General features: G+C 50.6%; 1 protein-coding gene and 1 non-coding gene across 2 annotated transcripts; one reads left to right on the top strand and one right to left on the bottom strand.

The window, feature by feature from the left end:
• Positions 1 to 29528: 29528 nt before the first annotated feature.
• Positions 29529 to 29600, top strand: TRNAE-UUC (transfer RNA glutamic acid (anticodon UUC)). The gene has a single exon. It is a non-coding gene; the product is annotated as a tRNA-Glu (tRNA).
• Positions 29601 to 41802: 12202 nt separating this feature from the next.
• On the bottom strand, positions 41803 to 68875 carry LOC119107467 (protein O-mannosyl-transferase TMTC2). The gene is made up of 13 exons (XM_037230911.1): positions 68748 to 68875; positions 55654 to 55879; positions 55487 to 55569; positions 55297 to 55396; positions 54698 to 54788; positions 54062 to 54649; positions 52886 to 53000; positions 48216 to 48301; positions 47520 to 47767; positions 45069 to 45209; positions 44428 to 44512; positions 43381 to 43559; positions 41803 to 42422 (listed from the first exon to the last, which is right to left on the bottom strand). Exons 1-13 carry the CDS (start codon positions 68873 to 68875, stop codon positions 42234 to 42236), a joined length of 2259 nt encoding a protein of 752 aa, XP_037086806.1. The 3' UTR covers positions 41803 to 42233.
• Between the last annotated feature and the right edge of the window lie 3214 nt (positions 68876 to 72089).

Genomic DNA, 72089 nt, shown 5'->3' with positions numbered 1-72089 from the left:
GGTGTGCGCCGCTGAGACAGTGCCTCCCCCCCCCCCCCCCTCCCGTTCCCGCCGTGTATCCCGGCCTATCCGATGCCAGCCGGCGGCTGCGTTTTTACTCTCGACCGACGTCTGGCGGGTCCCATACAGTGCCGGCCTGTAATTACATCGCGGCCGGCAGCACGCAAACAGGGCGCCTGCGGTCGCTGATACGGCCCGCGCCGCGAATACGCAAACAGCGCAGAACCGCCCGGGGCGCCGAGCCCGCCGGCGGAGACGGGGGCGGGACGTGCCGGGCGGGCGAGGTCGGGTCCCGCTCCGCACGCGTGCGTCCGCCGCATAAGCGTCCCCACCCCTCGCTTTTTACCGAACCCTGTCGTTTTCCGCACTTCGATGAGGTGAGACGGCTTTGTTGCCTTTATTAATTATGCTATGAAGCGGCCCCAAGTCATAATTTGGCACTCCACGGACGCAGGTTGTTATGCTAAACAGCCAATAACAAATGCCGGTTTATTCACCGCACGTTAGTTTCAACGATGACGGCGCAGGCGAACACATAATTAATGAAGCAGAGAGCCAGCTAAGCGGTGAACTGGTGCGAACAAAGAGATCGCAGGCCTCAAACTTGTCTAAAAATGGAACTCAGTGAAGTTTGTTCTTGACAACATCTAGGCCATGACATTGGAAGGGCACTACATCACTCGCAATCGAAACTGTTGTGTCCCTCTTGTGCGTATGCCTTAAGCGTGACAGCCATCAGTATCAACATCGCTGTCATCACCAGTATCGCAGTCTTCATACAGCAGTGAGCATTCCACATGTTCGTGGTTTCTGCTCGGAAAGGATCGCTTGCAATGCGGCCCAGATGGGAGCTTTTTTATTGATTTGGCACAATGCTGTTTGTTTTATCGGTACAAATTAAGCGAATCCGATCCGTGTGGGAGCCATTTCAAACAAACTCTTGGCCCTGGCACGTTCAGAGCAAATGCTGAAAGACAGCCCCTTAATCAAAGTACAAAAGATGGTGACCTATGCTGGATAAAACTCTCAAGGTCACCAGAAACGTCATGCATTATTAGCCAACTTGGTGATCGGTCGGATTGGTCGGCTGGATTGTTTGCAATAAAATTTTGCTGCACATAGCGAAACATCCATAACGGTGCACGATCACCAACTAACTCCGCGGGTGGAAATATTTTGTCATGCAAAACAATACGAACGAGTCTATTTTATCGACCTCACAAAGCGCTGCCATACTTCGCAAATAGATCGATCAATTGCTGCCGTGTGCTCATTGTAATTCAATATCTTTTCAGCGCAGTGTTACATCCACAATGTAACACTGTGTTAACATAAGAACTTCTAATTGGCATCATTTGCGTTTCCAGAGAACATCTGCCCATACCATTGCGCCCATGTCCCCCTTTTCCGTATGCCACTCTTGGTCGACGTCTCTTCCAGGAGCCTGGCATTCCATCTCAGCATCTCCGGCGCATTTTCACCTCGGGTGGTGTGCCCACTTCCGTATTCGCGCCACCGCCTGTATTGACGGCAGGACAGACGGTAATTGCGCCACTGAAGTACGGGCCGCGCGGCGGGCTCCCTCGCAGGAAGGCGCGGAAGCACCTCCTCGTGGGGAGAGGCTGCACGAGAGAAGAGGGGCACAGCAGCTGCGGGAACTGCGGAGAGGGGGAGGGATTACGAAGGCAAAACAGGTAGCAGAGACCGGAAAAAGATGGAGGAAAAGAACAGAAGAAATTTCACTGAAAAATGTGGATGATGAAATAATTAAATTGGGAATTGGGAAGTTGACTACTACACTAAATTTTCGTCTGCTTGGATGCGAGAACATATGAAGCTCAGAAGTCCAGTCTTATGCTTGACACAATTTGACACCTCTATCGAATGGCTTTTAACGTCGCGGATTCCACCAGTCGATAACAGAAATGGATTTTTACCAGCTGCGTGCCTAAACACGTTTGTTCCAGGCTTCGACACACGCTGGCAACCTTTCGACGCGGCCAGTTTGGAAAAGTACATGTCAAGAGCAATGTTATCAGCTATGCAACGGAGATCGCCTGCATCAAGCTCGAATAATGGCATTGCAACAGTTATCGTTTGTTCGACGCACTGCACCACGAGTCCCTCCACGCTCTGTTCGCGTTCACCCTGTCACAACGCCGCACCGCACCGTCGCACGGTGGCGTTTATTCTGGTGTCCTTTTATCTTTTACATGTTTGCTCCGGCGACCGAAAATCATATCTGGTTCGGAGGGGGAGGGGAGAATTTACCTATGGCTGAAGGTCAGGCATAGGGTTTCGTTAAGCTGGCTTATACTGTGCCCCGCAAAGCAAGGGATAAGGAAAACTACCTAACGTTAAACGTCTAATTTTGTCCGCACGCAAAGGCAAACAAATACAGACACGGCGAGTTCATAGATTGGTGTATATCACATATACCAATTTCCGCTGGGGAGATTGAGTTGGTATTCCATGAAAAGCAAGCCATATCATGTGAGGTTACATGGTGTCTTGATTCATGAAGTTCTGCGCTCTTGGGTAAAAGTTCTTGCATAACACGGATGTCTAAAACATGTAATATCAATATACTGCTGGGGTACTTCTGCAGATAAGGTAAGGGGGGGGGGGAAGGGTGCCACATTTTTTTCAGTGGCACTAATGATAGGAAATCCTTCAACCTTGTAAACATTTCTCCTTTTGGTATTAAGATGGGCTTATTAACTGACAGGAAGGAAATTCAGTTTAATTCCGTAACAGGTAGTTGAAAGTAGGTAGAATGTATTGAATATAAAAAGTCAACAATCTGCACATTTTAGATGCGGTTTCCTTTTCCGGCTGCAAATCACGTTAACCCTCGCCCTAATGCGGGGCGAGGGTAATCCAACCCCTACAACTTTTTGAGGTTACCTCTCTGGCAGGTTTGCAATCGGACTTAAATTTTCAGTAGCCAATGCGACACCCATGCGCGTGTTTAACACCAGAAACGTGGTCTTAGCTTTTCTGCTGCGGAATAGTGGCGATTTTTTAGAACACTGCACGGCGATCTACGGCCGATGCGGGCGGCGGGCGGCAGCCGACGATGCCGCGGAACGCGCGCGGCGGGTCGGCGCTGTTACAAGAAAGGAAATGCTCCTTATTTGAAGATACTGAAGTGAACATCAGATCTGATGACTTATAACTATTGGCATGCTTTTAAGTGGACAAGACTGCTCTAGACAACACAATTTCTCTATTAAGTAACTATGCTCCCCAAAACGTAATTGTTTGATTGTGTTACCGTACCTCGCACAGCAATGACTGAGAGCCAACTGACGCTCGTTATATTTGGAAATCGTGCCCACGGACGCCAAATATGAACGTCCCGACAACTGTATTTTTTCTTGAGCTTGATCGCCGCATGGCTAATAGAATGAAAAGGATTTTAATAACGCTATTACGGCATCATGGATACCTGGGTGACCTTGAAATAGTCTCCCTAAAGAAGTTGCATATCTTCGCGGGAGTGTGACTCAGAAGCTAGATGGGCTGAGGTCTTAAGAGGGAAGAGATGTGAAATTGCACCGAGTGATCTTCAAGATGGCTCTTTCAGTTCAAAATTCCAAACAAATGTGGAACACTCCCTTTGAAGAGAGTATCCCACCTTTTTTGTACTCTTCATACTTTGCCTAAGTTTCTCCTGGTTGAGCCCCACCCACGCCTTGTCTCCATTTCACTTCGAAACTTAATCTACCAAAACTGTTGCAAAGTCGACCCTTCAAAGATTTGATAATGGGGCATTGCGATATAATTATAACAGCGGTGCTCATCACAATCGTCCCACAAATTTTTCGAATACGGTAATGGTGGAAGAAAATACTATACGCCGGCGCTGTCATCCAAGGCAATGATAAAGTTTTGATGGAAGTACGGGGCTTTTTTTCCTTTGCTTATTGTTAATCAGCCACGTTAAATTTATTCTTTGATATCAGTTTTCTCGACTGTTTTTTTAATAGCTCAGAATTTCTATTTGACGTAGATGCTTTTGTGAGAAAAATCGCATTTAACTCCCCGCATACCACTAAGAAAGTAATGCATTTGCTTGCCTCGCTCTTGACAACGTGTGCGTTATGTAATGTTTGCAGTACATTAATGTGTTGAAATATTCAAAATGTGTCAGGATGAACACCATGATGCGCCCGTTAACCATTCCATCAAACTGTTTTGACGCGCAACTAGGGAGAGAGATAGGTCGGTAGGTCGAAGGGTCGGATGATGGCTTCCCCAGTTCTAGTATGGGAATAAGGATGCTAGAGAGTCAGGAGCCGGGGAAGTATCCGTTAATCCCAATATTGTATGACGAGAGGAGATTTACTAGGCCAGAGTCAGTGAGATTCTGGAAAAAGAGGCAGGGTATCTGGCCTGGGCCCACCAAGGTATTTTCACGCTTGCATAGGGCCAGCCTCAGCTCGTATGGAGTGTAGGGCGCTTTACATGTTTCAGTGTCGTTTGAGGTTAAGTCGAATGCGTGAAGGGTGGCGTTGAGTGTGTTTGTGAACTGCTGTGAGTATTGATCTGCCGATGACACGCGGGCGTAGTATGCTGCAAATCGCGTAGGTACCTCAAAAGACACCACATGGTGCTGGTTGTGCACTATGAGTTGTGGGATTTTGTTAAGTGGTCAGCGTTTATTTGTTGAGTATGATATTGACAACCAAGTTTTTGGGAGCAGAGCAGATTGATTGAATGCATGTGAAAATTTTTCTCAATGTCGCTTTTTTGGCTTGCTGAGTTCCTACTTTAGCTCAGTACGTTCCCCTATGAAAAGCTTCTTCGTGGGCTTTGCAAATACAACGTTCAAAAGCGCGCGTGGCCGGGCGTCGCAGGGCCACTGCACGCTGGCCTTCAGCGTTCCACCAGGGCACATGCTTGCTCCCGAGGTGACTGTGAGTGCGTCGAACAGACTGATGCGCTGAGGCTAAGAGGTTGTTGAGAAAGTTAGCTATGCTATGCACGGAGTCCGGAGAATGTGCCTTGTCTATATTATTTTGGTATGCAGTTTGGTATCAAGGAGAGGCGAATGCCCCCAGCGCTTGAGCGGGTCTGGGGGGTCGAGCGGGTCGGGCGGCCTGGTGTTGAGGTGCGGTCAGGCTGTTTAAACTAGCGGATGATGCGGTCAGTGCCGGCTGGGGTCAGATATTGGTTAGAATACAAATCGAGGTAGAACAGTGAAAAACTCCGGCCTAAGGGTGCGGTCCGACAGCACAATCTTTCGGTCGGAGTGTCGGTTATTAACACTGCAAAGAAATGCCTCCGGCGAGAGGACAGAAAAATAGTCTGGAATATTATGAACAAAATCTTACAGGTGGCGGGAAGGAAGGGAGGAGTTTTGAAGAGACGAGACACAGCGACATCAAACCACGCAGCAGCGCAGGCTGCGCAGCGACGACGTCGCACCGACGACTACGCTGACGATGGAGGTAGGGCATGGCCGGAACTTCGCTGAACAGCAGCTACACCGCACCCAACTCTACCCCCCTCCTTAAAAAGGGCGGATGTTCCAGGGCCCATGGCGGACCGCGCGCAGCCGGCCGGTGCCCGGCCTCTGTCCAGCGCGCGCGCGCGCCTGGCGCCGCTCCGCCTGTCAATCACCACCGCCGCGGGCCCTCCGGGACTGCGTGGCCGCCGATTCCATTACCGAGGCCCGTCGGCTGAATGTTTGATGCCGGTATGATTAGACAATCGGACGGCCCACCAATAATTCACGGCAGTGGGCTGGCTGACACGGAGGGTGCTTCCGACAGCACCCATCCGATGCTGTGACAGCTGATGGACCTGAGACGGGACCTGACGACGCTGTGTCAGGACCGGAAGTGACCTGACGGCAACGCGCACGGACTCCGCGGGATCCGCCGACGTCATGACACGTGAAAAACAACCGCATGATGGGACCTTACGATACCGCACCGGCATCTCACAGTTCTCTGTAGGGACTAAAGACGCAACTTTTCCAAAATATCAGCCCACAGCCCGGCCGGACCCCGCCATCTGGTGATCCAGCCGCAAAAGCCCGCTGTGCTGCAGTGCTGACCCACCATTAGTCCGGAAGTACTATGCTATTACAACTTGCGTTTTGTAATTTTTCTTAGATTTTAGACCCATACATTAATGCGCACACACAATGTCATGTTGGTGTCATCTAATGCACAACATTGTTTGGCTAAGACCAGGGATGGTGGTTAGAGAACAGGCATCAAAGTACGTGGACAATAGAAATTCTATTGCATCAAAGTAAATCTTGCACACCGTGATGAAAGCATTGAGCTACAAATAAGAAGGATAAGGATGTAATTTAAATTTTCGTATCACCAAAATGTACTATAAATTTTACCCTTCTTTCCTCATCTCAGTAAACCACAGGCTACATCTTCTTAAATTGAATGCAACAACTGATGGCTTTGCTCTGACAAAGTGACAATGCTGGATGTTTCAAGTCATGGGATGTCTCCTCATTTTATTACACTGTGCTGAAGCATCAACACCATTCGAACACGTCACGATCGCCACAATATCATAACCTGCATTCAAGAACCAGACACTTGTACGGTATTTGCTTAAGTGGACAAATCCTTAAATGGATAAACCATGCAACGACGCGGAATAGATACCACATGGTATATTTGAAATGATTCATTTCTTATTACTTTCCATTTTTCGAACCAAAAGCATAGCCGCGCCGTTTGTGTGATAATACGCGCAAGCAAGGATTGCAACATATTTTGTCCAGAAATATTTGGCTCACCAGTGACAGTGCCGACGTGCAGCAATGCCAAAACAACGTGAGATGTTGGTTGTTGCCGCAGCAAAATTTCTGCAACAGAAATTGTGAAGAATATCCTAAAACTCTTTTCACCTTTCGCATATCCTGCTGACAGGAATTTTCGATGCTCATCGAATGTTTATTTGACGTGATATGTTGGGACGAACTTATTCCTCATATTTTAAGCATACACTTGAATACAAAAACAGATATTGGAATTGATTTGAAAACGCAGACAGATCAGAACCTGAATTAAATGTACCTATATATATATAGTATATATATATATATATATATATATATATATATATATATATATATATATATATATATATATGCTGTGTGTGTGTGGTGTGGCTGTGCGTGCGTGCGTGCGTGCGTGCTGTGCGTGCGTGCGTTGTGTATGTGTTGTGTGTGTGTGTGTGTGGTGTGTGTGTGTGTGTGTGTGTGTGTGTGTGTGTGTGTGTGTGGTGTGTGTGTGCGCGTGTGTGTGTGTGTGTGTGTGTGTTGAAACATGACAGCAATCGTAATAAGCAGCATAGAATGTATAATATGTTAGGGCTCTATTATCGATATCGTTAAGTGCATGGGCGTAGGAACAGGGGAGGGAGGGCAGGGGCCATGCCCACCCCCATCCCCACTTTTCAAGGTGGGGGCCAGCAATGTTAACTGCCCCCTACCTTTCAGATTGAGGTTGTGTTCGGCTTACTTCTGCGTCACATTAAAAAATGCATGCCGATTTACCTAGTTCACTAGCCATCTACCTCAAGACGCCTCATCTTTTTCGTTTGCTTATTGGCCATGGCTTAGTGTCACAGCCGCAGGCAGACGCCGCGCGGCCTATGGAGACTGCAACGCCGGGCATTCAGGTCAGAAAAGGTCATTGACCTAAAATGATGTAGGTCAAGATCTTCTTTTTAGAAAAATCTTTCTCGCTTATTCAAATATAAAACTCGAGCAGTCTTATGTGCTTTTGGTCACCGTGACTTTCAGAAGGCCAAACAAGGTTACTGACCTTAACTGAACATGTGATCTTTTGCTTAGAAAGGTAACTAGGTTCTGGGGCCCTTGGAAACCAACCTGGAATTGTACCTTGTTTGACCTTATTTAACTCAAAAGGCATGACCTAGAAGCCTCAAACTCTGACCGAAGTGATTTAACGTACAGGTCAACACACCCTGTGAACTTGGTGTCTCTAGGTTTCTTAGTTCTCGAGATTTGAGGGAGGGGGGGGGAGGGTTCAAATTGAACCCTTACCCGAGCGAAGGGTATCTAGCCGGCCACCCGGACGCGTGTTAAAAATGTAAAGAGAATTGATTACACAGTAGCTTCTGGTTTATATTCCGGTTGTAACGTAAAAATAACAATGAAGCGAAGAAAACTGTGTCCCTTGTTAACAAGTAGACTACATCTGGAGATATTCTTGTGGGGGATCGCCATAAAGGGGGCTTTTGTCAACCCTGTGTTTCTTTTAGCAAGGCTCTGGCTACCCCCTGCCTAACAAAAAATCAGATCGAGTCATCTACATTGAATGATGGGGGATTAAATGTCCGTTGAGTCAATTCATACCTAAAGTGGGCAGCTTCCCGGCGGCATTTTTCTGGGGTGGTGGGGTGCAAGGGAAGATGATTCGGAAAAAGTACTTTTGCAGGTTCCAATACATATTTTACACCCCAATAAGTAGCAATGCTGATCCAGAAATGTGCAACAAAGCAGCCCTACGATCAGTTCGCGGTCATTCATCCGGAGACAGCCGGGCCACGACATTGGCCACCGACGGCGAACGGGAGCAGGGCTCCCGTCCGCAGGGAATATTTGGCAGAAGGGCCTTCATTATGTGTCTCGGCTTTCAAAGAAGAATCTTCAGTGGTATGGCTTTTGTCACATGTTTTTTGGCGGTTTCAAGCTTCCGAATTTGTTTCCGCCTAAAATGCGCGACAAGTTTTATCTCTTGAAAAGTATCTAGCGAAATGAAGACGCATGCAGTCTGTTGTGCTGTCAGCCATCGATTCACTTTCAAAATTTTACCAGCCTATGCTTTGGCCATATTTTGGCATCTGCTCCGTGGAGACAGATGTCTTCTCAATGACCCAAAATGCTTATACGATCGTGGAATTTCAACTCCCCAGGAAAGACAACATTAAATGGACGAGTAATCTTGGGAAGCTAGATAGCCTTATTTCCCGAGTGACATAGATGAGTCGGATAGGCAAGAGTGTGCACCACTGAGAATCAGCTCTAGATGCATGTCAAGAATAGCTGTCATTACATTTGAATAAAGAGCGATAACCTTCATCTCTATCCCAGCCCTGGTCATGGGGCTTGTTTTCCAGAAAAACTTTCTGAAGTACGCCTTGAGCTTACCCCCCCCCCCGCACTTTTTGAAACGTTTCTACGCCTGATAAAATGTTGTTCGCCTGGTAATGATAAAGAGCATATTGTTCGGGCACAACCAGGCAACTCTATGCTACCATTTTTCTTTGGACAACTGCTGCGTATTTGATACATCGGTAACCCGGACTGTCTCGATAAGTAAGTGAGGGTAGGACAATGAAAGGCACGCAGCGTCCCATTCATTTAACTGATCATTGATATTGATTTTGATTTGTAGGGCATGGCTTCTGCATGACAGAAGGAAGTTGAGTACATCACATCATCATAATAACAGCCAAATAAAGCGTGCAGCCGTTTTATACCAATGACCCATCTATCTATTGCTGAGTAAAGTCTGGCGAAGTTTTGAACAATTTTGGTTGTTATTCTTGAGTTTTTGAGTGATCGTGCGCCAAAAAATGTTAATTTTGTGCAGGCTGCCTTACTGTTGTGTCATGTCGGCTACGTACTTTCTGTTACTGGTGCTGCTGCTGTAAAAGTAAATTTTTTTCCTCATTGTATTGTGTTTGGCAGCTCACTCTGGCTTGGCGCAAGTCTAGCCCACAGCTCAGGTTCTTACGGGCCACATATTGGCGAGTCGGCGGGTTAAGAAGTTGCGTCTCAAGTCGGGACCTGACGGCATCCGAAGACTCATGGGGCGTGACATAGCTTTTTTAGAGTGTCGCTCTCCTCTACTTGGTTACTTACACGAGACATACTGACCTATGACAAGCTTTGACATTACGTGATAGTTTCCCTCCGGATGAATTCTTCGTTTTCACTGTGACTTTGTTCAAAAGCTACCAAACGTAAAATTCATTAGTATCTTATTACAAATATCGGAATATTAACATCAAATGTAAGGAAACCAAAGTTGCAGATTTTAAGCAATCAACATATCCAGAAAATGCTACTCTGGAAGAGTTTCGTGTTCTTTGCAGCTAGCTGTGCTCACATGGTTAGCGAAAATCTGTTTACCAGATTGCTGGTTGCGTGTCTCCCATCCGGTGTTTGACCTCACCACCCCCATCAATTTCTGAACGGCAGTCTGTTGGCCGAGTCACGGGGAGGCGGGATGAAAAATGGTCCGGCAGAACATTGCACGCATTGCCAATGTGGCAGGCGATGGGCGTCCATTTCCCGGCCGGAAATGGAACGGGTATTGTGGGACGGCCGCTGAATACTGCAGGTCATCATACGTCAGGTCCGATCATAACCAGGCAGCCGCCCCGCTGCCGGGCTTGGCCAGAGCAAGTGATGGGCCCTGAGCGCTGTGGGGGCCGAGAGGCCTGTCGCCAGTGGAGTCAGCTGATGCGGACAGATCTGTCGGTAGCTGACCGTCTGTCGGGATCACCAGTGGAGTCAGCTGATGTGAGCAGATCTGTCGGTAGCTGTCCGTCTGTCAGGATCACTAGTGGAGTCAGCTGATGGAGACGGATCTGACGGTAGCTGTCGGTCTGTCGGGACCACCAGTGGAGTCAGCTGATACGGTCAGATCTGTCGGCAGCTGTCCGTCTGTCGGGACCACCGGTGGAGTCAGTTGATGCAGACAGATCTGTCGGCAGCTGTCCGTCTGTCGAGGTCACCAGTGGAGAAAGATGATGCAGACAGATCTGATGGTAGCTGCCCGTCTGTCGGGACCACCAGTGGAGTCAGCTGATGTGGACTGATCTGTCGGTAGCTGTGCGTCCGTCGGGATTCCCAGTGGGGTCAGCTGATGCGAACAGGTATGTCGGCGGCTATCCATCTGCCAGGATCACTACTGGAGTCAGCATGTGGACAGATCTGTCGGTAGCTGTGCGTCCGTCAGGATCTCCAATGGAGTCAGCTGACGTGGTCAGATCTGTCGGCAGCTGTCCGTCTGTCGGGACCACCGGTGGAGTCAGCTGATGCAAACAGATCTGTCGGCAGCTGTCCGTCTGTCAGGACCACCAGTGGAGTCAGCTGATGTGGACAGATCTGTCGGCAGCTGACGGTCTGTCGGGACCACCAGTGTAGTCGGCTGATGTGGACAGATCTGTCGGCAGCTGTCCGTCTGTCGGGACCACCAGTGGAATCAGTTGATGTGGACAGATCTGTCGGCAGCTGTCGTTCTGTCGGGACCACCAGTGGAGTCAGCTGATGCGGGCAGATCTGGTGGCGTCTGTCCGTCTGTCAAGGCCACCAGTGGAGTCAGGACAAATCTGTCGGTAGCTGTCCGTCTGCCGGGATCATCAGTGGAGTCAGTTGATGCGGACAGAACTGTCGGCAGCTATCCATCTGTCAGAATCGCCAGTGGGGTCAGCTGACCTCGGTGCTCTGTTGAGATATACTTACGCTGGGTTATGTATTCTAACATTGGTACCGCTGTCATTAGTGTCTCAGCCCTGGTAAGAGCTATACTCCGTGCGGATTCCTCCTCAGGGAGGGAGTGAACAAAAGTCCTTCAGTCAGAATCCCGACGCATTTCGCAACTCAGCCGCTGGCTTGTTTTTGCTTTCCGATAACTTTTTGGGGCGCAGAACAGGGGATGTTGGGTTATGGCGGGATCTCTTGCGCCAACCGATGCTGACGATCTGGCGGGACGCAGGCGTGATGTGAACAGCTAATACTGGAAGTCTATCTCAGTCTATCTGGTCAGCTTATCTTAGATGCTGGCAGGGGCCCAATACCGGGGACCTGTTTCTGAGGGGCATTTGACGACTTACCAGTTCTGGTTGGCACTTGGCCTGTGACATGGCTACCTGAGGTGCTCCTGGCGACACTTCTGAAGACCGCCGCGAGACGAGGTAAGTGTGATGAGCTGTGGCTGGATACATAACAACCCTGGCAAAGGACGACGCGTGTTAACTGCCGTGTGTACCGGGCGTGCCAGCAGTTCTTGATCACATCTAAATAGCGTTATCGATATTGTTATTTCCAACCAAATCACTTGGCAATAACTGTGTGAAATCATCATATCCACTCGCCCATGGCGACACTGCGCTCTTTCTGTCCATCACTGGCTAAATGAGCTGCTTCTTCTTTGATGCCTGCATTTGGCCTTTATCGGACGCCATCAGTCGGATACCATAAGCGTTATCCATTGGTTGTGTGGCGCACTTATCTGTGACGTCACAAGTGACTACCTCAGCGGACCAGCGCTCGCTTGAAGAGCCGGTCTTAGGAAAAGAGATTCACAGAATTAATTGGGGAAGCTGGAGACCAGATTTGCCTAAACATATACGGTATGTAACTTAAACGTTGTCAACTGGCCTTCAGGCGATTTCAGCTCTATATTACGAGGTGGAAAGACGAACACTATGTATAGGCAAGGCATCCCAAAGAGATACAGAACTCCACCAACACCGAACGCTGCATCGCTGGAAGGACACCAGTATCTTAGCTGACGGTGCGCTATCCCGCCCGTCCGACGGCGGACTGCGTTCGTTTCCGGCGGCGCCCCTGACAAGCTGCGACTCAGTCCGGACGTCAGCGACGAGGATGTTTCGCGCGGGCAGTGCGCTGGGTTCTGCCGTGGCATTGCTCGCCCACTGCCAGTGGCCCGGCGGTAATGGCCGAGCTTTCCACCCCGGCGTGCATACCGGGAGCGACCTGACGGGGCGGCCACTCCTGATATGACTCAATTGCACGGCAATCTACTTGTCCATAGCCGGCTCTACGCCCCAGTCAATAAACATCGCGCTTTAAGCGCCGTCCACCACGTGGTAAGGTGCACTGTACTCCACTTGCCGTTCAGTGCATAGCCGCCCATGCCCGTAATTTATTGCGCTTCATAGATTCTGTAAAGATAGGCCTGGCAAGTACTGTGGCCATGAAATAACACCTGGCCCCATTTGGGCGCGTCCGTAGATCATCGGACTGCGGCGGCGCGTCGGACAGGGGCGTAATTCGACGGCGGCGCCTTCGTCGAGCTCGTCCAGGCCGTTACGTGTCGAAGCGTGACGTTTCGCCGGCCTCGCCTCGCCCGGCCGGCTATTTCAGACCGCCATCAGTGCCGGATCGGAAATGGCTTCGGGCAGCGAATGGCGCCACCAGGAAATATGGAGAGAAAGTTGGGCCGGCGGAGCGACGAATGCATGCCACAGCCGAAGCGGTGACGGCGTCAAAGGCGAACTGTGCCAGCTCATATCGGCGGAAGTTGACGCTTGACCATGCTAATGTCAGTCCGGATGCAATAAGGCGGGTCGTTGTTGGCTAAAAGAGCTGCATTTGCGAATATCAGGCAGAGAATACGAACCGTCTGCGGCCAGTTTGTATTCAGAGTTGGAAGTATTGTTTTTTCACTGGATAGGCACTACATGACTTAGATCAATCATTTCTACACGATGCCGATACAACCGGAGTTAAAATTTGAAGGCATACGGACATGCCGTTCAGATGTTTTGAATGCTCCGCAAACATACGTTTTTATGGTTGTTGCCATTCTCCATGACGCAAATATAAGAGTAGAACACGTCAATACTTACTGAACATTGGCTCCTAGAACGGCCTGAGGGGTCTGAGGAGGCAGCGATTTGGACTGCTAAGAAACGGTTCGACCTAATATGCAAAAGCGGCTCTCCCCAAACAAGCAGAATGGAATGTACTGAGCACTTATCGTTGAAGTAGGATGCGGAACCCAGGGAGACACAAAAGTCATGGGCTGGGAGGCCATTGTGGACACTTCAGTGGCGACATTGCAGATACTTTAAGAGGAGTCGCCTTAAAGTCAGGACACGAACAACAGCTCGGCAAAGTTAGTTCCGGCAAGAAAGAGCCAATGTGCACACCAAGCTCACTATCCGTTCTTGGCTGACCAGCAGGCTCGGCGGCTCACGACGCTCACTATCCGTTCTTGGCTGATGAGGAGGCCCACGAGGCTCATTATCCGTTCCTGGCTGACCAGCAAGCTCGGCGGCCCACGACGCTCATTATCCGTTCCTGGCTGACCAGCAGGCTCGGCGGCCCACGACGCCCACTATCCGTTTTTGGCTGACGAGGAGGCCCACGAGGCTCATTATCCGTTCCTGGCTGACCAGCAGGCTCGGCGGCCCACGACGCTCATTATCCATTCCTGACTGACCAGCAGGCTCGGCGGCCCACGACGCCCACTATCCGTTTTTGGCTGACGAGGAGGCCCACGAGGCTCATTATCCGTTCCTGGCTGACCAGCAGGCTCGGCGGCCCACGACGCCCACCACCCGTTCCTGGCTGACCAGCAGTCTCGGCAGCTGCTAGAGCACTTCGCGGATTGGGTCGATCCACCGATTCTAGACCAATCCACGGTCGCATTGGACCGGATCAGGACTTTCCAATACTAAAACATGGATTAGGACCCGACCGGATTTTAAAATTTTTCAGCTCACACAATTTGAACGGACTGAAAACTAATGGAATGGATATCAACATTAAAAAGTCGCTGAAATGCTCAATAAGGACATCAACTTTAAAAAGACCTGCAAACTAATATAACATAATGATTTTGATATAAAGCAATACACAAACAGGGTGCATATTACATAGCTCGGCGACAATTCCACAAACGAATCTTCTGGTGAACAGATCACATTGACAAACTGATGTTAGCGATTGACACTCCTGTATGCTGCTATGAAAACTAAAATTATCATCCCTTCCAAGGTAACTAAGATGCCTGATGATCTTATAATCTATCGCATCAAGGCATAGGTATCATTCCTCTTTATCTTGTCAGCATTCCCATTTAACCCGAGCGGGTGACATTGCATTTCAGAGATAAAAATCTGGCCAGAAACACGTTTTTTTGGTAAAGAGCACACCACAGAGATTTGAAATTCAAGCCCGTGTCTGAAAAATACATTAAAGATGAATCCTTTGTCAACACTATAGCTTCTGTTTACCTAGCTACTTAGCCAAATTTATTGCTTTGAGAACAGCTTAAATTTAAGAATGCTGCTTCAGCTGATTCATTTGCGGGCGCTCATTAGAACAAGGATTGTTGCATCCTCACATATAAGTTTTCACCCCCTCCCCCTGATTAATGTGTCTCAAGGAATGAGCACGTTGGCATCTATAATCAGGGACCAAAATCAACTTTGTCATCCAGCTGTAAGTTACTTGATGTGAGTCATATACTCTGCATCCAGCCAGCAACTTTGGCGTGAGGTAGGTGCGCACCAATTCGTCCCCCGTGTATTCTATTCCCACTTGCATAAGCCACGCACAAAGTGGGTGCCAACAGTGCATTTGTATGTCTATGATTCTCCTTTACTGATTTACAAGTCCAAGACACTACACAAAAAGCCAGGAAATTTACGAGGCTGAACATTATGACACCCAAAGCCGTCCATTCATATCTCAAAAGAATATTTGCTAATATTTGGAGTAGCTTGTGCGATCACCCGAACTTTTGGCAAGTGGCTCGCATGTATACGAGATGCTACATGACCAGGGGTCATGGCAAATGTCGGATGATGGGCGAGGTGCACCTGATCTCGCTACACGTTTTGTGAATATGGAAGGGTGACATATTTTGTGCATGTTGCCGTCACGACACATGAGAGATAGTACCTAATTTTAATAGAACGCTGCACCATGTCATAAAGTGCCTACGGCACCTATCTTGGCGTGCTGAAAAAGGGCACAAAGTGACGTACCATTGCCAGCATACCTGAAAATTGCTTTTAGCTGTTTTAAATGATTTCACGTGATGCGATGCGTGATTGCAAGTAACGACAGTTTTCGTATTCCTTTCCCTAGATTTGTGCATATGTCTCAAATTAAGGAGAAATGACAAAATACAGATTGCAATGACTTAGTACTTGTGGGTTAATGGCGGGCCAGCTTTATAGCACAGCGGGCTTTTGCGGACTAGACCACCATCTGGCCGGGGCAGGCTGGGCTGCAGACTGACATTTTGGAAAAAGGTTCCGTCTGGTGAGGACAGAGATGGGCCAGCGAAATCGTTGGTGATTTAGATCAAGTGGATATTTAGGTAACAATATGAATTAACAGTGTGGCAACCTATAACCTATGTGGGCTAAATCAGCCACCGTTGCGTACAACTGCCTTTTTATCATAGGGTTATGCTTTTGTGTTTCTGCGTAACCGCTTCTGGGAGTGGTGGGGTCCGTACCACAGCAACTTTGGGGAAAATGTAAATATTGTCTTGTTCTGTCCTTGTCAAATAACACCAAAACAAAAACGGTCTCCTCAAATGCTGGCGTGGAACTCGACTGCACTGGAATCGATTTCGGAACAGAGCGGTTGCTCTTTGAATCGGAATCGGAATCGACTCAACGCTGTGTCTCGGGGTCGGGGTCAGAATAAGCATGTCGGGGCTCGAGTAGATTTTGTTGAAATGGACAACAGCGCGATTTCAGTACTGAGATTAAAATACAATTATTTCGATCCATTAAAAAATATAGTGCGACATTACATGTGATGCCCAAGCAGTGTATCGTACTTCAAAGCATGCTTAGTTCGCTTTCGCCCTGCTTGATCTGTGGGTTCAAAAATGGGCGGTGCAGACCGCTCCCACTACGTCACCCGGTTCGCCAGCGCCCCGCCCTCCGGCATCGGCTGCAGCATTGACCCAGCCCTGTCAGCCGGCCGGCGCGCCCGTGTTCCCACCTGACACGACACGCTCGCTGGCAGGTCGCGCCGTTGGCATGGCAACCGGCAAAATGGGTGCCACAAACACGAACACGCCACTAAAGAGAAACTGTTAGGTCGGCAAGCCCGGGTAAACATTGCGCCCGGTCCCGAGCCCATTACTGAGTGAAAGCACCCCGTTAGTATTGATCCACTAATGGGCGACGCAGGCCGACTCAAGTGGTTACAGCATTGCACCCCAGAGCCCGAATCGTCACCATGTGGCCGCGTCGTGCGGTGGCGGCAATTGTGCTGCGGCTTGGGGCGGCGGAGGGGGTTTCTCCGGGGCTTTGTCTGCTGCGCGAAAGGAACGCTGCGGCTCGGTGCCGCCGGACCGGTCTGCGCCCGTCAGTAATCGCAACATGGGTGTAAGCTGTGCCACGAGCGTTAGCCATGGTTAGAGACGCATGCCAAGTGAAAATCCATATTCCATACGGCGGGAAACACGCACATACCACTAAAATGTTGCCATGATAACCGATATTCAGTCAATGTTTACCTCGCAGACCCCGAGTATTCAACGACGCCCTGGGATCTCAGGAGTAAGAATCGAGCGGCGAATTAATCGTAGCTCTGTTGTCCCGGCCCGGTCCGCTGCAGATCTCGCTGTCTGCACAGCCATCCGTTATCGGGGTCTGAGTTTGGACGCGAGGCGATCGCTCCCACGGGCCGACGTATATTTATGGCGACAGAATAATCTGCCGGAATATGTGGGGAGCGGTAAATCTTATCGATAAGGAATATGAAAACGTCAGCCGGCCTTGTGCTTCATTCTTCTCCATAATTTGACAGTAAATGCAGGTCTTAGATTGCAACATTTTAGAAATATCTGCAAGAGGTAGCTATGTTTTGGCTGCTCCATCTTTGCGCAGTTTTTTTGTAGACAGACAATTGATATATCCTGAATCCATTTTGCTGTAGTTCAGTCAATTATCATGCAGTTTTTATCATGCTGGAGTACACCATTATTCCAGGGCAGGCTGCAGCAAGGACTGGCATTGAACGAATAATCGAAAAATCAATTCGAAGTGTTAAGTCACTTAACACTTTTTTAAGTGTTTCAGTAAAACACTTAACTTAAGTGTGGCCCTATAATTGTCCGAATGGCTTTGGGACTTGTCATGACATGGAATCTTGCCTCACCTTGCAGAACAAGCATACATATGTTGAAATTTGGTCTGCGACGAAAAGCCTGAAAACAGAACGTACCTGAAAGTACAGAGTGTCACCAAACCCAAGCACTTCAATGCTTCAATATGAAGGCTTAGGTAAAGTCGATGGTTTGGCTCGGCAGCAAGAGGGAAAGAGACGCTTAACAACTTAGAAAGAGGGAATTCCCAGGTCTGGACAAAAGGAGCCCGAAAACGGAGCAGCCATAGCAACCACACATGAGCGTCCCAAGGCCAATGAGAGGGGCGTCCTAAGACCAGGCAGAGGGACGCTCCTAAGCCCAGATGACTGGCGCCCCAAGCGTCCATAATCTCACGACTCTTAGTCACGAATGGCACAGTTTATGTCTACTAACTGACTGATAAGCCTCCTGAGAATTCAACGATATCTATAGAGGTGCCCCTAAGCACAGGGAAAGGAACGTCACGAAACTAGAGAAGCACAAAAGGAGAGAGGGAGCAGACGGGCAGCGTAGAGCATATCAAGGGAATAGAAGACAGTGGAAGAGAGGAGCAGCAGAGAGGTAATCAATAAGGTGTACACACTCCTTTTATGCGTCGGAGACCTCCCGACAAAGGTAGATGGACGACACAACCCCAAGCGCAGGGGAGCCCTGGCATCTTTAAGCTTTAAACAGGTAAATGCTGCAGAGGTCTGAAATGGAGAGGGGAGGGGGGGGGGGCGAGGGGGAAAAACGAAGTAGAAGAATCCTCAAAGCAAAGGGTTGGGTGTCTAAGTTGAAGAGCATCTAAGATAATGGGTTGAACACATTGCTGTTCAAATCAGACGTAGACTTCCGTATGAACTCTGCAAGGTCATCGACCATTCTGCCTCGATTATCGGAAAATTACGGATTCAAGGTGTGCGATATAGCGACATGTTATGGGATCGCCTCAAACGGCTTAAATGTCAGAGCTGCCCGGGCGCAATGGCTGCAAACTAAAGCCCTGGTGGGGATGCACGAATGCGTTGGTAAGAATCCCACCGCTGACAAACTGGGTCTCCGTGGGACTCAGAACCAAGAAATCTAGAGGTCAGGAAACGTTAGGAAACACTAACAACCTGACAGCCCCAAAACGCAGTGGAACGAACTGAAGACTTCAGTGAATGCCACTTGAAGAATGCGTGAAGCTGGCTCATCCACCATTTTGGGTTGGGTCGTGCTGAGTCTGGTGCATTGACATGCAAGAGGGTTTTCGCAGGATTTTTGAATGACAGAAACACAACTAAAAAACAACACTGTCTAGCCAATTAGGCGCGTGACAGGTTTGCTCAGTGCCTTGAATGTTTTTAAGTAATGTCACAGGTTTTCGGTCTATTCATTTTTAGGTGTCTTAAATAACTTCACATATAATTAAGCATTTCAAAGATCTGAAAATGTTAAGTGGAACACTTCCATCTCGATATGAATAAGCCTCTGTTGACATTTATAACTGTGAAAACTGCTTGCCTTGATCGAACCGGAAGGAGATTGGGTTTGTGGAAGCAAAAGATAAGCATAGTACATTTATAGGTGTAGGTTTTTGGATTTGACCAGGTCCGCAAATTAAAGAAATAAAAAACTCTATAGAAGCATGAATCTACGTTTTGCATTAAAGAAAATGTTCCGCATTTGTATAACATTTTGAACTGAAATAGCCATATTTAGGAAATTTTTATGCAGTTCACGGTTATGTCCTCTTTAAGATCAAACCGCTCTGTCTCTTGAGTTACACGCCCGCAAAAGTCCGAAAAAGCTTATTGGAAGCCTATTTCAAAGTCACCCTGGCATTAATGACGGCAGAAAAACGTAATGCGATCGGGGCCATACTACAGCCTATTTTCTGCTCATGATCAAAACAGCATGGCCGCTGGTACATTCGCAAAAGCGATGGGGCGGCACGTATGATGCAATGTGCGGAAGGTGATTGGCTGTTAGCAAGATTTCGCTGCTGAATGCGTGTCGCGAATGTAAGCGTGAGAACTTTCAGGTTGTGCGGCACTTGTGAACGGGACATTTTTCCTCGGTTCTAAGCCAAAGGTCAATGTTATAAAAGAGAACGCTACTGTCTGCAAAAAGAGTACGCTACCCAAAAAACGCGCACTCTCCCGAAGGCTATAAAAAAGAAAACACGACAGAAAATCTGTCTTTTTCCCCTGCTGGTGTTTTTTTCTTCATGTGCTGACGTATTTCTTATAGACAGCTCGGTCGGCATCTCGCATACTGGAGCACAGAATATTGCACGGGTTTATGGGCTAGCAAGGCATTGTCATATTAGAGAAACATTACAGTGATTTTATATACATATTTCACTAAATAATTAACACGTATTGTACCACAAGTTTAAATCTTGAACAGAGAACTGTGTTCTACAAGCACAACCTCTTGAACCGCATTACCATGAACCCCCGTTGAGACTTTGTTTTGAAGGGAGGTCACGGTGAAATGCTGTATTGTAACCAAAAATATGTGCGGAAATTGCGAGAAAACCTGCAATTTGATAGTCCCGCGAGCTGTGCAAGTGTGAGATCACACTTTTGTGGCAAAAGAGTGTGAATCGGGAGCTTGAAATGTGTGTGTGATCACTCGTGGTGTGTGCTAGTGGCTTGTATTGATCTTGATGTGATTGGGAGTGTGCGTGCGAGGTTTGTACTTCTGAGAGAGAACATTGTATTGGTATTCTTTAAGTCTACTGACTCCCAACAAAATGTGATATGTCGATGCCTGCCTCTACTTGTATGTTTGTGTTTGAGCATGACAAAGGAGTGCCGGCAAACTAAGAGAAACATTAGCACCGATGTTGCAGGGGTGAACAAAGGCAATATGGTGCTTCATTATGATGTTGCCAACATTTCAAATCCATTGAGATGTTACAGCATGCAATTTGTCCATTGCGTGTCATTATATCAGCAATTCATTTTGGCGGTAGGGGTTGGTGCGTGCAGCTCATTAACAGACATGCTCAGTTTAGGTTCACAGGTTGGGGCTTTGCAAATTGTCTTTCCCTAAATAATTCTGAAACTAAAGAGCTGTATTATCACTGATGCACATCCTACTGTATAAGCAAACTTGTAGGCAGGCGAGCACTGCTCGTGAGTCATCAATGTCATAGGCACTGCAACTTGCGTGAGATGTTGGGTGCTGAGAAAGGTGGAAAAGTATGCTGTTGGTGTCTTGGATAGCACTTAATAATGTTTTATCATTAGCATTGTGTGCGCTGGCAGCTTCACCACCTCTTGCATTTTGCCCATCCAACCATAACTACAAGCACTTGTCATGTATTCAGCCTTGTGCAAGGTCAGCATGTTTGCAGTGCCACTTCACCACGTGTAAAATTTCCAGACTATTTTTGAGTAAAGCAGCCTGATGGCTGCGGCATGTTGCATGACTTGAAAGCGGGAGATGTGTTTGCATCTTTCTCACCTACGTTTTGTGGGTTCCCAAAACAGGTTGAGCAAGTGACGCCACTTATAGGATGTCTGTTTTGCTGAAAGTGATTTATATATTGTGTCATGTGTTTTTGGTCAGTCATACGTAAGATGGGCGGTCAATACAAGAGTGCACGCTTGACCCATCTTTTCATTATGGAATTTATTATGAAAGCAGCATGGATTGCGGTGCAAAACCATATCGTTATTCATTATGTCAGGCCACAGTACAGCATTGAGGTAGTGCCACAATGACGCTGTTGACCCATGCCAGTACACAATTTATCACATTGGTTGACTACTCTATGTCAGGCCTATGAGACAGCAGCTGATGACTTACTTTGATATACTTTATGAATGACTGGTAACAATTGATTTAACAATGCCAAAGGACTGTCAAAAGCAAGAATGTCATTGCACCACAATGGTTATATTAGGGATAACTATTAATTGCATAAATATTCCTAAGCAAGAAAAGCATTTTTGGTAGCCCTACCTTACCATCTTCAACATCGCAATAGCAATGTTTTGGCAATCAATTCACAGCAACGCTACAAATTTATTCATTTTGCATGACACCGCATTTCCAGTTACAGATAATAAAGAAAATAACTACTGTGCACATCACATGACATCAATTCATGACCACATCACTGCGGGCAAGGATAGGTCGGCAGTACAGTATTGACAACATCATCAACAACATAGCAGCAACAGCAACAGCACAGCATATTGTGCTATGATATTAATAACCTGCCACAAAAGCTGGCGATCGCTACGTCGCGCACGTCAAACAGCCCACCAAAGTCTTTCTTACGGTCAGCACCAAGACAAAAAATTCACAAACAAAACCCCCACTAATCCGCCGCCCCACACAGCCCCCGCGACGAGAGTGACCGGTTAGCGCAGCTGTCATGTGTTTCGAAGTATTTTTTAGGTCTGACTGCCAGGTGCTGCCAGGTATTGCTGTCGTCACAAGACCTTTCCATGACGCCATCAAACAATGACGTATTGAGGCGTATTTTTACAAACTTTGAAATGTTACTACTTAAGTTCATTTTTGAACCTTGAAAGTTTGCCAATAGTTGCAATTAAGCTTCTCCCATCATATCTGATGCCTACCTCAATATATTCAAATGTGAAACATTCCATTTAATTGACGTACATCTCTCATTTCTAGTAGATTAAGGTTATAGGCTATTATGCCGCCAGTAAAAAAGGACACTGTTTAATTTTGCTCACATTCGTACTTTCGCAGTGGTGGTTCTATGAACAAACCGAATGTTCAGGCCGTTTACTGTAATTTCCCTTTTAGATGCGTACTAATGGATAATTAACATTGCGCTCGATGTAAAGGAGTGGTTGATAACAGTTTTGAAACAGTTGACGTGAACTCGTTAACCGTGACACAAGCCCATTCTCCCTGACCTTCCTCCACCAGTTCACAAATTGATTCTCGCTGCTGTTTTTTTGTTTTGTTAGATAGATTGGTATGGACAAAATATGAATATAGAAGCTTCCAGAAATAAGGGATGTACCCCAATGTAGCGCAGACGGTAGATGAATACCTCTGCAGAGTTTTTCGTCCAGTTATGTTTTAGGATCCAGTCAAATGCAATCCAAACTTTTTAAATCAAACCTGCCCATATTTACCCTCCTCACAAATCCCAGAACCGTCCGATCAGATCCAGAAAGACAAAAGCTGTTTTGTGGTGATAGATAACATTGACGCATTGACTCAGTGAAGGCGGGGGCCACGCGTTCCACTTCACGTTATCATATATATTTTTTGCACCAGAATATGCGTGAAAATGGTAGCAATTATGCACTGACCAGTAAACAACTCTGATACCTAGCACCGGACTTTGCCATGCAAAGTTTTTGTCTTTGTGTGGAGTGGACTATGCGGCTGCACTCCTCCTGTTAACGGAATAAGACAAAAAACTTTGAATGGCTCCCTGAGAACACATGTCCTCTATCGAGAATCTGGCCTGATATCAAAACCCTGTGTGCGCGCCTGTCTGTAACAGCACGAAAATAAAATGATGCGGTCTTACGATAATATATATATATATATATATATATATATATATATAAATATATATATATATATATATATATATATATATATATATATAAGACAAGCATCAGGGATTCAGCTTATGTAACGCTTCTAATGTTAGGGAAGGACAGGACCTTTTGGTGTTCATTTCTGTCCACGCTATACACTTTTGTCACCATGCCGCTTATTGCAATAGGTACACTTTTCAAAATTGGCAGTCCTGTCCATTCACGTCCTCTGTAGCATTCTCATCATGCAAAGATCCACCAGAAGCGAACTGTTAAGCTATTAACCGAGCAGCATAACTGCCAACGATAGGCTGCCCCAGCGTGACATTCATTAACGGTAAGCTGCGAGCGTATGCGGACGAAATGTCAAAAGGCATGTGATTGTTATTAACACCTATCACGCTTATTATTAGCACCGACCACCACTGCCGTCATCAGCGTGGTGAATGATGGTGCAAGCATTGCATCAGTAGAGGAACTAATTCCCTTTGTCTGTTTTGCTCAGCAATATTCGACAATCCATCAATTTTCCGGAATAAAATCTTCTGGACGTAGAACACTCATTCCACTCCCTTTCACCGCTAGGTGTTCTTATTCTGAGGAAACGGCATTGTGAGTTACAAGTTTTAATGGGCCAATTTGTCTCCTTTTCACCGCGAAGGACTGCAGCTTCGGGCCCAATCTGAACTTCAATAGATGGCAAGATTGGCCAACGCTGGAGTCAAGTTTTTTCTCGCGAGAAACTCGCAGGCAAGAAGTTATCAGCCGATACTTCGCGGGTTTTAGCAAGTGAGATGTGCTTCTCAAAGAATTTCGTCCAACATTATTGCACGGATTTTATGCCGTGCCTGCTTGCCAGATATGCTCGGGCTGCTCCGCACATACACTTGTTTACTGAGATGGCGCTCGAAGCGCAGGATTCTTCTGAAATAGATTCCTGATGGTTTGCAAGAATCGATCCGAATATGCCTGCGTGCACAATGCGGGAACATTCTCAGGATCCAAGGCAATGATCTCATCTCTAACCACACTCTACTGGCAAATACTTTGTGATTCTGTCAATGTCTCTGTGCCAGTGAACAACGAACACTTTCATAAATCCTTTGCGAGAGCGACGGTGTGACATTATGAAACCAACCAAACATTTTCGTAATTTACTGTACTGGCTGTTTTTGAGCACACTCGGAGAGCTTTTATGAATCCAACCATATTATCCTGACTCTGTGAAAGCGGTTTGCGATTCACCAACAACAGTACGGCACGATTTCAGTTCAATTAACGCTATTTCCTTCAGCTCTTCGTAGTATGCTGTGGGCCTCGACGACATAACCGTACAGCGAGATAATTCACAGCTGTAGTCTTAAAACCAAAGTACAGCTGGGTTCTAGTGCATACATTGTTACGGCAACCACAGCAACACCTAGCCGGCGTTATCGCTCATCACCAGCCGTATCCACAAACGTAACTCAACTCCGTTGGTCAGCTTTTGACGGTGCCCAGCTCAAGTAAGAAGCCCAAAGCCTCTCATCACCATTAAACCCAACGCAGACCACGCGTCTCTTTCACCTGTAGAACGACCCTGGACTCCAGTCCTGAAGCGCACTGTTTACGAGAACGTTACAAAGTAGCACGGCGGGAGGGTTCTCCCACGGCAGCGCGCGCGGCTCTGCGTCGGAATCGCCGCCGCCGCGTCGGAAATGAGCCGCCGGAAGCCGCTAACGGCGCGTGGAGGCTCACAATGGCGCGCCTGCCACGGTCTTCAGGCGAGCCCGCGGGCCATTATCCCTTTTACGTTCTCACTTTATCTGTTAAAAGCTGCAGCGATAGTGGCATGCTACTAATTCTTCCGGCGTTGTACCCGAAACGGGCGAGCCTCCGCTTTCAAAGGCAAACAACGCAGACAGGGGAGTGGCGTATCACTGCTTTGTCTCCCACGCCTCGTCGGAGGGAGTCTCTCCGTGCGAGGCTGGCAACCGTCAGCATGCCTCAGACATGTCAGTAACGTGCCAGCAACTGCGATACAACCGGCGCAACAGCATGCAGCAGCCGTGGCGTGCCACCAATGCCGTCGCCGTGCGCCGCGGACCGCGGCTGGGCCCGAGAGCCTGCGCTCAGCTCTGCCAGGCGCACAGCTCATCAATCTTCCTTTCCGGGCGACAGCATTTCTCAAAGTCGGAGCGTATTGACTTTTTATCCATCAGGCAAAAAGCCCGGGAGGACCAACACAATATGGTGAAGGTGCCGCTTGGCGGCTCAGGCCTAGCGTCTGAAGTGAGGAAGTTTGGAGCGGTCCCGGCGCTGCAAAAAGTGAGCAGCCAGCGACGAGCCGCGTCCTCCGGGCGGCGCTGGTGTCCACGCCTTTAGGGAATTGTTACACGCAGGCGAAGCTGCACCGGCTACAGGCTCGAAACCTTTAAGTCATGTGCGATGAATGCCGTATAGTACGTGTGAGCAGCAGCCATATCAGCATCCATCCACATTGCCGTCATTCTGACAGTGCCATCAAAGAATGCTTATTCCAGTAGCTGTGCACGCCAACTTTTGCCGCCCGTAATTGTAGCAAGATGAAATGCTTCCCCTTTGAGCCCGGTCTCTTCTCGAACCGCACAAAACTCGACCCAAACGAAGTCACAGCCCTATTTGAGCAACAGGCGCCCGACACCCAGAAGGCGTGGACACCACGCTCAGTAGAGGGACACTCCCTCCCCGCGTGAGGGGGCAGATGATGGCCGTTGGTACCGTCCGCCCATCGACGCCATCGGCACGGGGCGGTGGCCATCGACGCCATCGGCACGGGGCGGTGGCCATCGCTGCCATCGACGTGCGCGATGCCGCCCGATATATGAGGCCACAGTCGAGCCGGATACACAGTCAGCTGCGTAAACAACTCGGAATTGGCTCTGCGGGGCGGCGGAGGTGGTCTCGGGCGGCATCGATGCCGGGGAGCCTGCGGCGCCCCTCGTGGCACTCGTGGGGAGAGGGAGCGGCAGCCAGGGCCCCCTGGGTCCCGGCTGCCGGCTTTGTTCGGTTGCGTGCTGTGGCGTTAACCAGAGGTCATCGGCGCGGGGGTGGGGATGGTCCGCTGCGCTGGCGTTGGAGGATGGGTGCAAGGGTGTGGGTGCCGCACGCCGAGGGCGAGAACAGAGCACACGGCATTGGCTGCTGACGCTTTATTCGCCGCATGAGAAGGCTCAACGATTCGTCACAGTCACCAACAGAAAGTGTTCGTCGGATGCGACAGTCCCAAGGCTGGTATTGCTGGCAATGTGCAGGCCGGCAATAAGCTTTGATAAGGCATGACAGTCCGAATCAGATTTAAGCTGAGGTGTGGACTCTTTGGCGGTTTCATCACACGTGTCTACGGATACATATACTATCATCCAACTCAGCGCACTTATTTTGCAAACACATTACACTTGTGGTGCTCAACCATATCGATTCATTTGATGATTGTTCCAGTCTCGTTGGTTCCTAATATGGTGTAATCGGCACGCCGTTCAAGTAAAGGGAGGCAGACACAAGAATGTCTGACCTGTTTATGAGGCAATGTCAGCAGGAATCCAACGCCCCGCTTTTACAGTGTCCATCCCTGTCCGTCAAAACAGGCAACTGAGAGGTCTTACAATGGCGACGAAATCAACGTCACCCATCATTGAACAATGGGTCGGAAGTACATTTATAGCGCGTAAATGTCATAAGAGCCGAACTCTACTTCCGAAAGCAGGAGTAAAACTTCGAAAACGTCGCGGTGGACTCTTATGTGGTATTTGTGCTTTATACCCTTTTCGGCATGTCTTACGGTTGACCCTTCAGACCCGGTGAAACACGGCCAAAATAACGGAATCACTTTTTTGACGCCTTAACGTAGCTTCACAATGTCCGGATGACAAAGCTGGCGGAGGCCAAAACATGCCCTGTGAAGTCACCCAAGGCCAGTTCAGCTGCGTCTTATTCGTTGGACATCAGGTGACCTTGCAGTTGCGAAAGTCGTGCGCTACAGTTATGCTGGAAGAACATGAGATGTTATACTAACAATGCCTTCTGTGGCTGGGAAGTCTAGATCTGACGTGGCTCTGACTGCGAATATCCCTATCAACGCTCCTGATAAACACGGACATTTTGAATCACAGCTAAGCGCCTTAGGTCTGATATTATGCCAGTTGAAAATTCTGATGTGATGTGACCTAGACTTTGAATGACCTTAACAAATGACTTTGGCAATACAAAGCTCAGAATCATTGTACAATCGGTCCATAGTAAAAAAACAAGGTGTGGTTTCGTATCTTACTTAGTTTGCTTTTTGTAGCCGTATTGTCCTGGGGGTGACTTAACGAGGAGGATATATTATTTCTTTTCAGCTCGTCATTGGCGCCAATGTTGTACAGCAATCCTCCATCGTGCATCACAACATTCACATGATATTCATCACCAAAGTGCTACTTTGTTCCGGCCTACGACGCCCGTCCGGATCTTGGCTATTTTGCACATACCAATTGGGGGTCGTTGGAGCGCGCTGTACTGCCAATGATGCGCAATGAAGCAGCTTTACGGCCCAACTGCGCGATCTCGGGGCCTTTCTGGCGCTGCGCCACTCGTAACTCGCCTTGATGGAGCCCCGTGGGTGAGGCAAACGACACTCCCGTCCTATAAACATCTAAATCGTAGATTCATGCCAAGCCGAGAAAAAATGGCGGCCGTGCGCGCCGCCTCGCGGTCCTTTGGGTTCTGGTTCGAGAAGAAACAAGGTGTTCTCCGCGCCAATGGGATTCGTAGTGTTTCAATTGACGTTCGTAGATCGAACACATCACTTTTTAGAATATAAATATTAGTAATGCAAGCAAGAGCCTTTGAGTGTCATTGAACAACTACTGGTCTCCAAGATGTTGCTAAATGCTGCAGAATATATGTATCTATTTTTTCTCAGAGGCTTATTCCGTATAACTTTTATGGATTGTTTGGATTCGTAGCACATGCCAAGCTGAGACATAAGGCGTAAGGCATGCCATAAGTCACGCACCCTGAACCTACGACCAAAGTTGTGCTGATCCGGTTCATCGGACAGTTTTGTTTCGCGCCCTTTCGCGAGTCCAGATTGCGGCAGGTTGTGTGCGCCTTACGATGCTACATTGCGACCACTTCCGGTTAGGTTAAAGGGAGTCTTCCACATTTGTGTGGGATTTTGCGCTGACAGAGTCATCTTACAGATTATTCGGCGCAGGTTACAGCCCTGCCCTACTCAAGACCTAAACACCTGTAGTTTCTGAGTATATTTTATATTTTATGTTTTCCCGCGAGTATGCGCAGGCTCTTGCGTGCAGACTATTTCAAGGTCACCCAGGCATGCATGATGCCATAATAACGCTATTGAAATCCTGTCATTCCATTGGGCACGTGGCGATCAAGGTTAAGACAAATATATTTGTCGAGTCGTTCATATCCGGCGTTCGTGGGCGCGATTTCCAGAGAAAACGATCGTCAGCTGGTTCCCAATCAGTGTTGTGCAAGGTATGGTAATGCAACCAAACAATGCCGTATTGAAGAGGATATGTACTGAACAGACAAATTTTGTTATCTAGAGAAGTCTTTTCCATTTAAAAGCATACCAGTTGTTATAAGTGAGCTTGTTACATCATATTTGATGCTTGCTTCGATATCTTCCAGTGTGGAGCATTCCCTTCAAACTTATTTGATCAGTCGCCAGCTGGCCTTTCCGTTTCGGTGGGACTAAGCGACACAGCCTGTTCTGAAGCTTGCGTAAGCAATAGAAGTCCTCCCACGTTTTGGGAAGGGGGTGATATGCATTTTTGTATATCTATCTTCAGAGAACGTCCATCAAGCGAACTTTTGATGTTCAGCCAGCACACAACTCTGGATAAAAGCTTTCAAGTGTTGTTCGTACCCAAGTGGGGCTGTGTTCAGTGGCTACGTATTACATTCCAGTTGCATCAGCCATACTAAGCTTTTGAGTTACTTACCGATAAACTTCGGCCAAAAAATATCAACCACATTGTAGGTCCTATAATTTACGGCCACGAGACCAAACAGCACCTCCAGGATGGTATCACATGGGACCACATGGGACCACATGGGACCACATGAGAGATGGGTCATGCGCATGTCCCATGTGGTCTAGTGGCTAGGATATCTGGCTTTCACCCAGAAGGCCCGGGTTCGATTCCCGGCATGGGAGACATTTTGCCGTGCACCTGAAGCGGTTCTAGGTGCGCAGCTGCAGTCCGCATAACCAGCATGTCCAGTTCAGTGAGAGGCTGGACTTCGTGCTGTGCTGCCCCTTCCTCAGTTAAGAGCTACCCCAGCCAAAGCGTCATCCTCTACTTTCCTCTCTTTTCCTCTCCTTTCTCATCATCCTTTCCTTTCCTCTTTCTACTTTCCTCTCATTCGGTGTGGAACACAGTGACCGACTGAACAATGAACACCATGCAGCCCACGCGCGCGTTCGCCACCGCCGCCAGCGACTCGCCGTCAACCCCTCTTCCTCACCGGCCTTGGTGATGTGCACCAGCTGGACCGTCGGCGGCATCGAGTCCACGGTGCGTCGACCGCGCCTGCATGTCGCCCGCTCTGGAGCAGGAAGCAGAGCAGGAACAGGAACAGGAGCTGGAACCAGAGCGGGGGCCAGAGCCGGTGCTGGAGTCAGAGCCAGAGCAAGAACCGGTGCTGAGACCCGCCGAGGGTTCCACGCCAGCTGATGAGCAAGTAATAAAGGTTTGCTCTGAACGCGGGGCGCTAGAGCTTAACGTACATATTATTATACGAGCTTATGTCCTGAAGAACTAGCTGATGACGCGTAATGGATAAACATAATTTTTTGTTACCATAATGTTGCATAGCATAACGTATATTGAAATGAAAGGATGAAGGTACCGCTAACAAATAGACGCCACTCGCTGAATTCGCCCATATGACTGGGCGCAAGATTACTGCCATGTTTCGCATTCGTATCGCTCTTTCATAACAAGCAACAAGTCATTAAGTGCAAATGCATGCACAGACAAGCATTCTTGCAACTCATGAATCTTTCACTTTGTTGTTAGACATGTGAGCGCAAGTTTTTAATCAAACGCAACTACCTTATTCGTATCCCTTCGCAGCCAGAATGTTCGTTTAATGCAATCGGCTACGAAGAAAGATATTTTCACATTTTTAAACCACCCAATTTTGAGCCGCGGCATATTTCCGGCATCAGCGAGCCTCCTCAGAGCCAATTTGGACTTCAAAGTGTCCGGACTTCATTACTGGAAATGTAATAATGGCCAATTCTATCCCCAGCTACGGAGGCTCTCATTCAGACGAGCGACCCCGGTTTACAACAAGATTCACTTGCCATTCAGTTTCAAGTCGCTCGTCAATAGGCGGCGACATTCGGTTCATAGTGGGATAAAAAGGGCCATTGAGCGAGCCGAGACTTGTGTAAGGTTTTTTTGTACCTCACGCTCTGGTTGATCTGTTGAGAGAGCAGATTCCGCCACCTGCGATATTTATTTCCAATTACGCTAGAGCCCAACATTTCCAAAACATAATACATGATTGTGGTTTTCTTGAATGCATAGTCACAGTAGCTTCAAGTGAAGCTTTTGATTAATCTTAAGTTGAACTTAAGATCTTTTAAGCTCTGACGAGGTCATGTAGCAAACATGTACGTAAAGCAGCAACTACTATGAATTCGCTCACTGTCGAAGTTTGCTTGTTTGTGTCAATAAGTTCAAAAAAGAGCAGAAACAAATTAAATCGTCGAGACACACGTTCACGCAGGCCAATGGCTAATAATAAGTCAGGCGATGGTTGAAAAATGCCGTTGCTGTCTAATTGTACCATAATTGCAGAGGCAGACATTGCTGTCAGCATCAACGGTAGGCATCTCTTCCGCAACATAATACATCGGTAGCGCCAGTATTTTTCGCCGAGCGGGGGCCGCTGGGCCTGGTCTGCGGAATCCTATGGACACAATTAGCTATAGGCACCCAGAAAACAGCACTCTTAGTGGATATTTCCGAGGATTCAAGAGTTAAATCATTACGCTAAGGGATGCAGTACATTTGAGTATTCTTATTAAGCTTTCAGAATATATTACGCCAGATCTCCGTCAGCCCCGTTGGCTTCTAGAACAAAGATGTTTCCAACGCATACATATTTGCCTCATAGGTCTTTTGCGATACCGCCAAGCAATAATCATTTGGCTCGCCGCACATCTCATTTGACCTGGCATTACCAGCTTTTACAAGCAGGCGCCTGGGAAGCCAACATCCCAAGTTCATTGCTTTATTCGCCGGCAGCTCTGTCGTGTTCAAAGAGCCCATGTCTGTCGTCTGCCGGTGCTGTGGACTGGAGATGGTGGCTGACGGGTATTCCGACATGGCAGGCCATGATAAAGAAAGCTTTTGGCCATCCTGTTTCATTTCTGGCTTCGTGAGTGTCCCTCTATCTTACTCGCAGCGGCATCATATCTCTCACTGACAGCTTTTCCTTTCGGCGTTACTTAAGAACAGGTATGCAGGGTCAGCTTCCCCCCCCCCCCCCAACTCCCCTCCAGCGCACATGCTCACAATTGACCGCTACATATTATCGGCAGATGGTGTGGTGACACATACCAGCTAGACTTCAGAGAACACTATTTTAAGTAATCTTTAATTTTTGATCGTGATCTTCTGGGCAACACAATCAAAAGTAGGAGTACCCTTATGCTTATAGTATGCATTGAATGATAAGCAAGAATAATTTATAAATAATAAAACTGATAAAAACAGAACAAGAATGAATGAAAAATTATTTCGGACTTGGACTCTCATTCCTACAAACCTCGACCAAAATCGTTCATTCTTGTTTTGATCGGATACTATGAGCATAAGTCTAACGTTATGTATTCCACCGACTTTCGTCGTGCTCGGAAGCGTGCCTAAAGCTATGCAACGCATCGAAACATTTGGATAAGGTTTTAAAATGCACTGCAAATCTCTCAGAGGGGCCTTTTTCACTGACGCCCATGATGACCGCACCATCTATTTCCTTTAAGTTTGTTTTCTTACCAGCTTCATCTTACTCTCCTACCATCCTCATTTTCCCAACATTGGTCCCATTTTTGACAGGGGATATTCAACGCATCTGAATCTTGTGCTTCCATCCATTCGGATTCCAGGGTCGCTGTTCCAGGAGCCCAGATCAATACGACAACTATCCTAGGGGGAAACATCTCATCTTCCATATTGGTTTATTCAATATCTGTCTGGCGTACGGTAATTGAATCCTTGGAGGAAAATACGCGTGTGATCCGGTTGGCCGATAGTACTGCAAAGCGCAGCCAGATTCGATGTACGGTACGCTGGCGCGGCAGAAATCTGGCAGGATATCCCAGCCCGGCCGCCGATAATGCCAGCAATGCGCACATCTGTGGGGACGCGAGATCCGGCGGAAAAGAAGCGGAGGACGGAACCTGCCGACAATGCCGCAGCTCGGTCCCGTATCGCACTTTCATGTGGTTCCGTCGAAGACGCAGGCGTTGACCGTTTCTCACTTGTGACAGGCTCTGCACACGATTGTTGCCATCCAATGCATGCTTGGCTGCGACAGTCGCGGTAAAACTGGATGGTATTTTGCCACAAACACAGAAACACTCCTGGCTACATTTTATCGCATTATGCCTTGTGTTTGGGATGTCAGATCGGAGTTAAAACACATCTAAATATATTCAAATAGCTCATCATGTCTTGATTTAACAGCACGATGTGCGTCGTTTCTCATTTAAAGACAAACTCTAATAGAAACCAAATTGTATAGACTAGCAGCCTATTGCATTTGATCAATATCCGTACTTTTTGCTTTCTACCTTTTTTAAAGTACCTTAGGGGAAAGTGTTTTTTTATAACACGGGACCCTGAACTACCAACCTTATTATTTGTGAGCACATGTGTATGTGTGTGTGTGTGTGTGTGTGTGTGTGTGTGTGTGTGTGTGTGTGTGTGTGTGTGTGTGTGTGTGTGTGTGTGTGTGTGTGTGTGTGTGTGTGTGTGTGTGTGTGTGTGTCATTGGGGCTTTACGATGCACCAGCCTCTTAGGCTATATGGTGTCGCCTGCTTCTTTCTCACCTTACCGGCGACAATCGAACCGCCGCACCTCTGGCTTCCCACGCTCGCAGCTCGCAGAGACCAGAGCGTACCCTCCTGCCGTGCAGCCTGCCCTGACCCCCACCTCGGGCGTCCCTCCTTCGGCGCTGCTCCACGCCTCGGGTCGCTGTATGCCCTGGGGCGCTCCCGGTGGCAATCAGCCCTGCACCAGCGTCGCGGCCGCTTGACTGCCGCCGGCCTGAGAAAAACAAGGCCGTCTCATTTGCGGCGGGCGTACCTTGGTCTGTGTTTGTCGGGCACTGGATGGCAGTGTGCTCTCTGAATGCTCTGGCTTTGAGGTACGGATGTTTGCCCTGCAGGCAGGTTTCCAAGTTAGGCAGGCTGGGTTGTTTGTTGTTTTATTGCGTTGCGCCACTCCGTGCAGTCTTTGTGGCGTTTGCAGAGGGCGGGGGCGGCGGGGGAGGGGGTAGTTGCATTATGCAGCTGAAAGTCACACATGAAATGAAGCGTCAGTGCAGTTCGAAGAGCAGCGCAGAACTAAACGACGCGTTTGTCGAAACGACCACTCCTCCCGCCTGAATCAGTGGAAGCGATCTGAATGAATACACGCTCTCAAGGCTGAATGCCGCGTGGAGTCTGGGGATTGGCAAGGCTCTTGATGTTGCACCCATTTCTCATGAAAACGAGGCCACAGATGAAAGTTATATTTGGTCACTGTGTGGGCGGTTTGCCCCCTCCCACCGGGGCCAGCGGTGTATTGCGGAGGCGTGGCACGAATGGTTTGTTGGAGCACTGAGCGTCTCATCACGCTTCAACGCCATTGGAAAATGGCCTCGGTTGAATAACGACACCTAGTAGACTTGCATGGCCTGCCCATGAATGATGAGCGCCTTGGGCCATATATTGCACGTGGCAAACGTGACTTCAAAGTTGCCCTAGTGAAGCACGGCTGATGTATGAGCTCCATCAAAATGCAAAACGAAAATGCACTGCGAGTAATTACACGCTGTTTGTCCACACAACAGCGCATGGAATAGCGCGTTTTGACAAGCGTACTTGCATAGAAGAGCCATCACATGATGAAGTGCTTGTGATACACAAGTCATGCATACTTGTATTCTTGTGAAAAATAAAAAAAAATGATATGTTCCTGGCATTTGCATCGCCATGAAGCTTACTTGCTGACGCAGGCCATTGCAATCAATCTTTCATACGTAACAACATAATTTGTGCAAACTATGCAACATAATTGTTAGAAACTGGTGCTCACCTTAAGAGAACAAACACCAGAGACGTGTTGGTAGATTCTGATGAGGACCAGCGCAACAAGTACTATTATGAAATAAATATCCACATTACAACTAGTGTCAGAGTTCATATTTGTTTTTGTCTTTAATTTGCTCAACCTGCCACCTCCACAATATAATAAGGTGCAATCTGTCCATGTCTCGACATTCAGCTCAGTTCCAGTCATGCTCAGCTTAACGCGTAGCCATTCGTGTCCAGCTCCACGTTTAGTATGAACTAAAACTTCTACCAGGACTCTGAGCATCGTAGGGTTATCTTTCAGACCTTCGTACTGGTGTTCGCCTGTGATATTTAAGCACATCGAGACAGTCTCGTTACTGTGTGACATCTTGGACCATCGCTCGTTCCACTGTTCCGCTGTCTTATTTGCTCGTTTCACTGTCTTATTTGTCAACCTGATGTCCAGCCACCCCTCACTGCCTTGCTACATCAAAACTACGTATCTACGCGGTGTCTAATCCTGGTTCAACTGGTCCAACCCTTTGTAGCATCGCCCTCTCCCTCAACACCGTCACTGCGATGACGTCCCTTGTACTCAACCGGTAAAACACACATCATCAACATTTCTACATCGTCATCGCAACGCCTCACGACAGCAAAACCCCGCCGGGCCGAAAAAAACACGTCACACTCCCCAGCAGCTGGACGCGGCACAACAGGCCACCACGTGCGGCGACCCTCAGGAGGTCACACGCACCAGCGGCGCCCGAGTCACACCGAGCCCGCGCCGTCACGCGCGGCGACCCTCAGGAGGTCACACGCACCAGCGGCGCCTGAGTCACGCCGAGCCCATGCCGTCACACGCGGCGACCCTCAGGAGGTCACACGCACCAGCGGCGCCCGAGCCATGCAGAGCCCGCGCCGACACGCGCGGCGGCGGCGACACTCGCCGTTCTCAGCGACCGGATGGCCGGCCGGCGGCACCCGGTCGGACGCGCCGGTCGATCCCTTTTAGACTAATGAGGACAGGCGGTGTCAGAGGGCAGCTCGGTCACGCCCGCGCCACAGGACAGGCGGTGTCACGAGGGCAGCTCGGTCACGCCCACGCCAAGGGACGGTCGGGGTCAGAGGGTAGCCCGGTCACGTCCGCGCCACAGGACAGGCGGTGTCAGAGGGCAGCTCGGTCACGTCCGCGCCACAGGACAGGCGGGGTCAGAGGGTAGCCCGGTCACGCCCTCGTCACAGAGCAGGCGGGGTCAGAGGGTAGCCCGGTCACGCCCGCGCCACGAGACAGGCGGTGTCGGAGGGCAGCCCGGTCACGCCTGTGCCACCTGGCGTTTGACGCTGGCTGGGCGCTCCAGCGAGGTCGAATCGACTGAAGAGCATGCAGCAAAGGTCCGTTGGAGTTCATTAACAGAGCTCTGCTGCGTGCCTACACCCTAAAAACATCGTGCCTACATCCTAAAAACATCGTGCCTACATCCTAAAAACGATCTCAGATCCCTGGGACAATTCATTGCACGGATCCGGATCAAGAGTGCTTGGATTCGTTTTTAACATCGAGGCACATGTATGACGTTGGTGTAACCTTACGCTACCTCACGACTTTAAGTGTTCTGGTTGTACACAAGTTCTCCTAGCTCTACAAGTTCCAGCAGAGTGTGCAGCCTCTCCAACAGGCCTGCACAGCCTCCGCTGCTGGCCAGCGCCCAAGCACGGCCATCAGCTGATGCCCGGCCGGCCCTGGGGCGCTCTTGCCGGACCTCCAGCGCCGCTCGTCAGTCGTCAGCGGTCGGTCCGTCGGCGGGGGCGGCCGTCCGTCGTCCGCCGTGCCTCGGGCCGGCCGAAGCGGCCGCAGTCGGGCGCGAGAAATGTGCCGAGCGTGCGTCCCTTTCCGCTTGCCCGATAATGGAATGCATCGTGCTGTGCCTCCGCGGGAGCTCCCGCGAGCGCCGGGAGTCTCCTCCCGGCGCGTCGCCGTTCCGCGTTGCCGGGGAGCCCCTACGAGCGGGAGCAGCGTCCTCGCGTTGGAGCGCCGCCGCTCGGCCCGACGGCGGGAGTCCCGGTAACCCACCGGCGGCCATGCGGCGCGCGGGAAGACGAGCTCTGGGAGCTTGCGAAGCGCGGACTCCGACTGGGAATGCCACGCTCTCTTGTGGTCTTAAGACAGCTGGAACTGACATAAAAACATGACAGTTAAGTTACCATGGACGCAAACATTTCCCAGTTCAAGGGATAATCCATGCCATTCAATTAACGGCATAGAAACCAGTATGGCGGATGATGTCCGTAAAGCTCGAAAAATGGGTATTTAAGACGCCTGGTCAACATATGCCGGGTTCATTTCAAGCTTTCTCTAAGGCCCCTTGCTCACCAGATGAGCAAAAAGCTGGTCTCTCTTTGAGTTCAACAGATTATTTTTCCACCGGCCTAGAACAGGACATCATACTCCGCCCAGCAGACAACCCAATGCACACAAATGTTGCTGGTAAAGATGGAGCGGGTTTGAGTACCTATTGGTTCAAGACCTTCAGTTACCAGTTTTTAATTCCAGCGGTTGCCACGCAGACCCGGTCTTTTGGGTAATTGGCAGCTTCGGATGAGCATAGTGTTGGCTTAGCAAATATAGGAGTGAGCAGCCGCAAGTATATTATATTTGTTTATGGACTGAGTCATATCAAGCTATCCGCTCGTGGCACGCAGTGAAAGATAATCCTGGCTGACACTATTGGTTGGGGTTCTCCAGCTGGGACAGAGAGTGGTTCACCACGGTAGGAGTAGAGCAATGATATCCCCACGGGAGCGAGTCGATGAGGTTTTTGGTTGGGAGAGGATGCAATTTCGGATGGAGGCGTACCAACCGCAGCAGGATGAGAGATATATTGACTGTGGCCCGGTGAAGGTCATCCCTCAACGTGTCATCCCTTAGCCCGCGAGGAACACCGCTACTTAGCCTCACCCACGATAGATGAGTGACACCCTTGCCATATTTTCATACCATGAATTTCACATGACTTCCATGCGGTGGGCGACAATGCGACACGCTTATGAAATATTGGAATATATTGGTCAGGTGTGTGTTTCAAGGGCATAAGCTAACCAATGGTGTCTGAGCTCTCTTTCGGCAGCTAAATGAATTGCATGCAATTCTGGCTCTAAGCGGATTATGTATTTCTGCTTGTACCCCTTATCTCATCTTACCGAAACACTGGATAAACAAATGGACTCAAGCACTCACCTGGAGTGTCATAGGATACACATAAGCCGTATGGGTACCATCGGTGGGCGGGAGAATGCAGTTAAAGTTTGCCCCTGGTTGATGCTTCTCACAGCGCGCAATATTTCTTGCATAGAGACAGTTGCAAATTTCAAACACGGCCGGTGATGATACCGCCATCAAGAATTGATGGTGTTGGAACATCACAAAGATGTATGCCTATCTGAAAGAGCGAGAGAAACCCAGAGTGTGACAGGACGAGTAACGTCTCTTTAAGTCAAAACAAGGGACCATATGAGAGAGCGAGGCATACCCGAGGCCCTCCCCCCTCACCGTGGCGCCGCAGACCGCTGGTGTAGCCTGTTTGTGGTGCGTATTTGCTCGGGAGAACAGCGGGCCGGGTGTCGGCCCAGTGTTCGATCGCCGCCGCTGCTCCCGACACGGCCGCGGGGAGGCGGCGTGCGGCGGCGGTGGGTACGTCTTGCTCAGCCCTAGGGAGGAGGCACCAGCTGCGGCCGCACCCTGGACGACAGAGGAGACTTTATGACTACAGCGCTGGCGCGCGGAGGCTTCTCCGACTCACGTGGCTGGGTTTGAAGGCTGCTGCGGTTGTGACCACGCCCTACAGCCGGCTGCAGCAATCCTTGATAGGGTTTGAAGGCTGTCGGGGTTGTGATCACGCCCTGCAGCCGGCTACAGCAAGCCGTGGCTGGGTTTGAAGGCTGTTGCGGTTGTGGCCACACCCTATAGCCGGCTGCAGCAAGTCTTGATAGGGTTTGAAGGCTGTCGCGGTTGTGATCACGCCCTACAGCCGGCTACAACAAGCCGCGGCTCGGTCGCATACAGCCGGTGGGTTGTGTCGGTCGTGGCGGCGAGTAGTGGCGCACTCGAAAACGGCGGCCGTGTGGTGCCAGGCTGTACGGCCGTGTGGTGCCAGGCTATACGGCCGTGTGATGCCAGACTGTACGGCCGTGTGATGCCAGACAGTATGGCCGTGTGATGCCAGGCCGCGCGTTCGTGTGGTGCCAGACTGTGCGGCCGTGTGATGCCAGGCTGCACGACCGCGTGGTGCCTGGCTGTACGGCCGTGTGGTGCCAGACTGTACGGCCTTGTGACACCAGGTTGTATGACCGTGTGGTGCCAGGCTGTACGGTCGTGTGGTGCTAGGCTGTACGACCGTGTGTTGCTAGGCTGCGCGACCGTGTGGTGCCAGGATGTACAACCGTGTGACACCAGGCTGTACGCGTTTTCGGGCAGATTTTGCCGCGATTTACTAGCGGGGTAGTCCGGTCAGTGGCAGTTCGCGCCATTCTTTCCCAATCTAATGGCACACCCACCGGCAAACATCGCAATAAATAGCACGGAAAGGCGTTCTTCCTGTCGACGGCTGGGACAGACCCTCCCGTCGATATGTGATATGGTGTTGCCACGCAACCGCGACCGTTGCAGACTGCGAAAATGGTCCACCACCTCTGGTAGGTCTTTGGTGTTATACGGTTTGACCTGTAGAGCCTTAATTACCGATGATATTTTTGCTGGTAACAGAACATAAGGTAATATTCCCAGTAGAACATATGTACAGACAGTGATAAGAGCCGTAAAGGATGCTGCCCAACTCAAGAAAGCTATGCCGACACAAGCCCATTCTAATAACGATAATACAAGATGTAACAGCGTTAAGTTTCAAAACCTGTTGATGCACCTGCTGTTGACATCTGTTAAAAGTTGGAGTAGCTAAAAAAATAACAGCAATGAAGTCAGCTTTGTGTTGCAAGTAATTTTTGCGCTACAATATTTTGTCACATCCGTGCCCTTGTTTTATACTAGAGAGCACTATAATGACGTGGAGATCAGCAGCAGTGTGCTGCGCGGATGCGTCCCGGCCGACACGCGACGAATTCATCGGGAATAAATCATCAAGTCGTAACACGAGCCAGAGGTCCTAAAATCCCCTTGTGCGCTCGCTTTTATCAGCGGATTCAATTTCCGAGTCATCTTTTCCCGGCCGCCGGCGCGTCCATGCAGTGGGCCGTCAGGGAGCGCGAGAGAGAGGGAGTCGGCTCCGGCGTTGTGACGCGGCCCTTCCCCGTCCCATGTCCAGGCCGTGTCGGACCTACCGCTGCGGCTCCAGCAATGCCGAACCGCCGTCGACGGGGGCGAGGCTCTGGCCGCCGCCACTGACGTGGCGCGGGCGTGGGAACGTGCAGGTGGCCGGGTTTGGGGTCGGGACTGGGGATTATCGAATTGCATCTACGCAAATGGTTGGAGGACGATGAGATCAATGAATACAGGCCGTTCTCTGTCACAGAGCGGTGGAAGAGGGTGTAACATATTTGTGTGTTAGATATACCTTAACGATCCTGGCTCATTCGTGTCAAGTTTGCTGCACGATGACAACTATGTTACATAATGCGGCATGTCCCCATGATGCCATTTGATGCTAACTTGATGCGTCTGTACATCTCAAACCCAGCACCACTTCCACCAGGAAGTCTCAAACTCACCACCGCTAACACCCACTCGACCTTTACCACCATAGCACGATTAGGAGCGCGGCGCCCCTCCCCCAAAACGTCGAGCCGACGCCCCGGCCGCTGGGGGCGGCGCGCGGAGCGCTGCCCATGTCTGTGCCTACTCCAAAGTGGACGCTCTCTGAGGACGCTCCGTCAACGGCGCCGGTGCGAGCCATTCGTCATGCCCTGCTCCAGTACCCCCCAGCCGTGATATACGATCTCATCTGCCACTAACGAGCGATGCGGTCGATGGTAAACTGAATACAAATGGTGCCCCCGGCGCAAAAAGGACATCCATCATCGGTCGCGCCTGCCGCCGCAACGCCGATGCGCCGTTGTTTATGGTGGCCGCCGCCTGCGAAGGCCATGCAAATACATGGGATCTGCGCGTCGCTGATTTGATTACCGTGCGGCGTCAGCTACGTCAGACGATGCATTAGCTACCAGCATGATGACGAATTGTGATGCAGCAGACACGCTGTGGGAGAGAAGTTCCAGAGAAGTTCTGGGGACGGCCACGGGTCAGCAAGTGCGCTGCGGCTACTTGGGAAAGTTCGCTTGCTTGACAAAGCTCACCGCTGCGTTCTGTTCAAGACAGATACATTGACACTATGCGATTGACGTACAAGGAAACGCGTCCATAATTTAGAGGAAATCATGCAAGAAGATTCTCACCGTGTGATCTTTATTTAATAAATTTGTACTTGACTGATCCTTACACTTAGAAAATTAGCGCTAACAATCCAGACTTCATGTCTGGCATAACACCATACGGATCAAGTGCAGATCGATGATTTTTTTAGCTGCTGAATGGAAAAGTTGCTTTGAATAGGACTGTATCCAAAATGTTTGCAACAGGCCACGCATGAGTCGTGCTACCATTTCATGCGTTAACATTCCGCCTTAATTGAATCTATGGGCCAATAACCTTGTAAAGGACGAGATTTCAACTACGCCGGCTGAAATGTGCGTGGCGAAAATTGTCACCCGCAAGAAAAGTGAGAAAACTTTAACGCTGATCGATGAGAACCCTTGGTGCTGAGATCCACTTCTGCGTCGCTCTTCAGACCTTGCGCGTGACTCAGGTGCCGGCTCTGAGTCGGCACCACGGCTGGCTTCGCTGAGTAGTTTGATCAGCAAAACTATCCGGCTGAGATGGGTTTTACGTCGCATCAGACTGCGTTAAATACGCTTTCATAATGCTATGTTCCAGGCTGTCCAACATGCATCTATATGGTACTGATAGAAGGTGATTAAATGCGGATGGGATGTGGCTGACTGCCAATGACCACATCAAATTCGCGTCTCAGAATGATGGCCGGGTTAAAAACAAACTGCATGTTTTTGCTGTGTATTACGTGGTCAACGATGAACAATTAATGAACAAGTTCGTCGCCAGACATGGTAGACTGGGACGAGATACTCGGAGCAACACGTTGTTAAAATAGGTATCCACCATTCTTCGCATCACATCAGGCATGTGTAGCATGTCAACACCAACACCCCCTGATCGGCCTTTGCACGCATTCAACAGCATACTTGTGAGATTCGTCTGACCGTCTCGGCACCACTGAGATCACCGGAGCTCTCAGATCAACGTGAAGCCCTTCCTGATACACATCAGCCAGAATCGCCCAGCCAGGAGCGCGAGGTCCTGCCTCAAAACCATGGCTACCTCACAAAGCAAAGCGGAACGTCGCCCGAACGTCTCGGCGGCCGCGCGCCTGCACCGGCCATCGACCCGCCGCCCGCAGACGCCTCCCTTATCACTTGCCGTCGGCGGCGCGCTGCCCGCGGCCCCTCCGCTCCATAATGTTGTACAGCCGCGCCAGGTTGACCTCGGTCACGTGATCACCGGGGCTGAGGCCGAGAGCGGTCAGATAGGCTGCCTCGGCCTCCTGCAGCTTGCCGTTCAGGTGCAGGATGGCGCCCAGATTCCGGTGGCTGTGCACGTCCTGGTGGTGGGAGAGGTCGGTTGGTGATGCGGTGGATCTAACGTGGTAATGTTACGTGTCCTTTGAGCACTGCACGCATCCTGAACTGTGAGCAAGGCGGTGAGAATCCTGCAGAAAACACGAGATTGTCTATTGCTTGCCTCATCGGTCGCTCGACGTGCTTAAAAACAACGCGTGCGCGTGTAGCATAGCATACTTTCACTATAAATGCCTCATATATGTACGTGTCATGCATGTAACACGTCTCTCATTTAAGCCATTCAGCCTCAGCACATTGCAAAACGGAACATTATGCCAATGAGCAGCGCCAGCCGTAGCTACTTCACCCGCTCACCTCGGGTCGTGTCGCCCGCCGGTAGAAGACGCTCACCGCGGGTCGTATGTGTGTCACCCGCCGGCAGAAGACGCCCACCTCGGGTCGTATGTGTGTCGCTCGCCGGCAGAAGACGCTCACCTCGGGTCGCATGTGTGTCGCCCGCAGGCAGAAGACGCTCACCTCGGGTCGTATGTGTGTCGCCCGCAGGCAGAAGACGCTCACCTCGGGTCGTATGTGTGTCGCCCGCCGGCAGAAGACGCTCACCTCGGGTCGTATGTGTGTCGCCCGCAGGCAGAAGACGCTCACCTCGGGTCGTATGTGTGTCGCCCGCAGGCAGAAGACGCTCACCTCGGGTCGTATGTCCGTCGCCCGCAGGCAGAAGACGCTCACCTCGGGTCGTATGTGTGTCGCCCGCAGGCAGAAGACGCTCACCTCGGGTCGTATGTGCGTCGCCCGCAGGCAGAAGACGCTCACCTCGGGTCGTATGTGTGTCGCCCGCCGGCAGAAGACGCTCACCTCGGGTCGTATGTCCGTCGCCCGCAGGCAGAAGACGCTCACCTCGGGTCGCATGTGTGTCGCTCGCCGGCAGAAGACGCTCACCTCGGGTCGCATGTGTGTCTCCCGCAGGCAGAAGACGCTCACCTCGGGTCGTATGTGTGTCGCCCGCCGGTAGTAGAATTCTGCCCGTTCGTACTGACTCAACTCCCGGTAGACGTTGGCCAAGTTGAAAGTCAGGTCGTACTCTGAGGGAGCCAGTTCCACGCCCCGCAGGTACACTTCGGCCGCCTCTTGCAATCGACCCGCGTCGTACAGAAACTGACCTGCGGTTGGGCACCGAAGCTCGCTTTTATTAATTGGCCTAATTTGGTTGCGTGCAGGGTATATCAAACGTGGCTGAGCATAATTCAATCAACTGAAAATGACAATACAAAACATACCGTGCGCATTCGACTGCTTGACTGCCTAGGGCAACAAACTAGACATTCGAAATAGTCATGGTACCACGAAACTGGTCTGCGAGGAAGCAAAATGCCCATCTCTAAGGTCTGGGTAGCTGCTACTCACTTTAGTAATAATTGAATAGAAACATCTTAGATACGAAACCCATGAGTGCTGCATAAGTCGAATTAGACTAAGTAGATCTACCATAGTCATAGTACTAGCAAATCCTTCGGCTCAAATTCATGTAAATATTTATATTAATACCCGGCATTACTTCCGTAGTTAGACTGGCATTGCAAAAAGTTTGAATTTCTGGTTAGTTATGCTGCTTTTATCTATGATAATTCACGAGCAGAGTGTATTTCAGTACTACGTTCCAACATCTGTACACAGCAGACACGCATCGTTCAAATTGAATAGACCACATTTTCTTGTATCGTTCTTTACATCCCCTGTTGGTCTGATTGTGTAAAAACACAGCTCGTGTCGTTGGCACGTAATGCAGTGAACCACGCAATCTCACCATTTCATGCGGCCTGTACCCAACTTGCTGAGCATACTATGTTTTGTTTTGTTATGTTATATATATATATATATATATATATATATATTATATACATATGTTATGTCATACCTAAGTCTTCATCAGCGGGACATTTTAAGTCGTGGACAATATATGGTCATTTGTACTGAATTATGAGAGCCCAAACGCCATCGGCTGGTGACGGCAGAGTTTGTGGTACTCACCATAGTGGAGATATACGACGTAGTTGAACGGAGCGGTGGTGCGAGCCCGATGAAACCAGCCTTCCGCCTCGTCCATACGGGTTTTCTGCCGCGCACATGTTTACGACGCGTTAAGGTCTAATTATGCCTCGTCACGCCATTCGGATGCCTTTAATTTATGTCACTGAATCTCTCCCGGTGGGTAAATTGCATTAAATGCACATATGAGCATGAGATCAAGGAATTCAATTATACGCAGTGCAAGAGACCGGGATAAATAAGATTGCATAGTGATCGTTGTAATAAAAGAAGGAGCTAAATGGAGCAAATGAGGACAAAATTCGAGGAATTCAGCGCTGATGCTGATGCAAAATGACCTCGCAAATCGATAGCCTGCCTAACTCCACGGCAATAGCTTGTTTCGAACGTCTTCGACAAAGAAAAAACTCGATGCGTACACATTGAAACCCCACACTCCTTCGTATTCATTTTAAATCTGCAAACATATATTGAAGCTTATTCCACGACAGATATGTGGAAGTGTGTCACATATTGCGCATCGAACACGGTTTTGCTTCACCTGCAGGATTACGGCGACAACCTCTGAGGTCTGATCATTGGATATTGTTCAGAAGCACAGCACCACTCATGATGCATCTCACGTTTTTCGCCAGCATTTTTCCGTAGAATATGTGCGCGTGCACCATGCCTGGCTGAATCTCGAGCGCCCTTCTGAACCACGCCTCGGCCTCGTCGTAGTTGGAGAGCCGGTACTGCGCCTCTCCGATCAGATTATAGATGGTCTGAAAGCATTCCGGTGTCACCGCCGATGCAAATGGGCCCGGCATCGTTCCGCTGTCGATCCGTTGCATATGCAGTCTCGGCACGCGGCAGCGTTCATGCGCCAGACATCAGAGTTCGCTCAGGGCAGGCCACAGCCGGCGCCAGACGGCGCCCCTCCCCTCCCCTCCCCTCCCCTCCCAGGCACTCAGGCGGCGCTGAGGTGCTGGCAACGATCCCGCAACGGACGAACTAGGCAGTCCGTGGCGTTGTGGACTCGGTGGCCAGAGCTTTTGTGTGTGTTGAACTGAAGTGATGAGCGAGGCTGGGTGTGCAGGTGGGACGTGGCGGAGCATTCGCAACCACCATAACTGTGGGGATGGCTGGTCCCATTCACCAAGACGGTCGAGCGGGGTAGCTCTATCGAGTGCTATTGCGATACCCACCGATTTGGGACGACTCAGTTCGCTCGACTTGACCCGTGACAGAGTACTGACACACTGACACACGAAAAGAGGTGGTTTTATTAAAGGAATTGGGTCTACCAAAACACGTTTTCGAAATTTAGCTTTTTCTGGAGCGAGCAGAAGACGACGACTCTAGGAAGCGGCTCACTGCGTCAACAATTCCCAAACACCCAAAATACCATCCATTTTTTCTCTGTCTGCAGCCATAGCACTATGGTCAAGCACACTGCTCAAAAAGGAAGTGTGGTTGCTTGACACTCATCTCCCCTAGGGTCGGTGCTCAGGCCAAAACTTTTCGGCAGGATTACAGGCGAAAGAGAAAGATTCCCTTAAACTGATTGAGCCCATCATATCAAGGTTAGCCCCTAAGCCACGATTCAATCTCCCTGGTGATTTGCCTGATTTATTTATGCCTCAAATTTTATTTTCATAGTCCAATGCTTCTGCGAAGCTTAGGTCCTTTTTCGGGCCCTATGGAGGGGGGGGGGGGGGCTGAAGCTACAAAGGTACTTGTATCATGACCTGTTTAGGTTCATTACCTTATGGCTGAAGCCGAGGCGGAACCACGGCTTATTTCAGCCCTTTAACATTTTTCGAGGCTGAGAAGCTGCGAATGAAATTTGTTGTGCTTTCTAGCAAAAATGAGAAAGGAAAGCTTTGTAATAGGTTGAATACATTTCAGGTGGCAGCAATGTCCATCGGTCCTGATATAAACGACAAAAAATGTCGAGGACCGACAACAAAACATCGACATATGCCGACCATGTGAAAGATCGGTTAAACCTGTAAGCCCTATAACAGGGTGCTGATGTCTGTAAGCCCCGTAACAGGGAGCCAACATTTGTCTGATCTGCAACAAATACCGATAACTATCTACCATGTACCAGACCACTGGCATCTGCTGGCACCATAACAGGCTGTCATCCCTACAACAGACGGCAAAAGCGCTGAAATCGGTCGACCCTGTAATAGAGCACCAACATCCGGCAGCTCTGTAAAAGACCGACGACGAGAGTGCCGTCATCCGCCGGTTCTGTAAAAGAGTGACGACACCTGCCGGCACTGTACCGGAGCGGCGACATTCGCCAGCTCTGTAACTGAGCGGCGACATCTGGCTCTGTGACAGAGCGCCGACATCTGCCAGCCCTGTAACAGAGCACGGCCACCCGCCAGCTCTGTAACAGAGCGTCGATATCTGCTGGCTTTGCAACTAAGCGCTGACATCTGCTGGCTAAGTAACTGAGCGCTGACATCTGCTGGCTCTGTAATTGAGCGCTGACATCTGCTGGCCCTGTAACAGAGCGTGGCCACCCGCCGGCTCTGTAACAGAGCGCCGACATCTGCTGGCTCTGTAACAGAGCGCTGAAATCTGCTAGCTCTGCAACAGAGCGCTGACATCTGCTGGCTCTGTAACTGAGCGCTGACATCTGCTGGCTCTGTAACTGAGCGCTGACATCTGTCGGCTGGCTCTGACGTCGTTACCGTGGGACGTAATGCGATTTGTGGCCGACCGCGGACTCATATAACGGACGTGGCCGCGGCGAGACAAATGTGGCCGTCCGGCGGCGACAGCGGACGCCCCGCCCAGCTGTTGCGCGCGCGGGGACTACGCTGATGGCTTCATGCTCCCGGTGAAAGTGACGTTGGTGTTGAAAGTGGACGGAGGAAAGGGTGTGACACCTTGTGGCTGAGGCTGTCTGGGTCTATGTTCGTGCGAAGTAATCGTGAGGAAACGTCACGAGCTTTTCTGGACTTCTCGGGTTTGTTTGTAACGGGTTTGTGATAAGACCAGAGGCACATGAGGTGTCTACAACCTTACACTGGCCTCGGCAAAGGCGATGCAAAGTGGTGCATCAACAAACGTACCTCTTTATGGTAGTGCTCCGAAGCTAGCTCCAGGGCCTGCTGATACTGGGTTAAAGCTTGAGGTGGGTCGTTTTCCTTTTCAGCGAATAGTCGACCCAGTTCCACCAAGCAGCTGACTCGAGCCGACGTATGTGATCTCGGGTCGCGAATTCTTGACCCATTCAGATCACGACAGGCCAGCAGCACTCGGCGTGCTGCTTCAGATTGTCCTAGTTTTATATGAGCGTGTGCCAAATTGAGGTAGGCTTCTGAAATAGCGTAAGTTATAGATTAGCGGCAACAATAATAGTCCAGTGATAAAACCTTTCCATGCTTGAGTGCGCCAGGTGATGCGACGATTTGCCAAAACGATAACCTCGACGACATTACCTGCGTTGATTTTTGAAACCATGCAAAAAACTCTCCTGTGTTAAGATACTGCCTTCGCTCTTTCTGCACTGTGATATGTGTTATGCTATCTCAGAAGCTGTTGGAAAAGCCTACGCGACAAGTCTGATCGTATGCGACATATTTATAGCTGAGAGCATGACATTACATCACACATCAGTCATTGTTTTGTGCCCGATCGCCTAATGTGGGAGATCAGAGCCGTAAAAAGCCAATAATATATAACCGTTATGCAATGAAAAATACAAGAACGGCGGTTATCCCGTGATTAAAACCGAAAGGGCAGACGACATCCAAGTTACAACTTACGAGCAAATTGTCGGCGGAATCCAACAGCCTTCTGGTATGACTGTGTCGACTCGGCGTATTTTCCTTGAGAATACAAAAGGTTGCCTCTGAAAGAAACACAACACAACGTTAGATCCGTTTCCATCATCACGGCAACTCCGATTTCGCCAGTTTGCAGGATTTCAGTTTGAAACGCTGTGGGATGCAGCACAGCTTCCGTCGGACCGTCCATCCATTAACGTCTGCGCGACACTAACCTAATCCCGACAAAACGAGGCGGCGGGCCGACCGTCCCCCTTCTACCTCATTTCACCGGCCCACATAACAACGCCGTGCACCGGCGAGATGAATCCCCCGGGGCGGGGGGTGCAGGCACGGCCTCCGACGCTAATCGAATAGCCACGCTGCGGAGGGGGAGGGGCGCCGCAGAGCTGGGCGAGCCCGGCTCTGTGCAGTGTCGGCACCCCACCGCTGTCGGGACAGGGCCCCGCGTCGGCCGGCGGCCAGACCCAGCAGTCCCAGTATCACGTGATGACCAAGCCGTGAGGACGTCAGGCCATCCAGGCTGGTTATGGTGCCGCTAAGTGAACTGTAATGGATGTGGCCAATTAAAGGCGACGGGTTACACCACCCCTTGAGGATCCGTTATCATGGACGATACACAGCGCACGTGTTCCATGCCGTGTACCGCTGGATGCGCAGGCCTGGTGAAGTTTGTTCAGTGCTTCGACTGGGCCCCATCGTCCAAGGCCACATATTCCCTGGAGGACAATAGCCATGGATAATGAACGCAGAACGACCATCTATAAAGCTGTTCAGGTGGCCTTACGCTATAACGTCGCAGCCAATCAATTCTGGGTGGTTGGCGTGGACTTGTCCCACGTAATAGAACGAATGCAAACCGACTACGTTCCGACCAGACCTTATTCCGTCGGCGTAAAATGTTGCGTCATCCTCGCCTCCTTGATCTTTAAAGTGGTTGCCAGATCCTTAATTAGAGCCGGAGGCTAGGGGCTTAAGCAGCATTTTGCAAAGTAAATGAGAATCAAATAGAGATTACAACCATTTCGCGTGAGGCTACCATGTTTGTTAAGACACCATCGCTGCATGCCGTGTCTGCTGGAAACCGAACCAGCATTAGCACAGGACCTAAGAAACTTGGAAGCCGGCCCTCCAACATGTATTTCAATTTAACCCATGACTGTGCATAGACGAAGGCGAACTAAAATCCCTTGGTCTCTCCTCCCGTCCAATTTTGACGGGCTATCACGTTCTCAACACTTGTTTTCGTGTGTTTGCGAGAAAGTAAATGCGAAGGAGCAGACAATGCTACCGGATAACGCGATGTAGCGAAAAACACGCAGTTTCCGTCCTGCGTCGAGGACTGCGAACAGCTGAAAGCACCGGAGGTCCGTACACTGTACCGCGAGTTCGCCGGTCACTGCGGAACAGCCTACCCTTGAAGGTAGCGCGGTCTGGAAATCGCCTCTAGCGCTGAAATCTCGCCCTGCTATCGAATATTATGTGGCAGGTATAAAATCTACTAGGTTTTATGATGCATCAATATATTGGGCCCTTCAGCGTCATGATCTACCGCGCTGGTCGCTGCGGGAACGGAACCGGTAAATTTTTTTGCCTGAAGCAGGATTTGAACAAGGCCCGCGACTCAGCACACCGTCACTAAGCGGACGTTCCGCCAGCCAAAACAAACTACTCCCAGACCTTTCACGCAGCCTTACATTCAGCGTCATTTATGGATTTTGACTGCTTGATCTGCTGAGTGTCTAGCTATTTCCTTGGTTGACCAATAAACGGCTTATTCTGTTGATGGCGAGTGACCACTGCCGCGCGTTTAGCCCAATAAAATAGAATCGCATTTTCCACACTAGGTAGAGCAAATTTTATTGTGCGGATGACATCATGGTGTTGCATAGCACAATGAAGACCATTCATGACCATTTGGTGGACAGGCGAAGACGCTCCTATTCCATAGTACTCATACACACCGGTGGTGGTGGTGAGTGCCCTAAAAATTTTCATTCGCGTCGTATTTGATGGTAAGGGCGCTCAGAAAGCCGATTCATGCGACAAATTTAATCTGAAACCCATTCATTTGCTCATTTTTACAGACGCGCGAGAAATCAACGAGTCAAGATGTGCGGAGCAAGACTAGGCTTTCGACATTTTTTTCGACTGTGCCAGCTGGGCACAGAAGGAACAGCCCACTGGAAGGAACAACATGATTGCTGTGTCTTATACTCCTAGAGCGTTTACCGCATACAGCACAATGTTGCATAACATTTCTATTCAGTTTTCCTCAGACCATTATTTCCAGAGCCTCACTTGTTATCAGGGCACCACCGGCATTCTGTCTGTATCTCACCCTCAAGCAGACGTTGGCTTCAATAACAACCTCGAGCAAAAACCTGGCAGTCCTACAAGGTAGAAAACAAACACGTCATCTGAGCTGAGAGTATTCTAATCAAAAAGTTCCCCGAAAGTTGATGGAATGATGTCGTTCTGCAGACGGGAGCTCGACTGGTAACTAAAGCTCAAACTTTAACTGCTCTATTAGTGATGCCAGACGCCATCTTTGCCAGACCTTCAGACGTAATGAAGCTAGTCCACGTGTTGCGAGCCGCCATATTGCCACGTGGCCAGACGAGCGGCCTTTGACCCCAGGCTCCCGCGTGCCGCTGCACCCAAACGTCCCAGCCGCTTGACCAAGGTCAGCTCACGTGGGTTGGCCGGGTCGAGACGTTCTCACTGGTACCAAAGCGAACCCAGGTTACAAGGACAGGTAGATACCGACCGATCACGTCGTCGTGGCAGGCACACGTACAAATTCCGTTCAGCAGTGACCGATAGTCGTTGGACTGAGCACTGGTTCCCCTGTTGATAAACTTAAGTGTTGTACGTTGCTATATTTGCCTGCACCCAGTATCTACGGAGGCGGTGCAATGGTCAGTAGCTTAACAGGCGTTTCCAGGCTGGAGGGCGTGTCCTCACGGTCTTACCCATGTAAATTATTACAGCATTCCGGCAATAGTAATCTTCATGTCCAAGTGGAAGGCAAGCCGTTTGTCAGTGTGCTGTGCAAGGCCGCTTTTTATTTCATTTCTGCAATCGTTTTTGCAAATGCCAAGAACTGAAAGCCCGTGACGAAATGGAAGGAAACATATGTCTACGTGCCTACCACGATGTTGCGATGTACCTATCACGATGAGTGAAAAGATCAGAAAAATGTGCATGGGTTCGCATCTTGGTTAATAGAACAATTGGAGTCTTCATGAGCGCTATTTGTCGTAATCATCATTAAAATATAACATTGGAATCAACAGGCCAGCTGGTGGCCGGCACGGTGCGGGCTCACAGGAATTCTCGTAATCAGCGCCAATAACAACACTTCTAAAGCGACCCCTTTGCCTATAGCGCAAAGTGCCCAAGCCGTCGCATTTCCCGCCGATGCGATCCGAGGTGGGTTTGATACACGAAAACATGCGTCAGTGCCCAGCTGAGCCGACATCGACAGCCACCTGCATGATCCAGACAACGCCCCATCATACACAGCAGTCCCGGTGTGATCCAGACAACACACTTCCAAACCCAGCAGCTACCAGCGTGACCCGTACAACGCCCCACCAATTCCAGCAACCAGCAGCAAGATCCATGCAACGTCCCACCAAACCCAGCAGCCACCAGCGTGATCCATACAACGCCCCACCAAACCCAGCAGCCAGCAGCGTGTTTCAGACAACGCCCCTCCAATTCCAGCAGTCACCAGCGTGTTTCAGACAACGCCCCACCAGCGTGATCCAGACAACGCCCCACCAGTTCCAACAGTTACCAGCATGATCCAGACAACACCCCACCCAGCCCAGCACACGGGACCGCCCCGGATGACATCAAGCTCGACTTAACGGACAGGCCTTCCGGAAGCTACAGCATCCCGTCCCAGTGTCTGACCCGCCGGACAGCTGCCTAGGGTTAGGCGTCCCGTCCCGGTGGCACCCGACCCGGCGCGTGTTCGCGCGCCGGATCTGGTGGCCCTCGTCGCCACCCCAATCCTATTACAGCGTGGCCGGGCCCGGTGTTTACCCTTCGGCTGCCGCGCGAACGCCCACGTCAGGTCGCAGAACGGCGCTCGATCGGTATCCCGCGGCATCGGCGGCTGCCTGGTGCTCAGGATTTCCCAGTGTGTATTTGTTTCTACCTCGCCCTCGTCCCTCTTTCAATCCCTGCCACCATCTCTCTCCGTCCTGTCTTTCTGTCTGTCTGTCTGTCTGTCTGTCTGTCTGTCTGTTTGTCTGTCTGTCTGTCTACCTGTCTATCTGTCTGTCTTTCTCTCTCTCCCTCTCTCTCTCACTCTCTCTCTCTCTCTCTGTCTCTGGCTCTCTCTCTGTCTCTCTGCCTCTCTGTCTTTCTCTCCCTCCTCTTCTCTCTCCCTCTCTCCTCTCCTCTCTCTCTCTCTCTCCTCTCTCTCTCTCTCCTCTCTCTCTCACTCTCTCTCTCTCTCTCTCTCTCTCTCTCTCTCTCCTCTCTCTCTCTCTCCCTCTCTCCTCCTCTCTCTCTCTCTCCCTCTCTCTCTCCTCTCTCTCTCTCCTCTCTCATGCATCTCCTCCGAATGTACGCACCCTGCCGCGGGCTCAGTCGCCTCCCGGCCCCAGGCTTTCATTGCCGTATTCACTCACAGGTTGTAGTGAACGTCGGCCATGTTGTATCTGACGGCCAGTGCTGCTCTGTACGCCCGCTCGGCCTCCTCCAGGCGGCCGCGGTCTGCCATTATGGTGGCCAGGTTTCCCAGAGCTGTAACCGGGGCGGAGATCAGCGTAGTGATCCGGGAGACGTCGCCCTGATCTCAGTGGGGCAGGGACTCGACGCAGGCGAGAATGGCGGAGGATCTCGCAAGGGGGACAAGAAACGGACGAGCAGTGAGAAGAAGGAAATGGAGTGTGAGCGAGAGAGAGGGGATAGTACAAAAAGCATGAACGAGAATGGAAGTAAACGCATGACAGACGACTTATTTTGGTGTGAGACCTCAAGTCTAATAAATAAGTAAGAGGTGTTTCAGCCGATTTTTGGGAGTGCTCTAACACAGTGTAAAAAAGGAACTCAAACAAATGAATGGCACTGAGTGGCATGACCCATAAACTTCCCGAAAAATGTCGTGCCTACAGGTTTTACATGGCAAGAAACTTCTTGGGAACAACCATTATCCCTCCAATAAACTTTTGAGCCGCGGCCGCGGAGTAGCCCTTGGCTCTATGCTGGCATTACTTGTGCATGGTGATGCCACTCGTCAAGCGGAGTAGACCTGTGATGGTCAGTTTCATACCCCTGTTACAAATACAGCGGGGTACACTTGCAATGGTCAGACTAATGCTCCCTCCTACAAATACAGCGTATTTGTAGTTGCAGCGCGTTCATTGAGTAGTTTGTGTGATGCAGCTATTGTCATTTAAGCACACATCGCTTGCCAGCATTTAACGCAAGTAATCAAATCAGTACTACGATGTTCCCACAAATGGCGCCAGAGCTTTTCTTCCTCTGGGTGGCTTAACGCGTGGGATATTCCAAAAAGGTGGGAGAAAGAAATGCCTACAACATTTTTACAACTTAAAGTCACGTCTATTACAACGTAAGTCAAGAAATGTCCCAAAACCTCCATGGCATCTTAAGCTTTGACTCATCGCGGAGCTATTAACTCAAATCTGTCTTATAAAAAGTTGAGCTGAGCAAAATCCAGGAAACCCCGAACATAACCCAAGCGGGGGATCGACAGCTCTTCATCGACAACGGTCCGGCTCCCCGAGTAAGAGACAGCGCCGGTACCCCCGGCCGGTGGCCGTGGTCGGCATGAGATTCACCTTTGGCGGGCGAGTACGGCACGCCGGCTGTGTAGAGGGCCTGCTCGTCCCGCCAGTCCTCGTTCCTCAGCAGGGTGCGGGCGGCCAGCACCGCCAGCAGAAGCGCGCTAAGCGCCGGGCCCAGCCGGCGCCAGCGCGCCTCCAGCAGCGACAGACCGCGCCCCACCAGTAGGCAGAACCCAACGGAGGGCGCGTAGAGCACCCGCTCCGCTACCAGAAAGCCCACGTAGAAGAGCAGGTTGCTGGCCGGGAGAAACGTCAGCAAGGAGAAGCACAGCGCGAAGAGCAGGCCCGGCCGACCAGGCCCGCTGTGCCCGCCAGGTCTGGATGGCTTGCTACTGCTGCTGCTGCCGTTGTTATTGTTGTTGGTCGCCGTCTCGGCGGGCGCGCGGCACGCCGCGAACAGGAGCGCGGCCAGGCCGAGGAGGAGCGCAGCCGAGGCGGCGTTGCGCGGGTCGGCCGGCCCCAGCAGCGGCGGCAGCGCGCTGTCGGACCAGTCGAAGCTCAGATGGTGCGGCAGCAGCAGCAAGCCGACGCTCACCGCCGGCAGGTGGATCAGCGTGAGGGCGCTGCTCAGCGCGCCGCCACCCGACGCCGCCAGCGGGTTGTCGGCGGCCGAGAACCACGGCAGCCGGCCGCCCAGCACGCTGAGGCGGGCGGAGAGAAGCGCAGCACACGCCAGCGAGACGAGGGCGCAGCTCTGCTGCAGCCGGAGCAGCCGCTTGTCCTGCCAAGGGCGCGCCGTTGTCAGAGAGGAGACATGCAGAGGGCAACCTTTGCCCGACGCCAACAACCTCGCGCAGGAACCTCCGCGGTCGAAGTACGTTGGAAAGGGAGCCTTATCTGAGATAGCACCCAGAACATGTGGGAAAGAGTTACTAAGCGCAAAGTAATTTGATTGGCTTGCACGGAACGTAAGGGGCATCACGTAGCGTAAAGTACACGCCAGAAGAAGATGCCACCACGCATCGCGGACACCACGCTACATGAAACGCAAGATAATTCGCTTTAATACATTGCACAAACCCATGGATTTTATATCGGTGTATCAGGCGAACTTCATGACTGATAACATTGCGATCTGGACATGACCCATGTGGAGCTCCAACATAATACGCCTATGACGACTGGTCAGGGGCGCACACCAGTCTCCATGCTAATGCAGGTGCTCCTCCGATCCAGCCACTCCACACCATTGCCTGGCTCCCAGGGAAAGAGCAGGGGGAGGGGTTTACCTGGCGCTGCGGCGTGAGTAGGGCCGACATGCTCGTCCTGCTGTGCACGAACACGTCGTACAGGAGGCAGAGCGGCAGCGCTGCGATGCCCTGCTCCTTGCTGAGCAGCGCCAGCGCCGCGGAGCCGACGCTGACGGCGAGCCAGCCGCGCTCGGCCGCGCTCCAGCCGGCGCCGGCGCGGCGCGCGCGCGCCTGCCGCGCGTAGCTGAGCAGCGAGCACAGCGTGAAGAGCAGCGCCAGCAGGTCGGCCCGCCCCACCAGTCCGGCCACCGCCTCGGCGTGCACCGGGTGCACGGCGAAGAGCGCGCCGGCGAGGAGGGCGCCGCGCCGGCCGCCGGCCGCGCCGCGCGCCGCCACCTCCACCAGGCCGCTGCAGACGGCGTGCAGCGCCACGTTGGTGGTGTGGTACAGCGCCGGCCGCAGCCCGGCCAGCGCATGGTTCAGCCGGAAGGTGAGCACGGTGAGCGGCCGGTACGAGCCGTGAGAGCCGCCGTGGCTGAGCGGCGTGCCCCAAAAGTCGTGTTGCAGCAGGGCGGTGAGAGGAGTGGAGGAGCGCACGTCACCGTTGGTCAAAATTGCGCGCCTGTGGGCCAGAGGAACAAGTCAGCTGGCCCTGCTTTGGGCTCACGAGACAACGATAAGCTTGTTGCTGGTTTTCGCCCCGCTGGAAATAAACTTGAATGTGGAACTACTGAAAAAGCGCAGGTTTATGCGTTACTGACGGCAATTCATTAGCATATGGAGACGTGCCAGCGGAAGGGGGCCCACTGGCCCACGACGCAATGTTACAGCCAAGTTTCTGTGACGAGGCCGGTCGGTGATGAGAATGGCGGGCTGTAGTTCTAAGTATCACAAATTCATATAATTAACATCTGATTTTTTCACCACACGTCCGTTGGAAGTGCATCGTAGTAGGCGCATTTTTGCTTAATCTAGCGGTGTGAGGTCCGCAGGGTTGCGCCGGAGAGAAGAGTGGTGCGTCCTCTTTACGGACTTTGACATGACGCCTATGAACGCCGTTGGAAGACGTCTAATAAAGCACTGGCGACGGCCGATGAAGCTACGTCAGATTTTGACGTGACGTCACCAGGTGTATGACGTGACGTCACCAGGTGAAACCACGTCAGATTATCGCACGCCGCATGATTTAAGTGGCAGATGATGCGACCGTCTTTCGCGGGCGGCTGAATGAAGTTACACTTGCTCAGAAAACCGAAAACTTACGAAATACACAACAACGTCACGGCGACTATAGTCGGTGGTGTGGAGAACATCAGAAACATCAAGCATCTTTTCAAAATGCCGCTATTTCCGCCATATGTCAAACGACAAACGACGTCACGACATCTCACAGAAAACATAGGTTTCCTGTAAAATGCCGTTTTGGTGCAATGTCACCAAAATGTGATATGTCACTAAAAGGCCACCAAACACCCTCACAATTACACATGTAATAAAAAGCGTTATTGCAAGCATAACATTACCATGTTGTCCACGCATATTTGCCATTCACATGACATTGGCATTTGGCAATACCGCAAAACATGATGCATTGTTAAATGCCGCAGGAGCATTTCTGCAACAAGAAGAAAACTGTTTAAGTCATGTCCGGTACCTGTCATGACATTTCATGTAGCTTTCGGACTACCACTATTGAGATTTACCAAAGTTTTCATTGGCCTCATATCTTGAACAGATGTTTGTGACACATATCTGTGTGCAGATACACATATTGGAAGAGATGGAAAAAGCAAGCCGAGGAAAGGTTGAATGAGGCGATCTGCTGAAAACTAATGACAACCGAAGTGAGAGTAAAACGTATCATATGAAAGAGGCCTTTATGGGTGATCGCAAATTGTACATCCTTCAAGCATAAAGGGTCAAACTCTATGCTACCAAACACTACCACTTTTCAGCTTCGACAAATGTTGTACATGTGATACATCAGTAACTGCCAGCTGTGTTGACAAGTAAGGCTAAGGCAACGCGAGGCACACAGTTTCCAGTTCATTTCATTAATCATTGATGTTGATTGTGGGGTATGGTTTATGCACGGAACAAGAGAGTTTGAGTGACCCGCACACTATCACAATAACACAATGACTCACAATAACAGCCAAGTGCAGTGTGGATGTGTTTATAGAAATGTCTCCAACCAACTAATGCTCAGTGAAATGGGCTTGAAGTTGTTCAATTCGGGCAAACTGTTCTACTGGTGTGTCCTGTTTGCCGTGTAATTTCTGCCACTGGTACTCTTGCTGGAAATCGAAAACAGACTTTTTCATAATTGCAATGTGTTAAGCATCGCACCCAGGTGTTTGGATGGTTTTAAAACTGGAGGAATAAAAAATGCATGACTGTGCTTGTTAATATGTTGACCCGCAAAAGCCCGCCAAATACCCGTCTGGGCTTTTGCCCTCGGGTACTTGCGAGTCAGATGTTGGCGCTAGAAAAGTTGTGCCCGTAGTGTCCATCCAGCGTCGTCGGACATCCACTAAACTGTTTCTCCCTCTGATCTCCACATATATCGGCGTCGTGGCACGTGTTCCGGGCAGCCAGACGGAATTTGCACCGCCATAACCTTTCTATGGTGCGGACACTCTCTTTTACCACGCCAACAACAGTTAGGAACGAGCGGCCCAGCCGGTGGTTTCCATGGCAACCGACGCCCAAACATGACTGACGCTTCCCACGGCTGGCGAAGTGAGGCAGATCGAAGCGGAATCGCATTTAACTGCAGCGTGCCCGAACGTAACGAGCTAGCCCCAGCTGTAACCACTGCAGCTCGCCACCCCCCCGTGCCTGTGCCTGTGCCTGTGCCCCCCCTCCCCGTCTCCCGCCCCAGGCGCGTGATGGCAGGTGGAGGGGGTGTCGTGCAGGGAACAGCTGGCGCGTCGTGAGGGGAGCATAATCCGGCGTCGGCCCGGGTATCGGCCGGCCGATCTCGGCTCCCCAGCCCGTCAGCTCCCCCCTCCCTCTCCCGCACCTCTCGTGCCTGACAAGTGCAGCCCGTCCCGCGCACGTGTCGGTGCCGGCTCGCACGCACACGCATAGCGCGTGTTCTGTGTGAATGACCAGCTGGGGATCAGCCGGAACAGCAGCGTGCCGCGTAGCGTGATTGGAATGCCACGGACGGAAAATAAACTTCGTATTATAACTCGTTCCTTAGCTTCCTTTGTATCGCAACTCATTAATTAGACGGATCACAACAGCTAAAAATAAAGTATAGATTTGCAGGTCATCTGATATTCCTCAGCCATCGTCTAACTTGAGACAGAAGACCAACATACGGCGCAGTGAGCTAAGCATCACCGTTATGAGGCGCAGCGTGCTGCACCATGAGCGGTAGGCAATGGCCGATCAGCCGTGATGACCAGCGGACATGTCGTTATCGCACTCACTTTGGCGCCATCACATATGGGACTATGTCTCCCTATGGCACCTCGTTTATCATCAGGCTGACAACTCTGGTGGATGGGTACGAACAATGCAATAACTTAGCCTCGAGGTACAAAGCAGCCCCCACACCACCTGCTATCAATCATCCAGCAGGTGGCTATGCCCTGTAGCCCCAAGTAATTATCGGAGCCCCAGGCTATAAGCATGAAGCGACCAGGGCCGATGTCAGGGTGCTGTTGTTATTCACGCAACAGCCCCCCTGGTGCCTGGGACCGGTTCAGCACGCTCCAACGTAAACGCCTGTTTTCACCGGCGTCGCCAGTGCCACTGCCAGATCCCCGACAGAGCCGTGGATCTGATCCCCTGGATCGTTACGGGCCGCCGCGGACTAATGTCCTCCCAGCATCATCTTCTCATCGTTTGTCAGGCTGGTGTATCCCTACAGGCGGTCAGCCGGACAGTGCACTGCAACCAGATTGGTCACGCAACGGGTGCTTACAGGGAAGGACGGTTGTGACTGGTCGTGGCACTACAGGAGAGGTCCCGCGACGGACGGTTGTGACTGGTCGTGGCACTACAGGAGAGGTCCCGCGACGGACGGTTGTGACTGGTCGTGGCACTACGGAGAGGTCCCGCGACGGACGGTTGTGACTGGTCGTGGCACTACAGGAGAGGCTCCGCGACGGACGGCTGTGACTGGTCGTGGCACTACAGGAGAGGCTCCGCGACGGACGGCTGTGACTGGTCGTGGCACTACAGGAGAGGCTCCGCGACGGACGGCTGTGACTGGTCGTGGCACTACAGGAGAGGCCCCGTAATAGACGGCTGTGACTGGTCGTGGCACTACAGGAGAGGCCCCGTGATGGACGGCTGTGACTGGTCGTGGTACGACTGGAGAGGCTCCGCGACGGACGGCTGTGGCTGGTCGTGGTACGACAGGGAGACTGGTGCGGACTGGTGCGACTGGTCGCAAGGCTGCGGAAGAGGCCTTGAAAATGGATATTGTCGAGTGTCACTGCCTTTTACGCAGCAATTTCCACTGTTTGAGATGGCACGCTATGCTGCCATCTTGTTAACATGCTGTTTGAGCATCGGCCTTGACAGAAAACAACTTGAGCACTGTCTTTGGGGTGCGGCACCACGCGGGTTCGATTCCCACCCCAGGCGTTGCATTTCCCCGGCGAGCAGGTGAACCTTTAGCACGGGCAACCGTGTAACGTCCCTGCATAGCACGGTAAAAAATATGTAACTACACGCCTAAGAGGATGTGAAAATAGGTTACCAAGAACCGTGTGGGCAAGATTACCCACACAGTTTGGTTCACACGGCTGGCATGGTCAGTGTTCACATAACAAGCCATGTAAGCAGAGTCTCTGATCCCGTCACTCCTGCAAATCATTCATGCGACCGATTTTGCAACAAGCTCGGCGACATCACTTGCACGCGTTGCCTCGCATGGTCTTACTCACACCGGGTGCAATGTTTCTGAGCAGTTTTGTCCCACGTCAAACGCAATTCCGGTGAATCCCTGAAACAGCTCGCGTAGACACTCCCGCTGAATAATTCAGCAGGTACATGTTTTCCTGTGCTCCACGTGGAGCTGGTTTAACGGCGGGTTTGGCGGCCGAACGGGTAGTAATTTTGCCGAGCGATTCGGAGGCTCGATTTAACAGCGTTACCCAAGTCGACCGATCGCCGCTGGATAACGGATAGGTACTCGGGTGCTTTCAAAACAGCGATCCATTACGCGGCGGGCGATGGACGGACCCCAAGTGGCTGGCGAATGTGCGCCCGGCCGTCGGTCCATTGAGAGAGATCTCAAATGGATTGGGTCGGCGCCCGGCGGCGACGGCAGGCAGCATCAGTCTGTCGGCTGGACCGTGCTGAATGTCGAAACGCCAGCGGGCTGACGGCTACACCGATCCGACTGTCGACACGCGGCGGATTGGGATGTCGGCTGGGTCGGCTCAGGTGTCGGCAGGCTGATGGGTGGGCTGTTGATTGGGACTGCACTCGAGCGCAGGCTCATGAGAATAAAGGGCTGTTGGCGTGTTGACCGGAACTGCAGCAACCGTGACTCTGGGCTGGGTGAACGTGTGATTTGTTATGTTAAAAGGGCCTGGGCTGCCTGGCTGTCATCAAGCAGGATGCCCAATAAAGCTCAGCAGTCAGGAATTGTTCAGTGAGCTGGGCCGAACCTTAAATTGCGCCATGACCTTGTGTGACACCAGCGTCCGCCCCACCATCGGACGTTGGTGGGGCACCAGCGACTATCGCACCGTCGGATGTTGGTGGGACACAAGCGCTCGCGCACTCTCAGTTGATGGTGGGACACCGCAATGTTGCATGTTCGGCACATGCCAGCATGGTACCGGACCTTTGTCGAGGGTTATTGGACCACCGCGGACCACCGCCGACTGCCTTGGACCGCAGCAGACCATTGCGAGCAGCCGCTGAGCGCCGCAGACCATCGCGGGCCACAGCAGACCACCGCGGACCACAGCTGACCGACGCGGGACCACTCACCATGCACGCGAGGGCCAGTAATGTCCCAACAACGCGCGGGGGACTTATTGTTATGGTTGGTTCGCGTGAACTCGAATGGACTGGAACAACACGCGCCCACGTACCGCCGTGCGGGGGGAACACGGACAGCGAACACGAACAGCAATTTGCTATATACGTGTTCTAACGAGCATCCATGCATCTCATGTATAATGCAGAGTTGTTATGCGGGTGCCGGCGTATAAGTGCTGATGACGGAATCTGGCCCCACGCACCCACCCCACCACGCAACGGTCTTACGCTAATTAGGCGTGTTATGTGACCGAGCGTTCCGTGAAAGCGATATACGACAATTCGCTTGAAGGGAGTGTTCCACATTAGTACGTGGTTTTGAACTGACACAGCCATTTCGAAGATCATTCAGGGCAGCTTAAAGCCCCGCCCTTCATAAGACCTAAACTCTCCAGTTTCTGAGCTGCACGCCCGCGATGATGTCCAGACTATTTTGTGCAGACTATTTCAAGGTCACCCAGGCATTCGTTACGCCATAAAGATGTCATTCCAATTGAGCCATTTTATTGGCCGTGCGGCAAGCCAGGCCAAGACAAATGCAATTGTCGGGTCGTTCACATCTGGGGTTTATGAGCGCAAGTTCCAGATATAACAGCCGTCAATTGGTTCTCAATCAATGTTATGCAAGGTGTGGTGGCGCAACCAAGCAATGAATTATTGACAAACATATTTACTAAATAAAGAAATTGCGTTGTTTCGAGCAATCTTTTCCACTAAAAGTACACCAATAGTTATAAGTGGGCTTATTTAATCATATCTTATGCATTATTCAACATCTTCAAGTGTGGAGCATTCCCTTAAATGCAAACCATGCCAGGTCATTCCTAATTCGTTCGCGTGCGATCGGATCGGTTAAAACGCTTGATCATGACAGGCAAATGGCCCAACAAAGGTAATAACAATAAACTGCCGTTGACGGGTGTTGCAACCGAATCTTAGCATTATTTATGTAATGCACCCAGTAGCCGAACTATAAAACATTTGACGATGTGTAGAAGTAAGACGATATTATCTGTTTGCGATCGGATCGCTCAGAACTGTTGATTCACTACAGACAAGTAACCCAACAAAGGTAACGACAAAAAACTTCCGTTGACGGATGTTTCAACCGAATCTTAGTATTATTGACGACATGATGAAGCCCGGTACCCGAAACCTCAAACATTTCACCATGTATATGTTTATGGTGACATTACCTTGCTTAGTTTTACAACTGCATGCACCCCAGCACAGACTGAAGCGCACCTTAGGCAGCCAGACGAGTGCTCACTGTACCAGTGGTGGTCGGTCTGCGTCAGATATGTCTGCTTGAGTATTCACACCCTTACCACAAACTAGCGCAAATTTGCGTCATAGGCTGAGAGCCCTTCAAATTAGGTTAATGGATGCGACAGTTTAATGCGTTGAGGGCATAATGCCTGGACAGACTAGGGGAGAAATAAATTGCCGTGCTATAGTTGGACATCTTCTTGCTCATTTCCCGAGAGTCCAACTTTGGTATTAATGGGTCCAACTTTGCCCATAGATTACTCAGTGATGAATTAATGTGATCTTGAGTCTGGTCATTGTCAAATTACTTGGCCGACCATACCTTGTCATGATGCACAGCGATTTGCTGAAAGCACGTGTTTTGCGTCTCAAGGATCCCCTGAACGATTGGTATGCTTTGCCATCCACGTTTTGTCATTCACTTCCTGCAATCCATGACAACACTCATAAGACGTCTGAGCTTTTGGAAAGGAACGGCATGCGGTGTTCTGTCAGCCAGGGCTAAGAACAGCTGCTCACGGCACTGTAAGAATCGAAGTTATAGTGGAAGACTATGGAAGATAAGCAAAGTACTGCCCTGCATATGCATAGCATTTGAAGTATCGGACACGACTTTAACCCTCCCCTTCCTCAGGAAGGCAACGACACAAATTTTCCTAAATCCATGGAGTTAGTTAGTAGCATTGTTGTCCACCCAACCATAACTTTGGTTTCCTTTCTTAACAACATCTCCACACGCTATATCAGTATGTTTCTCCTGAGAGTAGAGCACCATTCACCACCCCCAGAGCAGAAGAGAAGACGTATTGCCAGCGCCTACTTAGGACTTCCACTACAGCCATAGCTTTTTCTCGGTGCACCTTCCGCTTCCACACACATCCCGCAGCTCCTTGGAGGGCGCCATCCCGCTGGTCTCGGCACCGGAAAATCCTTCATGCCCGATCCGAGTCCGCCACCCCCGCGCCAGCAGGCGTGATGCAATGCGCCGCGCCCACGCCGCCTCGTGGACTCGGACGCGCGCGCTGCCACATCTCCACCAGCTGTGGGACGCCCGTCCCGGCGTCGTCCACGTGCGGTGCGCCAGACGACCGTTTGAAACCAGTCCGACCCTATTGATTTCCGGGCAGGCGCCCTGCGTGCCTGGCACCTGCTTCTGTCCCGGCCCGGCCAGGTGCTGTGTATACTCCTGTTTCGTGACAGCCAAATGTGTAATCGATAATGCTAATGTTTCCACGAAACGGCACGTTTGAGCGGCGGCCGGCGCACGGGCGAGCCGGCGTGGGCAGAGACGGCAGGCTTGTCGTCACACGGCGATGCGTCTAAGAACGCGCCAAAACGACCAACATTGCTGGTGGTATTGGCGGTAGGAAGTCCAGTATCCGGTATGTCATTTTGTGGAAAAAGCTTCGGCTTGAAGGAGCGCTGGTCATAACGAATGTACCAAAAATGTCTCCAAAAAATCCAAAAACTCCAAAAAAACTGAAGCCTTGCCTCTATTGTGTTTTCTGCCATGAGATGGGACTTCTCAGCCAAGAGAACTCACTGAGGCCAAAGTAGAACTGCAAGGCAGCACATCCTCCAGATAATTATTATAAACAAGTCAAATTTATAGAATCCGGTCCCCACATGCAGCCTTAGACACATACAAGAAGCCTCATTCAGCAGTTGTAGAGATTGATAAACATCAAGAGTAAACCCTGTGTTACAGGTAAAGAACGCTAAATTAATCTAACAGATGCGTGGTGCATTATTAAAAGTGTTTTCTCGAACCCGTGCTTTCACGTCGTAGACTTTGATCACTGCGGGTAACCAGGTAGCCAGGGCAGGTAGGCAAATGCAGAATCAATGCACTGTCCTGTAACCATGTAAAGGCTTTTGTTCCCCATGAGGCATTATCTAAAACCTGTAACGTTCGGTGAGAAAGAATTGTGTTGAAGATAACGATCACACGCATTAGTGAGTTGATCTGACTGTGGCTTCATCACTTTCATAGATCATCATTTATCCAGCAGGCTGTGCAACATTAAAACAAATACTGCCCAGTCAAGCCATGTAATCCGTAGAGGTTGCATCCGGCTCAATTTACTTGATGACCGCCTAGATTCCTCACAACAGCAATGCAAAATATTCCCGGTGAAGCGATATTCCCGGTGAAGCCCTAATATTTCGCTATCGACAATTCCAAAACTAAATATCGCAGCAATCACGTTCAACCGCAAGCACTAGTGAGCCGTGCAATGAAGGCATTCCTGAAACCGGTGGGTGCATTAAATGCATTGTTCATGATATTATTTGTAATTCTCTATCCCGGAAACCACAATGTGCTCATGCCAATGCAAGCCATTGGCAGCTCTGTTAGAGTTTCCTTCTCAAAGCACCCGTCGCCAAAAACCCATCGTTACTGCCATGGTGAGCCGTTACTCCGTCTTGCCCCACACCCGAACTGCTCCCGCTAATGGCGACTCTCGCTGCGCGCAACCGGAAGGATTACGTGCCGACACAGATCAGCCTGCATCAGTCAATACCACCGGACGGGTCACCTTTCCGGCAAATTCGGAATCATCCTATGAGGCTTACATCAAGGAGATCGTAAGTCGGATGCACGATGATACGGTATGCATATTTTCCACCAAAAATTAGAAAATGCGGGGCGTTCATTCGTGACATATTCATCTTCCTCTTTAGTTGGGTTCTCCTCCAGATAGGTATACTATCACTGAAGTCGTTCACGTCACCACTGAAATGCTACGTGAAGGGTACCCATCTAGAACACGTGTAGCCAGTGACGTCAATGACCCCGCGTGGCACACCTCCCTCGGGGAGGTTCGTCAACTATGCTGTTCAGCATGCGCATACAAAGGAACTACCAACCGTGCAGTTCAACACCCTTCAACACCCCACCCTCTGTAGCGGCCAGCTGTGCAGTTGAACACGCACGTTATTCGATGGTCTTTCAGCCCTGTGGTGAAACGCATCTTCCGCTCAGGGGATATGTTGGCTGGCGTAGTTACAGCCTTGTCCAACGGCGAAACGCATTCCGCTCAGGGGATATGTCGCTACTTGGTTACAGCCTTGTCCACCGGTGAAACGCACCTCCGCTCAGATCTGTCGGCTACTTCGTTACAGCCTCGTCACCGGTGAAACGCACCTCCGCTCAGAGATCTGCCGGCTCCTTAGTTACAGCTTGTCCACCGGCGAAACGCATCTCCGCTCAGGGGATATGTCGGCTACTTGGTTACAGCCTTGTCCACCGGTGAAACGCACCATCCGCTCAGATCTGCCGGCTACTTAGTACAGCCTTGTCCACCGGTGAAACGCACCTCCGCTCAGGAGATCTGCGGTACCTAGTTTACAGCTCTGCTCCCGGTGAAACGCACCTCCGCTCAAGATCTGCCGGCTACTTAGTATACAGCCTTGTCCAGCGGGGAGATCTATGGTTCATACCGTTAGCCCTACCAACAGCCTAGTAAATCTGTAAACTGTGTCGGCGACCACACCGAGTGTTTGCTATGTTGAGCCGTGCTGCTAGACACGCCCCCATCCAGTGTTTGTTAAGATCCGCACAATCAAACATTTCTGCGCATATCTAAGAGCCATCTGCATTTACGCGCAGCTCCGCCGGGCGGGAGGGGTTGGACGGATGAAGAGGGTGGCCCACGCCCGGCTCCACTGTGCTGATCTCGCCGGCAGCGACGCGCTCGGTGTCGCCGAGGATGGATGGGATTCTCGTCCCCGTTCTCATTTACATGATAGAGAGGGCCGCTTAGTGCGACAACACGGCTGCTATGGGAATAACTAATGAAAGGTTCCGCCGACAAATGCAAAACACTTCTGCGGAATGATAGGATGCAAGTGGCAGCAAAGTGAACTTGGTTAGTATATGGAATGTTCCCTGTTGTCATCAGAAATTAGCGTCAACTTTGTTTTTACAATCGTTACACCAGTCATACCCTTGCAATGTCTTCCTGGCGCCATGCCTAACATCAATGTAACTTTGCATTGCCGTACATCCTGACCTACAAAAAAGCAATGCATGAGTCATTTATGTTCCCTTCAATTCCACTAATTATCATCACATAATCAGTTTGATGCAAATGCCGTCGGCTGCACGCGATGATACGATAATTGCTCCGATGATTATATGCTATTAACACATTGGTATAGCCGGTCCGATTCACTTTGGAAGTGCTGAATCGATTCGTAGCACTTTATTTCAACTGGAAGGGAAGGAGACTGTGCGCTGGAAAGAAAATCACGTGTATGGATGGCGGCCGAACCCGCTTCACCCGGACCGCGGGATGCACGCGCTTTGTGAACGCTACGTTATACGTGGTGTTTTCCAGAGAGCCGATATGTACGTGCATCCAGAGTACACGTGCATCACGGAGTTCCCGCCTGATTCTGATGCACAGCTTCCTACGATTGCACGGCCAGGGGTGGCTCTTGTTTCGAACAGGGTGCAGAGGCTGCTGCTGTCGCCAAGTCCTGGCCTATCAGGCGTTGTTATGTAGATAGTGACGAGGTGCGCGTAAATAACAATACGGAAAAGCCAGAACGTAATCCAGCGAGTGCATCCCCAGTAGTCTCGGACGACAAAGCTGTCCAACACGTTTAATAGCCTCGGAAGCGTTTTGCATAGTTCGCCCGAATATGAAGTAGAGTTCTCGTTAACGGCAGCATGGTCATCTGGACTTTAGCGAAACGGAAAAACGGATAACGTTATGAACATCATGTAATGATTCAACAGGACCACCTCTGTTACCAGTTCTGGTACCAGGCGGTCCTCTGGAGTCCGGTCGTCACCCGGCCCTATAGGTTTTTGTCGGCCAAACTTTGACGTCCGCCCGAGAATACCCTTCAGATTGTAATCACCGCCTGAATTAGTAGCCCTTCACCAACCTAAGAGAGGCATTATGTGCCAGCTGATGGTATGATACATTAGTGTTGGAGAACTTCTAACAACCATTAATGTGCAGTGCTTCTTTTCACAGATGCTTGCAAAAGGTTATATGTCACAGCTCGTTGTGCACCTGTCGAGGAATTTCCTACAATGCGGTAATATTGGGACTATACAAATATGTATTGAACGCAAGAAATGCACTCAACATTCAAACATATCAGACAGAACATAGAAAGGTAGTCCGCATTTCTGATCTATGGAGTAGTCAAAATTCATGCTCTGGAGGATTACGGCTGCCCGGCCCTGCAATTCAGCGGAGCACAGTAAGCATTCGGGAAGACCATGCATCTGGTAGTTTTCTTGTGCATGCACGTTGAGCCAAGAGATGCCAAGGCCACTTGAACTGCTTTTTCCCCCAGGCGCAAAGCTGGGCTACACAGCGGGGCGTGCTGGACTTGGGTCAAGGGATGCTAAGTCATGGATGACGTCTATGTTGGCAAGCATCGGTGAGAGGTGCTAAGACCACTTGCACCGCTTTTTCCTCCAGGCGCAAAGCTGGGCTACACGGCGGGGCATGCTGGGCTTGCGTCAAGGGATGTTAAGTCATGGATGACGTCTATGCTGGTACGAGCTCGTGGCACATACGGCAAATGGCGGTTGCCGACTGAACCTCGCTGTTCCCATATCTTTGTTACCTATGTTCCAATAATACCAACTACCCACATCTGCTGCGTGTTGTTCCTCAACACAGCTGCTGAATGTCATCCACCATGGCGTGTCTACACATCATATGTCAACTCTGCATTTACTTATTACTTGGTGACTTTTACAGTTTTGCAAGCGTAACATGGACCCCCTGCAAGGCACAGTCGATATGCCCATTGTTTGAACCACGCACAACACATACCGGGTTCTCCGAAACAGTCCCAACTTGCCTCGAATGCCACGTCTGTTTGTGCCCTGATATGAGGCTCGCACCGCGCTCTAAGACGCATAAAAACTTATGGACTTAATTAAAAGGCCGCAAAATTATGTTCGCTTGAATCGTGCTTTACCGTCGCAGAATTCTATGCGCAGCAGAACACAAATTACAATGCGAAAGCACGTTTTAACATCTTATCAGACAACCGTGAAAGCTTAAATAGCGACGGCTTGCAGGCTGGGGTCCAGGCTCAATGTGCATGCACGAGAAAACTACCAGATACATGCGTTAGAGGCCTCCGGAGTTATTTCAGTTTCGCCTGTTTGCCCGGCGGCCCATCCTGTCCCCGCCTGTCTTCATACGTCCTCCACGGCATGTACTCACGTGTCATCGTAGACAAAACCAGCCCTGAGCGTGTTGAGATAGCAGAGCGCGGCCAGAAGGCTGCAGGCGCAGGCGGGTCGCCGCCTGACCCAACGGCTCAGGAGGGCACCGGCCCCCGGTCCCGCCATCGCCCCCTGCGGCCGGCCGCCGCCCGACGCGGGTCCGCACTGATCCGTGTCGGCACCGACGGCCGACGACGGGCGACGGCAGCGCCCCCGCCGACGACGGCCGGCGGCGGCAACAGGTGGGCGCGCCGGCCGGCCGCGCGGTCGCACCATCCGACCGCGCCCGCGAGAGGTCGCCGGGCGGGCCGGGGTCGCCGGGTCGACGCCTACTCTGTCCGCCCGAGAGGCAGCGCCTCTCTGCCGACGCTGCCACGGCCCGATCGGGCACCGACCGAACGTCGAGGGCGCGCGCTTCGCCGTAATGGAGGCTCCGGCTGCTGGTCACTTATATCGCGGTCTTCATTAGCGTAAAAGGTTTGTCCGGAGCGATGCGCGTCGGACGGCGCCGCATAGAGCAGCGTCCCGGGGTCGTGACAGGGCCGCCGACCCCCGCGAGGCGGCCGCGCCGCCGGACGCTGATGGCATGATTCGGACGGATGCTCGTCGCCCTTATTGCGTCTTGGCCGCGCTTGTATTGGATTGCCGCGCTTAATGCCACTGACACGAGAGGGGCGTAGTGCGGTCGGACCCGGGCAGTGACTGGGTCCACCGACTCCCAACGGTATGCGCGCGGCTACCTCTCGCCGTAGGCATCGAACTCACAGGCGGGAGCACGGGAAGTAATCGGGCGCTAGGAATAGCACAGTATGTCCCCAGCTCGCCTGGCAATCACTTGGCGGCGCGCACAGTACGTCCTCAGCTCGCCTGGCAATCACTTGGCGGCGCGGCGTTTAGTCCGTCGATCACCTCTCCAGCAGCGTTGGTTGATTGCGTAACGCTGCCAAATGAAACACCGTTATGGTACCTTAAGAGAGAAAAAGTACTCGGCGGCCTGAGGTCTTCACAAAGCGTGAAACAACCGTCTGGTTCTCCGTTCGTAAATGCTGAGCCAGGCTCAAACCAGTTTGAACGAAACTCTGCCTGAAAGCTAGAGTGGGTTACAGATGTTATACCAACGAACGGTAAGGTGCGTTCATTGCTGCGGCTGGACTTAACAAAAAGTTGTAAAAAAGATAATATGCCAACCAACTTGCTTCTATTCAAAGGGCGCTTTGGGATAACCTTTATCCCTTCCTCGGCCTTTGTCGGACGGTGGCATTCATGAAAACACAGTCAGGCACGCAATAATAAAATACCTAAAAAGTTAAACGCAATCTAACCTATCCCTACCAAGCAGCAAAAGGAGAATAGATGATCATTTTTACATTTATGCCGCATATAAATAGTGCAAACCGTTGACAAAAAGCACATGCAATACGCTAACCGCTTGACACGATTTCAATGCATTTCTTTTGAATGTTTCCATGCCAAATGACAATTGTCACCGCGCATACCTCTGAGACATGTCCATAGGTATTCACATTTCGGAATCAGTTGAATAGTGACGCATGCGACATATCGCGACAATAAAACAAGATAGCGTGCACCTGTACAAATCGCCTTACCCGAAGCCCGCCATTGCACCCGATATTACGCATTGCCTTAGCCGACTCCTTTTTTCTTATCATAGTCTGTCATTTCAAAATTTAACATACTTGTTACCGGTATGCCGGTTTTGCATTGAAAAATTTGTCGCTTGTCGTTCAAAAAATGAAAATACCTCCTTGATCATTCTTTTTCTCCAGTTTGTCTCATAACGAAATTTATTTTCCTCTCACGCGATCCAATGACCTGTGCTTCGATACGCCAGAATTATTTATATCCGCGTTTCTTAGCACTCGCTGGTGTTAACCATTTCTGGTCTTTAAGCCTCTACATTTCTTCTTCGTGTTGACCTTTCCGCATTATCATGTGCATTGGTGAATCATTCCTGCCTTTCGGTCCGTTTTTAACCTGTCTTTGGGCCGATCTCGATAACTTACTATGTTTGCACACGGTTTGGTGGCTACACGAACATGTGGTTTCAAAAGCCGCGTTATCATCTTCAATTCTCCTTCATACAAAGTAAAGTCAAGAAACAAACCTAAAGTCACACACAAAAATAAACACAAAGTAAAGTGAGCAGTAAAGTAAGTAGTTCACACGTTAGATAGCCTTGATTCCCACAAAGTCAAGTCAAGTCAAGATGACTGTCTTCTCATGCGTGTCTTGTTCTTCGATGAGTGAGCTTTTCGCAAACTCTTTAAACAGAATTTTTGGGCAGTGGTTGAAGATCAAAGCTTCGTCAATGTACCTATCCTCCTATTTTAATCGGGGTTTGTTAAAAACGGAAAAAACTGCAGGAATACCGATGCACATGTGAGTGCGGAAAAGTTTATGTGGCAGGCAGAATGCAGAAGCTAAAGAACGGAAGGGCGATAAAAAGCACACATCTAAGCCATTCAGGCTTATTGAAGCACATTCTGAACACAGACCATTGCATCGCTTGAGAAAAGAGTGAAATTTAAATTAGTAGACAAACTCAAGAAAACAGGAAGGTCAAGGAGGGCATTGGATCTCTGGGGCGACCAGTGACAACCTCTTGAATACAAAACCAGAGGTACTGACAGCGAGTAATATCGCACTTTGAAATGCTAGAACTTGAATAAGAAAAATAGCAGTCGGCTTGGGGCAATGTGTGATACCGGGTGCGATAGTGGGCGTTACATCAGGCGATTTGTAAGCGTGTGCGTTATCTTGTTTTAGTTCTGCGATATGCCGTACGTGTCGCTGTTGAACAGTGTTCTAGCATTGCCGACTTTGGGCGTAAAGCAACACCCTATGGTGAGGAATTTTTTCACTCCTTTTCCCAACGTGTTATGTGAATTTTTCACTCCCGCCTAACATGGTCTCATCGCACATGCCAAACCCCTATTTCCCTTTCTGAGGTTTTCAGATGTCATCCAAGGCCGAGCTCACTTGAAACCACCAAGCATAAACGAGGCTCCACAGAACCTGGACACCTGTGGCTATGTCCTGCCTCACCTACATCTGAATCATGTCTATGTATGCACAGAGCATGGGCGCCAGGTACCTCCAAGACCAAGAACCCCAGCGGCTCCAGCCGCTTGCACGCATTAAGTTTGGTTTGTTTACAAAATGCATTACAATTGGCAGCTGTGTGCCAAATGCAAGGTTTTCACGCATCCCCTATTTTTTCGTCTCACCACGACGCCTCGAAAACAGGGATGGTGCAAACACCAGCAAGGCCTGGTAGAAAATTTTAGTTGACGTATTTCTTTTTCCCGAGGAAACTTGA

This window comes from Pollicipes pollicipes, unplaced genomic scaffold (assembly GCF_011947565.3).
Source record: "Pollicipes pollicipes isolate AB1234 unplaced genomic scaffold, Ppol_2.1 Scaffold_6686;HRSCAF=7923_pilon_pilon_pilon, whole genome shotgun sequence".
NCBI classification, from domain to species: Eukaryota; Metazoa; Arthropoda; class Thecostraca; order Pollicipedomorpha; family Pollicipedidae; genus Pollicipes; species Pollicipes pollicipes.
This window is presented reverse-complemented; position numbering and strand designations above follow the sequence as displayed.

Bases quoted from the DNA above. Each gene is read 5' to 3' on its own strand.
- LOC119107467 (XM_037230911.1), bottom strand. From the start codon at position 68,875: ATGGCGGGACCGGGGGCCGGTGCCCTCCTGAGCCGTTGGGTCAGGCGG. The intron at 55,880-68,747 runs GTGAGTACATGC...TCTGGCCCACAG, and splicing joins GGTTTTGTCTACGATGACAC to GCGCGCAATTTTGACCAACG. The intron at 45,210-47,519 runs GTACGTTTGTTG...GAATGCTTTCAG, and splicing joins CGGAGCACTACCATAAAGAG to ACCATCTATAATCTGATCGG.